We start from the raw sequence: 70,068 nt of genomic DNA, 5'->3' as shown, positions 1-70,068 counted from the left end.
TGGTCGGCACCTTGTAGTCCAAGAACCGTAGGGGCCACGTGCTCCAACTGACCGTGATCAAACATAAGGGTGACTTAAAAAAAAAATGAGTACCGTGAGCACCCCCAAACCCAGCTTCAGTCACCCACCGAGTGTGGAAGGATGCGTCCTGGCACGAGGGTGTGAAGTGGGTACAAACCAGGTCCCATTTCTGCCTGCCCCCCCCCCCCCCCGAGGGCCCTTTGCTGACGGGGAGGGAGGACCAGCGAGAATCGCAGAGAACAGCATGGGAGGTTTTCGCTAGCAGATCGCCCCCTCGAACAGGGCTGAGCCGGGCCTGAAGGTGCCGTCCTGTGCCGGGGGCGGGGCCAGGGCCGGGGCAGGGGGCTGGGGCGGGGGCAGGGAGCTGGGGCGGGGGCAGGGTCGGGGGGGGGCAGGGGGGGTAGAGATACAGAGAAGTGGCCGCCTGGCCCCAGCTTTAGAGCCCAGCCCTGCCCTGGCCTGCCTTTCCCTTGGACCCCGCCCCCAGCTCGGCGCTGCCCTGCCCCCCAGCCCCAGCCCCAGCCCCACCTGGGCTGCCTTCCGCGGGGACTTGCACTCTGTCTGTCTGTCTCTCTCCTGTGCAGACAGACTCCACACCTTGTCTGAAAAGAGTTGTCATCCGGAGGTTTTCTTTGCTGCTTTTCCTTCTGCCTTTTTTAAAAGAAGTTAATGTTTAGCTGCCAACCCGGGCGACAGACGGCATGCATTTTTCTGAGTCATGAGAAAGCGCCTTTCAAGGCAGCCATTATCTGCTCAGGCTGTTTAATCCTGTGGGGACAGGGGGCGGGGCCTGGCGTGGGGCCGCTTTCATCCCCGCAAACTGCAGGGCGAGGACTCGGGCTGTCACGGCAAATCTTCAGCCCCATCGGTGGGGCAACATTTCCAGCGAAAATACCTGCCCCTTCTAATCCCCAGATTTCCTGCTCCTTCAAAGCCCCGTGCTCACCGGGTCTGCCCCTCCGCCCAGGCCTGCCAGAGGGCAAAGGAGCTGCCCCCACCCCCGGGGGTGTCCCTGGTGAGGCCTGGTAGGGGGTATCAAACTGGACATCAAAATGAAAACAAGTATTTGAATAGATCATTTGAATCTGAGCATATTCAAAGGGCCCAAGATGTTGGGATTTTGTAATCCTCACCTAAGGATATTTTCCCATTGATTTTAGAGAGAGTGGAAGAGAAAGGGAAAGACAGAGAGAAACATCGATGTGAGAGAAACACATCGATGGGTTGCCTCCGGCACGAGCCCCGACCAGGGCCCTGGCTGGGGAGGAGCCTGCAACCGAGGTACGTGCCCTTGACTGGAATCGAACCCAGACCCTTCGGTCTGCAGGCCGACGCTCTATCCACTGAGCCACACCGGCCAGGGCCCAAGTTGTTTTATTACCAAAACATTGTAAAAGGGATAATTTGACCAACTGAATGGCCGTTTGTAGTGTGACACTGTTATTATGTAAACAGGAGGAGACTCACGGCAGTATTTAAGATCGTTCAGATATTCTGCCCACAAGTGAAACCCCATTTTCCCTGACGGCTGAGACCACAGCATCATTCCATTCCTACGTCCCTGACAAGCCCCCGACTCACTCGGGGTTCCGGTAACTGGGCGCCATCAGCGGTTGCCGGGCAGCCGTTGGAACAGAGGGACCAGCGAGTCCGGACGCCGCCGTGCGCCAGGGTGACCTTTCCTTCACTCCCCAGTGGGCTCACCGTGGGCCTCGGGGCAGATGCAGCCAGAGGAGGGGTGGGCGGCTCCCGTGTCTGTGTCCGGAGGAGTGCATCAGACGAAAACAAATGGACCCTGTGTGCCTCATGCTTTCCTCCTCCCCGGCTTCTCCCCGGACCCCATAAATCTTACTGGGAAGATGGAGTCAGGCTTCCTGTTAACTCCTGAATGTGTCACGGCTCCGTGGGAGCAAAACAAGTGGCACCCAGCTTGCTCCCGGATGGCCCGGGGAGTGCGCGGCAGGACAAGCCCTGAGGAATGAGGCGCGGCCTGGCCCGGGACGAGCTGGAGCGGAGGGCGGCCCGGAGCGCTGTCCGTGAAGGCGTTTTCCTGCCCACACGTCTGACTCGCTCAGGAAAGATTGACAGGGGTGTTTGTTTGGAAGTCAGACTCCTGCTTTCCCCATTAGCACAGAGATTCACGCACATCTTGCTTGTTTCTAGAAACTTCAGTTACCTCTCTGATGAGGAGTATGGCCCCTCTTCACCTTCACCCCAAATTTACAGAAGAGGTCACTTGCTAAAAATGTGTTAGAGCAATAAAAAAAACCACTAGAGGGTGGGAGGAGGGAGGAGGGAAAGCAGGGGGGCGGGGGGGGGGGGAGAGAGAGAGAGAGAGAGAGAGAGAGAGGCCGACACTAGCTCTCCCTGCTGGAATAATAGGCTTGAAATATGAGGAAGTTGACCAAGGGCCCAGGCCGTCCACAAACAGATTAATTCTCCACCCCCCCACCCCCCCACCCCTCCACCCCGCCCCGTGGCTCTCCTCCCAGAGCCAGTTTTGCTCCTTCACGCTCTCTATCGGCCTGGGCACAAGAGGGCACAGGCCACCTGCCGTCCTGAGCTCGGAGTCATTCTGTGTGTTGATTTGAGGACTCACACATTTTAAAACATTTCATTCGGGCTTCTGCTCTGGTTTGTTGCTGTCTTTGGGGTTTGCTGACATAAAGACTGTCGTCTGGCCTTGTCATTTCGTGAATAATTCTGAGAGAGAGAAACTACCGCAGGGCACCATCCTGAATATACAGGGTTGGTTCTCGGGGGGAGTGGGGAGTTGCCCCTCTCCCCTACCCCCGGGACATTGACAGTATCTGGAGATGCTGGTTGTCACAATTCTGGGAGTGGGGACACGGCTGGCGTCTGGTGGGCAAAGGCCAAGGATGCTGCCAGGCATCCTACAAGGCAGGCTCAGGACAGCCCTTCACGTCCCCACACAGAACGGTCTGGCCCGAGAGAGGGCCGCAGTGCCGCTCTTGAGAAACTCTGCCCCAGGGAACCCTTCCTGGCGCCCAGGCCTCCAGCAGCTCCCAGGGCAGCCTGCGGGTGAGAGGACGCAGAGGGGTGCCATGAAGGGCCGTCGGAGCCAGGCCCTGAAACCGGAAGGCATCGTTCTAGCAAGATGGGTTTTATAGACACAGCTTTGCCATTCCTGGTAAAATGTCAGCATGGGGACACGGAGTCGCTAAATCCAGGCCCTGCAGCCACGCGTGCTAACACCCCCGCGGGGCACATGGCAGTGAGCGCCCGGTGAGACCGGCTGAACGCTTTCTAAGAGCGTGGGGCGCGTCTGAGGTCCCGGTGGGAGGACGGGGGTGCTGTGTTCACTCCAGGCACTCCCATGGCATGCATGCATTGACTCACAGCAAGCTGCCAATTTTCAACTGTTTGAGGCCTAGCAAAATGGCAGTTTCCTATGATTCAACCTAAATACCATGTCTAATGTATTGTAATGTTATTATACATTAGTATTGTTATGATACCATATCATATTAATCATGATATAGTCTATTGATATGAATTTATTAATGCACCCATCATATTTCTAATTATAATGTAGTGTTACATTGTGTTATCAATTATAATTATATTAATGTCAGAGACTAAATTTATATTAATATTGGTGCATTAGTATATTGGTTATCTAGAAGACTGGCCAACTTTTTTCTGTAAAGAGCCGGAAACGAAATATTTTAGTATTTCAGGTCCCTGCGGTCTAAGTCATGACCCTCAACTCTGCAAGAGGTAGCTCAAAAGCAGGCAGAGACAACGCATGAAGGAATGAGGCTGATGCCAATAAGACTTTATGCATTGACCCTGAAATTTGAATCTCTCATAAATTTCATTACAGGAAGCAGTCTTCTTTTGATGTTTTTTTCCAACCACTTAAAAATATAATAATACTCATTCTTAGCTTGTGGGACATGAAAATGGCATGGCTGGATTTGACCCCTGGGCTGTAGTTTGCCAACCCCAGGATTATGCCAGTTATTATATCTGTGCTACACACATCCTATATTATGTCTATACTCTACATATTATACCTATATTATAGCTCTATTGTTATACTACTTGATAGCATATTATATTAGCGTATTATAGTACTTGACTAGAGGCCTGGTGCACGAAATTCGTGCACGGGGGGAGGAGGGTATCCCTTAGCCCAGCCTGCACCCTCTCCAATCTGGGACCCCTGGCTCCCACCTGCTCACCTGCCTGCCTTTGGGATTGCCCCTAACCACTTCTGCCTGCCAGCCTGATCACCCCCTATCCACTGCCCTGCCAGCCTGATTGATGTCTAACTGCTCCCCTGCCAGCCTGTTTGCCCCCAACTTCCCTCCTCTGCCAGCCTGGTCACCCCTAACTGCCCTCCCCTGCAGGCTTGATTGCCCCCAACTGCCCTCCCTTGCAGTCCTGGTGCCTCCCAACTGCCCTCCCCTGCTGGCCATCTTGTGGTGGCCATCTTGTGTCCACATGGGGGCAGGATCTTTGACCACATGGGGGCAGCTATCTTGATCTTGTGTGTTGGAGTGATGGTCAATCTGCATATTACTCTTTTATTAGATAGGATAGAGGCCTGATGCATGGGTGGGGGGGCAGCTGGTTTGACCTGAAGGGTGTCCCGGATCAGGGTGGGGGTTCCCTTGGGGCGTGGGGCAGCCTGGGTGAGGGGCCTGTGGTGGTTTGCAGGCCGGCCATGCCCCCCGGCGACCCAAGCGGAGGCCCTGGTATCTGGGATATATTTATCTTCTACAATTGAAACTTTGTAGCCTAGAGCGAAGCCAAACCTTCTGCTCGCTCTGTGGTGGCAGCCATTTCTGTTGGGGTTTATGTATCTTCTGTAATTGGACCTTGTAGCCTGGAGTGGAGGCCTGGGCCAGCCAGGGTGTGTGAAAACCTTGGCTTCCTCCATTGCTGGGGAAACCCAAGCCGGGATCCCTCCTACTCTCTGTGGTGGCAGCCATCTTGGTTGGGGTTAATTTGCATACTCGCTCTGACTGGCTGGTGGGCGTGGCTTGTTGGTGTAGCGGATTGATGGTTAATTTGCATATTACTCTTTTATTAGGTAGGATAGCATATATTCTCTTCTTTTACTATATATTATCATACTATCTCCCTGGGCAGCAGCATTCTGGGTACTCTCCTAGCTTCCTGGGCAGTAGCATTCTGGGAAGTTCCCATCTCCCAGAGCAGCAGCATTCTGGGTTATTTTCAGCTTCCTGGGCAGTAGCATTCTGGGTAGTCTCCCAGCTGCCTGAGCAGCAGCATTCTGGGAGGTCCTCAATTCCTTGGCAATAGTATTCTGCCTAGTGTCCCACCTGCCCCAGCAGCAGCATTCTGGATTATCCTCTGACTTCCCAGGCAGTAGCATTCTGGGTAGTCCCCCATCACCCTGGACATCCAGCGGCATTCTGGGAGGTACCCACCTCCCTGGATAGCGGCATTCTGGGTAGGCCCTCATCACCCTGGACAGCGGCATTTTGGGTAGTCCCCCATCCTGGGCAGTGGCATTCTGGGAGGTCCCCCATCCTGGGCAGCGGCATTCTGGGAGGTCCCCACCTCCCTGGACAGCAGCATTTTGGGTAGTCCCCCATCCTGGGCAGTGGCATTCTGGGTAGTCCCCCACCTCCCTGGGCAGCGGCATTCTGGGTAGTCCCCCACCTCCCTGGGCAGCGGCATTCTGGGTAATGGTCCTGCGGGTGGGCTGGCAGCGAGGGCGAGGGCCCCCTGAGCTCCCCTCTCACCATGCGATACTTTCCTGCCCCGCAGCGGCCCCCGAGCTGACGGCCTTCGGTGACCCGCGCCAGTTCCCGGCGCTGCCCTCCATCTCGGACCCGCGCATGCACTACCCGGGCGCCTTCACCTACTCCCCGACGCCCGTCACCTCGGGCATCGGCATCGGCATGTCGGCCATGGGCTCGGCCACGCGCTACCACACGTACCTGCCGCCGCCCTACCCCGGCTCCTCGCAGGCGCAGGGCGGCCCCTTCCAGGCGGGCTCGCCGTCCTACCACCTGTACTACGGCGCGTCCGCCGGCTCCTACCAGTTCTCCGTGGTGGGCGAGCGCTCGCCGCCGCGCATCCTGCCGCCCTGCACCAACGCGTCCACGGGCGCCGCGCTGCTCAACCCCAGCCTGCCCACGCCCAGCGACGCGGGCGAGGCCGAGGGCCGCCACAGCAACTCGCCCACCATGCCCGCCGCGCGCCTGGAGGAGGCCGTGTGGAGGCCCTACTGAGCCCGGGCCGGCCGGACCCCCGCGCCGCTGGCACCAGCTGAACCCACCATCGCCGCTGGCACCAGCTGGACCGGCCGGGACCCCTGCGCCGCTGGCACCATCTGGACCGGCTGGGGCCACCATCGCCGCTGGCACCAGCTGGACCGGCCGGGGCCACCATCGCCGCGGGCCTCCAGCGCCATCAGAGCCCGCCGTCTGCAGAGCGTGACCGTCCGGCCATGTGGGCCGCTGGGAGGCAAACAGGAAGATTCCAGAGGAAAACTGTGAATGCTTCTGAATTAGCAATGCTGTGAATAAAAGAAAGATTTTATACCCTGACTTCACTTTTTAACCAAGTTGTTTATTCCAAAGAGGATGAAATTTTGGTTCAGGGTTGGGGGATGCGACTCATCCTGTCTGGCATCGAGTTTGTATTTTTCATGTTCTTTTCCAGCACCTTATAAATTGCAAAATGCGTATTTGCATTTGGGGTGGTTTTATTTTTATAAATATATATAAATTTGAGCTTGCTTCTTTCTTACTATGACAATTGAAAAAAAATATGATTCCTTTTCTTGTAAGTTTTATTTAACTTTTCTTTTGGACTTTTGTGTAGTTGTGGTTTTTTTGTTTTTTTTTTAAAGAAACAGCTACAGCTTTGGGTCATTTTCAACTACTGTATTCCCACGAGGAATCCCTAGATATTTATATATCTTGATGTGTAGACAGTTACTTATGTGTTGATACTTTTTTATTATTTAAATGTACTTATATTAAGAAGAAAAATATCAAGTACTACATTCTCTTCTTTTTTTTCTTAAATAGTAGCCAAAGTTAAATGTATCACATTGAAGAAGGCTGGGAAAAAGGATGGGTAATGTGATCACGTGGTTACCTACATATTGTTTACATTAAACTTCCTTTCATGTTAATCAAACGAGTTGGTAGCTAATGCAGCCATGTTTTAATAGCCTTTTAGATCCCGAGGGTCGGTCCCAAGGCCCGAGGCGGGCGTTTTCTGCCGAGCCCCACAAAGGCTCTGCGATCGGACCCCCGCCCTGGAAGCAGAGAAGGGCAGGCCTGGCCGCAGAGGGCTCAGTAGACGCCGGCGACGGCCCCTCAGGCGAGGACGTACTGTCGGCCTAGGGATCTGCTCACTGCGTGCCTCTCGGTAATTTCAGAACAAATCCAAAGTCAGCCGTGTGGGGGAGCAGTATCCAGGTGGGAACCAAATCCGTGAATTCAGGGGCTCCTTCCGTGCTGGGTTCTGGGGGAGGAAGGAGACCTTCCGAATCCAGAATGCAGTGGCTTTTAGCTTTAAGAAAATACTCCTCTCTTGCAGTGCCTGCTCCTTTACCCAGAGTAAGACGTGTGGCTGTTCCCCGAGGCTGGGGGTGGGAGGGACTGGGCTGGTGCCTTTGCCCACTCAGGGTCTCGGCAGGACGCCCAGCAGCGGGCTGTGCGAGCCAGTCTCCCTCTGCCTCTGGGGTCCCCTGGGACAGCATGAGGCGCCCCCTGTGCAGGACCCCATCCCGTGCTGCTCACTAACCACCCACCTTCGTGTGGCTGTCCCCAGGCTGAGACCCTCCCCTGGGGGGAGGGAGGGTGCACTTTGACCTGCGCGTCATGTGACCGGAAAGATCCGTGTCACCACTGCTGCCCATGGCTACAAGTCAAGCGTAGCCAATGTCACTGTAAACTGATGGCACTGTTTTAACTGGAGGATTCGGTCAGGGCGCGTGAATACTACAACTCACAAATACTAACTGCTGACTTGCGCGCGTGTGCGCTCAGAATGACCGGAGGCCGTTTAATGTACCTCTTCAACCCGCTGGCACGACTTCAGGTCAGCTCGGAGGAGCGTTTGAGAGCAGGACTTGAGAACGGTGGTTTTTATTCTGTAAATGTGAGGATTCGCGTTAGAAAGATCTTGGGCTGCAGGCAGCAGAGACAGCTGAGTTTATTTAAAACAACTTGTTTTTTTAGTTTTCTTCTATATCCAGGGGTGGGGGACGTGGGTTTACAGTTGTGAATATGCAAAACACAGAGTTTATTCTTGTATTGTTATTTATTCATTATTGTATTATTTGCCACGCGAGCGCTGTGCCCCAACTGTTGCCCGCCCTGGATATGCTGTTTTACGCAAACGCAGTAGCACTTTGGTGAGAGGTAAGAGAAGGCGGTGTGTCTTGTGAGGTCAAGATTATCTAGAAAAGAGCTAAGGCAGAGCTCGGGGAAACCCAGGCCAGGGCCATTCTCATCTTAGACATAGTTCTCCCTCCGGCATTCCTTTTCCTGTTTTATTCTACATGGCTCTTTTTTTTTTCTTTTTCTTTTCTTTTTGGCAGGCAAATTACCTGTCAGTCGATTTAGAATGTTCATTTCTGAAAAGAACCTTTAGCGGCTAAGTTAGCCCGTTTACCCCACATTGAATTTAAATGTTCTTTCCAGCACCTGCCAGGGCCACATCGACCCTGACAAAATGCTGGGGGAAAGGAAGGGGAAAAATGGTGGTGGTTCAGTTCTGGTCCCTGAAGATATTCCCGCTGGAAATCAGCCGCGTGTCCTCACGGGAATCAGGTCGCCTGTTGCGTGAACCTTCCATCTGGGGTCACGCGTTTCTCTGCTTGGGAGATAGAGGCACACCCACTGACTCCCCCGAGGGCGGCCCTCGCTGCCTCAGGCATATTAGGGGGCCCCTCCCTCGGGGAGCCCAGCAGCCGATAATGGCAAAGCCCACGTCCCCGGAGCCTTGGTGCCGGAGGAGAAAAATGAGAGAAGCCATCTCTGCACTTACATTTCTCTCCCTCTTTGCCCCTTTAACTTCTCCCACTTTCTCTCTCCCCATCTCCCCCTTCTTTTGTTTGGGAAATAGCATCCACCCCACCCCAACACCGAGAGTCCAAACTGGAGGAGCCGCGAGTCGGCGTCTCCCTGCTGGGGTGCTGCCTGCGGCCCGGGCCGGAGCCTGCCAGGCCGGTTACAGGCAGAGCTGGGCTGCCGGGTCTGTGCCCGGGTCTGTGCCCACGGACGGAACGGCTCTCGCTAGACGGGAAGCGAATGGTTTCGCTCCACGTCCTGCCCTTTCCATGGCGGGTTTCCGTCCGTCCCCGTTTCCTCGGGACATCCCGCCCCCGTGCTTCTCGGTTTGGGTGGTTTTTCTTTTCGGGGTGACACGGTTGGGGTCTGTTACACACCGAACGTCGGTCTGGCCCTGGTCGCAGAAAACGGTTCTGACGTCTGAACAAAACGCCTCCGTGTTCAGGGCAGCGCACAGCTGTTGGGGGTTCTGTTTGTCTCGGGCGCTTTTCCTCGCCCTTCGCCAGGTCCGGGTCCACGAGGCTGGGTTTCTTTTTCCTTCCAGGAGAGTTGCATCAACCAAGTTCATTGTATTTATGTCTGTAAATAGATTTTAAGCTTCATTATGAAATATTGTTAATACGATAACTTTTTTCAATTTTGTGTGTGCTTCTAAGGACGTTTTCTTGTGTTTGCTCAATACTGTAGACAAAAATGCTTCTTTCTCCTTTGTTTATTTTAGACTTTAAAACAAACTACTTTTTATCCGCTTTTATAAAGAGCTAAAGCATGGTTCCAGTTTTTTTTTAAGTTCACTTTTGTTTGAAGGAAAATGAACCGCTGGTTCTGTGTGCTGTTCTGGATGTGTAACCATCAGTGGGAAATAAACTTTCAAATCGAAGCGACGGCGGGACGGCTCTTGAAACAGCGGCCACGCAGGGCGGTCCTCGGTGGTGGCGGCGGCGGCCACTCTGTGGGGCGGGCTCTGCGCAGGGGGCTCCTCCCGAGGCTCAGACACCCCTTCCTGAGGGACTTGAGGCCTGAGGGGCTGGAGGCTTCACCCAGGCCTCTCCGGGGTGTTTCCAGTGGCACAGGAGGGCGGCCCTCGGGCCCTGGCTCCCACATGATCAGAGTGGCCCCTTCCTCCTTCCGTCCACCGAGCAGCCCTGGTGCCCAGCCTCGTGCCCAGCCCTCGTGCCCAACCCTTGTGCCCAGCCCTGGTGCCCAGCCCTCGTGCCCAGCCTCGTGCCCAGCCCTCGTGCCCAGCCCTCGTGCCCAACCCTCGTGCCCAGCCCTCGTGCCCAACCCTTGTGCCCAGCCCTGGTGCCCAGCCCTCGTGCCCAGCCTCGTGCCCAGCCCTGGTGCCCAACACTCGTGCCCAGCCCTCGATCCCAGCCTCGTGCCCAGCTCTCATGCCCAGCCCTCGTGCCCAACCCTCGTGCCCAGCCCTGGTGCCCAACCCTCATGCCCAGCCCTCGTGCCCAACCCTCGTGCCGAGCCTCGTGCCCAGCCCTCGTGCCCAACCCTCGTGCCCAACCCTCATGCCCAGCCCTCGTGCCCAGCCCTCGTGCCCAGCCTCGTGCCCAACCCTCATGCCCAGCCCTCGTGCCCAGCCCTCGTGCCCAGCCCTGGTGCCCAACCCTCGTGCCCAGCCCTCGATCCCAGCCTCGTGCCCAGCCCTCGTGCCCAGCTCTCATGCCCAGCCCTCGTGCCCAACCCTCGTGCCCAGCCCTGGTGCCCAGCCTCATGCCCAGCCCTCGTGCCCAGCTCTCATGCCCAGCCCTCGTGCCCAACCCTCATGCCCAGCCCTCGTGCTGAGCCTCATGCCCAGCCCTCGTGCCCAGCCTTGTGCCCAACCCTCGTGCCCAGCCTCGTGCCCAACCCTCGTGCCCAGCCTCATGCCCAGTTCTTGTGCTTAGCCCTGGTGCCCAGCCCTCGTGTCCAGCCCTCGTGCCCAGCCCTGGTGCCCAACCTCGTGCCTAGCCTTCATGCCCAACCCTCATGCCCAGCCTCATGCCCAGTTCTTGTGCCCAGCCTCATGCCAAGCCCTCATGCCCAGCCCACGTGCCCAACCCTTGTGCCCAGCCTCATGCCCAGTTCTCATGCCCAGCCCTTGTGCCCAACCCTCATGCCCAGCCTCATGCCCAGCCCTCGTGCCCAACCCTCGTGCCCAGACTCATGCCCAGTTCTCGTGCCCAGCCTCATGCCCAACCCTCATGCCCAGCCTTATGCCCAGCCCTCATGCCCACACTATGCAGGGTGTCCCAGTGTCTGGACTGCCGCTGCCCAGGAACCTCGGAGCCTCGCTCTCTGTCCCACAGTGTCTGCTGTGAGCCCCATGTGATCACTAGTGAGAGGCAGGTGAGCAGTGTGGCAAGTGCCTATGCCCTGTCCCCGCGGCTCCGTCTTTCTCTGACGTGCAGGGCTGGGCCAAAGGAAGCCACGCCACACACAGCACCGGGCCTGGGGTCAGCCCCTCCCAGCAGCCACCTGGCTCTGAGGGCCCTGGCCGAGCGCAGGCCCGGTTCCCAGGGCTGCTGCCTGGGGGCTCAGGAGCCCCAGAGCAGGCTTTCCCGCTTGTCTTCACGAACAGAAGGAAGAGGGAGAGAGAACTACGTGGGCTCTGCAAACACGACGTGGACAGGGAATGTGTTCAACCTGAGGCCAGTCACGTGGCGGCTCCCTTTCTGTAAATCCCGGGAGGCAGCCTGACGGTGGTGGGAGTTTCAGGAAGTTCTTTCCTCCCCTCCCGCCCTGCAAATTATATTAGTGTTTCAGCCCCAAGACCTGGGCCCCCCACGTTACCTCTCAGCCCAGAACGTGGTCTGACGCTCCTTCCCAGTTCTTGTCCCCATCGTCTCGTGGTCTTAAATGTGGCCACAAAGGATGTCAGGAACGGAAGCGAGCGGGAGCAGGAGAAACTAACGACATGGAAGTGATGGCTACTGAGCGAGGCGGGAAGCGGGGGGAGGACCGGTCATCTGTGGTCAGGAAGGAGGCCGGGGGCAGCCGAGAGCGTGACCCCAGGGGTCAGGCTGCCCGGGGGTGGGGGGGTGCCCAGTCACACGAGGGAACAAGTGGAACTAGTGCCCTCGTTCTTCTCAACTGAGCAGTAAGAGCGTTTCCAGTGATGGCACTTAAATGAGTTCACGCGTGTCAAACACGTTAGAGCTCGGCACATAGCACATGCTCAGTGCATGCTAAATGCACAAGGTGGGGCTGCACATCGAAAATGGAAACCCTACCACATGCTCTCACATACATGTGGAATCTAATGAACAAAATAACTTCACAAAGTAGAAACCGACTCACAGAGACAGAGAACAGACGGGCGGCGGGCAGAGGGGAGGGAGTTTGGGGGCTGGATGGAAAAAGGTGGAGGGATTAAGCAAAAAGACCACATCTATATCCTATCTAATACAGAGGGAATATGCTACTTGACTGCCCCACCCTCAAAGATGGCGACACCCACAGCCAATAAGGAAAGAATATGCTAATTGACTGCCACGCCCTCAAAGATGGCAGCACCCACAGCCAATAAGGAAAGAATATGCTAATTGACTGCCACGCCCTCAAAGATGGCGGCGCCCACAGCCACAAGATGGTGGCACCCAGTCCCCTCAGCCCTGCTGGAGCTGCAGGCACGCAGCAAGGCCTCGCGCCTGCCTCTGGAGTCCCCAAGTCCCCTCAGCCCCCCAGCCACCCAGGGCCGGCCCGAGGCGCAGGCAAGCATTGGATGGTGGCTGCCCAGCCGCCCAGGGCCACCTGAGGCTCACGTAACCAGGGCTGGCCGAGGCTTGCGCTGCCGGCAGTGGCAGCAGCAGAGGTGTGATGGGGCGTCGCCTTCCCATGATCACCAGGTCGCCTCCTGCCCCTGAGGGCCCCTGGACTGTGAGAGGGGGCAGGCCGGGCTGAGGGACCCCCCTCCAGTGCATGAATTTCATGCACCGGGCCTCTAGTTATATATATAATAACACATAGACACAGACAACAGTGTGGTAACTGCCAAAGGGGAAGGGGTGGGGGGGGGAGGGGGGCACAGGAGGGGATATATGAGGATGGAAAGAGACTTTGCTGGGGGCAATGGGCACACGAGGCAGTGTGCAGATGAGGTTTCGTTGGGTTGTGCCCTTGAAACTTTTATGGTTTTATTAACCAGTGTCACCCCAATAAATGGAATAAAGTAAGAATGTAAACAACCCCCGACAAAAAGCTGAACCGTTCCACTTCTCCCCCCCACGCCTGGCGGGGCTGTCAGCTGTTCTGTGCCCGCCTTGCAGGCTTTCCGTACCCACAGTGCACAGCAATGTTTTCCCCGCATCCACGCAAAAGGCGGCGTTTCCGCTTCCCCCTCGGCACTTCGGCCTCCTTCAGCCGGCACACGGCTGTGCCACCCCGTCTACCGCCCTTCCTGGTGGGCACCACGCCACCCTGGCGTCTTGCACGGGAACAGCTCTCTGAGGCCCTCTGCGTGCACGCGTGCCCTGCGCTGGGATGTTTGTACACTTAAGGGAACTGCGGGTTCAGAAGGACTCAATGTGCTGCCGATCACTCTTTCGGGAGGTTTTATTGACGTAGGTTTCTGGGGTCGGGACCTCGTGCTGTCGGAAGAGGAAGCCCGAGACTCGCCAGGGAGGAGCGAGGTCGCCGCTGTCTCTGGCGGCGTGTGAGCCAGGCCTTGGTGCGGAGAGGTTCCAGCACCTTCCGAAGCGCTCACGTGCTGCAGAGGAGGAGAGCCGGCCTGCAGAGAAACCACAGGCATGGTAAGTGCGACTGCAGGCCAGGCTCCGGGGACACAGAAAGCCACGGTTCAGGGAGAAGGGCTTCGCCCAGCCGCCGGGCCCCTGGGGGAGGAGCAGTGACCTGGCCCGGACGCCTGCCTCCCACACCCTTTGTCCTGGAGCTCAGAGCAGCACCCCAGTCACGGCCACCGAGGAGCTGTCCAAACCCCTGCCGGGCCGCCCCGAAGAGCCCCTTCTAGAAAAGCAGGAGAAACGGCCGTGCGAGCGTTTGGGGGACATAGGGGGGCAGGTGGGGACCAAAGGGCTTCAGGCACAAGGTCGCTCACTCTGGGCTCCATAGACTTCGCTCCGGTCCGAGGTCCCCGTGGCGTCTGTGAACAGACCTGTCCCGGGACAATCGATCCCTGTGGCCGCCATGGGAGCGGGAGGAAGAGTCCCTGGCAGCCGCTGAACCGCTGCAGACCCCGCATTCCTGGCCCGTGAGCCTCACGCACCATGAAGTCCGCTTCTTCCCAAGACCTGGCCCCTCAGGGTCAGAGAAGGGACCGACGCCCACGTGCTGCTGGGAGGGACGGAGCCCATGGGGGCGGACGGCACAAAGTTACCCACTTCCATTGGCCGTCTCTGACCACAGCCCTGACCACGCCCCTGCGCTGTCTGTGAGCTTCTGGCCGCTCCCCGAGGCCGAGAGACAAGCAGGCTGCCCAGCGATGACTCCGGAGGGTTACCGGTCAAGATGAGGAAGGGGGACAAGCCCGACCGCGTGGCGCAGCGGGTGAGCATCGACCTATGAACCAGGAGGCCCAGGTTCGATTCCCGGTCAGGGCACAGGCCCGGGTTGCAGGCTCGATCCCCAGGGTGGGGCGTGCAGGAGGCAGCCGATCAATGATTCTCTCATCATTGATGTTTCTATCTCTCTCTCTCCCTCTCCCTTTCTCTCTGACCTCAATAAAACATATATATTTTTTAAAAGAAGGGGTACAGGTCTGTGGTGGCAGGGACGGGGAGGAGACAGGTGTCCCCCTTCACCAGAGTACCATAAGGTGGCAGCAACCACAGAATTCACTCGGAAGCAAAACACTCTTCCTCTGGGTGTCCACCATCTCTTTCTTCTTTCGTAAATCCGTGTCTGTAAGGATGGGTTCAGGCCCCACGGGAAAAGCAAGGCTTGAGCCAGACTCCCGTTCGTTGGTTATGAGGGAGGAAAGAAAGCTGGCTTCGCGCCGTAAACAGTTTGTAAAAAGTTTGATGGAAGTAGCCTCCTCCCCGGCCTCCCTGGGGTGAAGGGCCAACGCGTGGGCAGTCCTGAGCCGCCGCTGGGTCCCTCCCGACATTTGCATCCGGGACTATAGCTCTGCAGGTGCCCTGCCCTGTTTATGAGCCCCGCAAAGATCAAAGGCAGTCTCAGCTCCCGGCCTTGTCACGTTAAGACATACAGTACTTTACCATTCATTTCTTTTATCCTTTTTTATTGAATTTATTGAAGTGGCACTAGTTAATAAAATTATATAGGTTTCAGGTGCACAATTCTCTAATCCACCGTTGTACATTGTGAGGTAGGTTCGTCACCCCAAGTCACGTCTCCTCCCCTCACAGTTATCCCCTCTGTACCCTCTTCTCCCCCCCACCCCACCCCTGTCCCCTCTGGGAACCACCATGCTGGTGTCTGTGTCTACGAGTTTGGGGAGGATTCTTGCTCATTCCTTTCACCTTTCCACCCAGCTCCCCGAGCCCCTCCCCTCCAACAGCTGGCAGCCTGCTCTCTCTGAGTCTGTTTCTGTTTGTTGTGTTGTCGGTTTATTTTGTTCATTAGAGTCTACATATATGTGACATCATATGGCACTGGTCTTTCTCGACTGGCTTATTTCACTTAGCATGATGTTCGCCAGATCCATCGATGCTGTTGCAAAAGGTAAGATTGCCTTGTTTTTATGGCCCAGTAGTATGCCAGTGTGTAAATGCACCACCGCTTTTTTATCCACTCATCTACTGATGGGCACCTGGGCTGCTCTTCCAAATCTTGGCTATCCTATCTAATAAAGAGGGAATGTGCAAATTGACCGTCACTCCGCCACAAAGATGGCGGCACCCACAGCGGAGGCGGGGGTGGGGGGTTTCCATAACACAAGATGGCTGCGCCCACAGCGGAGGGGGTGGGGGGCGTTTCCATAACACAAGATGGCTGCACCCACAGTGGAGGCTGAGTTCCCGTAACGAGCCTTAATAAACCATCAGCAGGGATCTGAGGCTGTGTCCACCCCTCCCCCCCCCCGCCCCTGTGGGGCTTGACAGGGGACCTCAGGCCACGCCCCCCGCCCTGGCACCAGGCCGGGCGACCTCAGGTTGCGCCCCCTGCCTGGCAGGGCTGGATGGGGTGCTGGGAGCCAATTCCAGCATGTCATAATTTTAAGAGTTTTATCAAAAGGTTGATGAAACTTGGGGGCTCAACAAGGGCTGAGTCACATATGTAATTACCTGTTGAAGTGGCTAAAGGGCACTCCCCCCAAAGCTGAATAGGATGATTGTCTGCTGCCAGACAGCTCAGGGCATCTTAATCTACATGTTATTGCCTCCTGTTGGCCAAACCCCAATCTGACAATGCTTCTGTACCCTACCCTTTGAAGTGTATCTCCACCTTGCCTTAGGACAACTTGTGTTAATAAAAAGCAAGGGGTCCTGAGACAAGGGGAGTCTTTAGCTCCTTTAGCTGAAGCTCCTCTGACCCCCAATGCCTTTCAAAACTAACTTTCATCTTTGGACTCCTTATTGAATCTACACACAGCCTTTCTCCAGATTGCTGAACCCTTTGTAATGCTGGGACAAGAACCCCAGCAATGGGGGACCTCAGGCCATGCCCCCTGCCCTGGCACCGGACCAGGGGACCTGAGGCCATGCCCCCTGCCTGGCAGGGCTTGATGGGGGACCTCAAGGTGTGCCCCCCCACACCCCAGCACCAGGCCAGAGGACCTGAGGCTGTGACCCTGCCCGGCGGGGCTTGACAAGGGTGGGACCGGCCGGGTCTGGATCTAGCCCAATGGGGGGGGGGCGGGCTGGGTCTGGGTCTTGCGCGATTTTGAGGTGCATGTGGGTGGGTGGGGACTTGACTCTGGGTCCTGTGGCGTGCCCCAGACTCTGACAGGAAGAAGACTTTCATATACATTTTACTAATTTTCTTTCATCTCTGACATTTCCATTATAGAGAAAGGGCAAATAGCAATATTAAAATATTTCCTCTAATTAATCCCCTTTTAATGTGCACGAATTTCGTGCACCAGGCCACTAGTTGTAAATAATGCTGCAACGAACATAGGGGACTGGGGGTATATATTCTTTCAAATTAGTGTTTCTTGTTTCTTCGGATATATTCCCAGAAGTGGAATCTCTGGGTCATAAGACAGTTCCAGTTTTAATTTTTTGAGGAAACTCCATGCTGTTTTCCACAGTGGCCGCACCAGTCTGCATTCCCACCAGCAGTGCACAAGGGTTCCCTTATCTCCACATTCTCAAACACTGGCTGTTTGTTGATTTATTGATGATCGTCATTCTGACAGGTGTGAGGAGATATTTCATGATGGTTTTTATTTGCATTTCTCTGATGATTAGTGACATTGAGCATCTTTTCATATGTCTATTGGCCATCTGTATGTCCTCTTTGGAGAAGTGTCTATTCAGGTCCTTTGCCCACTTTTTAATTGGACTGTTTGTTTTTTCAGTGTTGAGTGTTATAAGTTCTTTATAAATTTCCGACATCAGCCCTTATCAGATGCATCATTGCGAGTGGAAATGGCAGTTCTTTTAGCATGACCCCTTAGGCAGCTCCCGTCCTGTCTTAGCAACGAGTCCTACCGTGTGTGCAAAAATGCCTTGAATAGAGGACTCGGCGCCATTCCCAGCATGTTACAAGGCTGAGCACCTCCCTCTAATGAGGCTACATTTTAAAGGGTGCAGGTCTGTGCCTCTGCATGTGTCATTCTGGAGATGCCATAACTCTGATTCACAATTAGTTGGTCATGTTGACAAAAGAAACCATCGGAAAGTCAGGGGGGGAGTCCGAGCCCACAGACAGCACTTCCCCGGGGGCTGCCAGAGCTCTGAGTACAAAGCGTGCCTCCAAAGTCACGGACAGCCTGGGGACCAGGCCGCCTTGCTCAACGGCAGCGTTTCCACAGGCTCCCCTGTGATTTCCGGGAAACACCTTCCAAGTCAACATCGAGTTCAGATCTGGACTTTGGGACAGCGTCCGCACTTCTCACCCAGACTCGGGTGCCTGGGAACAAAGACGAGGAAGTGTGAGGCTGGAGGGAAAGAAATAAAGTGCCAGAAGCTCCGAGGCCAAGCGATGTGTTTTCTGAAAGCAGAAACACAATGCAGTCCTCTCCGGAGCTGGTTCTCGGGAGTATGCCCGGCCGCCCCGCCTGGCGTTAGAAGGAGCGATGCATTTGGAATGTGGAAAGCAGAAGATTTCTGCCTGCAGTGGAGCGTGTAATACAGTCAACACCCACCCCCACAGGGAACAACTAAGGAATCGTCAAAGCGTGCATGCGTGTGCGTGCGTGTGTGTGTGTGTGTGTGTGTGTTTGAAGACATGTCAAACCAAGGCAGCAGATACCTAAGAAGCCAATGTCCTAGAATGAAAGGGAAAAGGAAAAGACACGAAAAGAGAGGTGAGTCTGACACTGGCACTGATGTTGCTTTTCCCCTCCAGGTATTTTTTGTTTCTCGAGAATTCTGAGAAGCTACAATACTTCTGTTGGTCTTACAAAGCACAGGGACAAGAGTCAGGGTGAAGGGCCCTTTAAGGAGGAGAGGTGCAACAGGCGCTGACAAGGGGCCCAGAATTTCAGCTGAGGTGTGCAGAGAGCTGCACTTGGGGTTACAGCCTCACAAATACTGAGGCCCAGACTCTAATCACCTCCATATCTGCCTGGATTAAGGTAAACTTCTCTGAAGTCTACTGGCTCCCAAAGCATCCAGAGCCTCAAGTGATAGCAACAACTTTTACACACAATCCTCAGTGTTCAATTCAAACTCCCTGATGCACCAAAATGCATGAACAAATAACTGACAACCAACAGAAAGCGCAGATAAAGGGACAGCCCCACAGAAGTTATCAGAGATGGACTTGAACTATATCTGCACTAATAAAAGAGAAATATGCAAATTGACCATACCTCTGCACCACCCACCAACCAATCAGGAGCGAGTATGCAAATTAACCCAACAAAGATGGTGAGTTAATTTTCATACACAGGCATGGAGCAGCCAGGGGTGGGATGGGAACATCTGCCGCATCTCCATGGCAGCGCAGCGGATGTTCCCGCCCTGCAGCCACTTACGCACATGCCGGCACCAAGTGGCTTGCATCCTGGGGACAGGCGTCCTCTGGAGCCAGGCTGCTCCGAGCCTGTAGGCCTGTGCATAGGCCCAGAGCAGCGGAGGTCCCAGAACGACCCCCCTAGCCACTCCGGGCCTACGCACGCAGGCACAGAGCAGCCAGGGTCGGAGTGGGAACATCCCTGGGACCCAGGTGCTCTGAGCCGGTGGGTGTGCAAGCAACCGGGGCCGGGGCGAGAACGTCCCCCGCAGCGAGAGAGCAGACAGCAGGCCCCTGCTTGCCCCTGGCCCCGGCGGCTAAGGGCAAGCAGGCCCCCACAGACAGCAGACACCAGGGCCTGCGGTGGCGTCAAGCAGGCAGGTCCGCAGAGAGCAGAGAACCACGGGGAGGAGGCCTAAGCCGTCAGTAGGACATCCCCTGAGGGCTCCCAGATTGGAGAGGGTGCAGGTTGGGCTGAGGGACCCACCACCCCCCCGCCCCCTGTGCATGAATTTCACGCACCGGGCCCCTAATCTAATTAATAAATGCAAGAAATGTATATGGCTATATGTAGATCCTCAGCTGACAACTTGAAAGCATAAAAAGAAAAGAGAAAAGGCCACGATTTAAAAATACTTGAACTGGAATTAAGAACTGAACTGATAAATGTAACCGTAAATGAGAGGTAGCTGAAGAGAGGATTCGGGAATTAAGAGATGGGTCAAAAGAAATAGCCAGGCTGAAATGCAGGTTCTTCAAATTAAAAGTACAAATGGAGGACGAAAGCAGCCAGAATAATCTTGATCCCCAAACCTGAAAAGAACATGGTAGAAAAGAAAAACAAAGCAGTCACAGGCACAAGCACAGAGATAAAAGAATAAAATATGATCAAACTGAATCCACCAATATAAAAAAAAAAAAAAGAGAACACACCAGGTCAAGCTGGGTTTGTTCCAAGAATTCATTGAATGGGTTAATCATTCAATAATCAATAGTCAACCAATCAATTAGAACAGTATAAATTGTGGTCTAGTTATACAACAGGATACTGTGCAGTAATGAAAATCCATAAAGGACTGCTTCAGCAACAGATCTTTCCCACAAACATAAGGTTAAGGAGCTAAACAAACAAAGAACACATACAGCATGATTCCATGTACAAAGTTCCAAACAGGAAAAAAGGGATCGGAGGTTTGAAAGGCCGGGCTAGTGATCACCTCGAGGACGGACGGAGGGCGCAGTGCGGGGAGGAGGCATGAGGGGCTTCTTGGGTGCTGATAATGCTCTGCCTCTGGGTTCTTGCCCATCAAGCTGAACCACAAGTTGTGATTGGTGCGTTTTTATGTGCCCATATATACTTTAGGATAAAAACTAAATAGATTTGAGTGTTGGAACTAAGAGCTGACATTTAGACACCCAAGACCCAATCAACCAAGGTACAACAGATCCCAATTGCATAACATTTTACAGTTCAAAAAGAAGCCCAGTACCTCACTGGCTCTTCGCTTCTGTCCCCAGAAGTAGGGGTGGGTGTGTAGGTGGATATGGTGATTGTCCGCAGCACACAGATGAAGACACTGAAATATTGATAAGTTTAGTGACTCATCCAAGATGGTATCGTTCCTAGCCCCTGCCAAACCATCTAAAAACAACAGAGCAAGCCAGGGTTACTTAACCGCTGGCCGCACTTTCCCGTTGGAGTCGAATTCAGCCAAGCTCACTCAACCCCCCTCTGTGGCTCTCTGTGCCTCTTAGCCCAGCCTGCTCTCAGAAAAGCCCCCAGCCTGGTGGTGGACATGCCAGTGTGAGAAGGAATACCTACGTGGTTTGTTTTTCAGCTGGGATATGCATTCCAGTTTTCCCTGGGTTACCAGACGTCGGTCTCTTGTTAAGACGCCTCTCCTTCAGTCCCCCATGGGAGACGGTGGCCGCCAGGTAGCCCTGGCTTGAAGGGAGAGGGTGAGCCCTCTCGCCCTCCCCTCTAGATCCAGGCATGGAGGGCAGCTATCGACTCTCACCTCAAATGCCCCGGAGACCATGGTGGGGGACTTCGGCTGCTTTGGTACCTCAGCGGGGGCCCCCAGCCTCATCCCCAATAGCAGGATGCCGACAGATGGTCCCAGGGGTACACTAGAAACATCCTCATCAGCTGAAGGGAGAGGACGTGGACATGCACAAAAGGACCAAAGAGGTCATCACCGAGCCCGGCCCTGGGCAGGAGCCAGCCAGCTACTCGAGCCAGGCTCTGTGGCAGAGGCAGGGGGGCCGTGCCACCCGAACCACAGGACACGCCGCGTGGCGCAGCCACGGAGCAGCAGTGGCTGCATCCCACCGTCCAGGCATGCTCCCTGTGACGTCCGCGACCGCTGAGCCACGTGGGCGCATTCCCCCGCGGAACGCAGGTGGGTGGCTGCCAACCAGCACATCCTGCCACCTGTGGGGACAGAGCGATCTGATCAGCGTCTCCGAGGAGCAGGTGGCTGGGTGGGAACTGGGTGGAGGGGTGAGATCTGAGGAGGCGACCGGGGAAGGAGGTCAAGGGTGTGGAGATGAACTGGGCAGCCCTGGGTCATTTCCTCCTCCGTCGAAGGGTCAGCGTCATGGCTACGGAGAGGTCTCCCGTCTCCGACCCACGGAGAGCGGGACGCGGGCCTGGCCGTGCCCGACCTGCCTGCGCGGCATGGGTCGCGTCTGCCGATGGGCATATGACTTCAGGGCGGTCGCCGCCCTCTCGTGGTTCCAGTGCTTCATAAAGAAAGGACTCCGTTGGGCTCAGCAAATACTTGTTGGGAGGGGACTCTCTTCTGGAGACTCAACACTGTGAGAGACCCACGCCTGCCCTCAGGGCCTCCTGGAGTGGTGGGGAGCGGCCAGGACCAGGGCAGGGCGACAGTGTGGCGGGGACCGTGCCGGAGGTGTCTCCAGGAAGCTCAGGCCCAGCGGAGGGCTGACCCCGGGGTGCTCTGCGGGAGAGGGGCCAGGCGGAAGGCGCACAGTGGGTCTCCACGGAGGCCAGCTCCGAGGAAAAGGGCCTTTGCACTCCCGGGGCCTCGGCTAGGCAGGCTGACCTTCCTCCTGGGTGCCCTGGGCCGCCTGCAGCTGTTCTGCCCTTGGGGAAATGTGCCCATCTTCGACCTGTTCCTCTCTCCCCACCCGCCGGGCCAGCCCCGCCGGCCATGGCCTTGCAGGGATCCGACCCGGGCCCGTGTCCGCACATCACCCTCCTCTCATTTGCTTCCCACAGGATGGTTGCCCTGTACCCATCTCACAGACGAGACGCTGCAGCGCAGACGGCTTCGCTGGCCCAAGGCCTCAGGGAAGCGTCCAGGCTCAGCCAGGACCGGAGTCCAGGTGCCTCCTTCTCCAGCCAGGGCGCTGAGCCCGGCGGGGAAGGTCTGCCCACTTGTTTGCTTGACCAACAGATTGGCCGTTCCAAACGTTGCCCCAGCCATCTGGAGCGAGCTCTTCCCACGCCCCAGCAGCCCCACTCATCCCCGGCCCCAGGCCCCAGGCCCGCGCCCCCTCCCAGGTCGTCTGAATCAGATTAGCAGAGCCGCAGCCCCTCAGGGTTGCCCCACTTGGCTCCGGGCTAATTAGCGCCGTCTGCAAGCCGCAGCAAGACACGCACACGGAGCTCAGTCCAAAGCATTGGCTGTGCTTTGCCCCTCGCTGGGAACCAGTCCTTACCTGCTCCCTGGGCCCGATTGCACGTCTGAGCCATGTTCTCGGTGCCAACCGGGAGCCGGCCTGCTGGTCACCGGGGAGGGGAGAGGGGAGGGGCGGCCTTGTTTACCGGCGCTGCCTGTCCTGGGGGCCTGCGGGCTCCCCGGGCCTGGGCCACCGCGAGGTCCATGGGCAGCGGCTCTGCGGCCAGGAGCGTGGCCTCTTGACCCAGGAATGTGGGCCCGTTGGCCCCTTAGAAAGAGACCTAGGGACCAGCTGGCACGTGTCCCAGCCACCCCCGCCTCCTGGTCGCTGTCCCGCCAGCATTAAAGCTCTCCCTCCCTCCGCAGCGCACCAGAGCCCAGGCATTTTCTCCACCGCCCGGCGGACCCTCACACCTGGGCCTGGTCGGCCGCCGTGTCCTTAACCAGACAGACCGTGGGCGTGGGCGTGGGTGTGGGTGTGGGTGCGGAGGGGCGGGAGGGAGGACGCGCTGCAGGCACTCCCACGGCAGGAGGGGAAACCCCGCCACACCTTTCGTGGAGGGGATCTAAAACATGACGTTGTTTATAACTGAGAGCTGTTAACATACAGGTCAGCGAGCGAGAAAGATGGGGTCCTTGGGGGTGCAGGTCAGTGTTCTCCGCCATCCGAGCGCTGAGAGCCCGCCAGCCTCGTCCCCACGTACAGGCCAGGGATGGTCCCCTGGGCTGCGGCCAGCCACCACTCTCCACCCGAATGCCCGCCTCCCTGGGACCTTCCTGCTCCCGCGGAGGACCCTGCTGGGCACGGGCACACCCCGGGGAGACGGTACCTGGTGGTTCTGCTTGGAGCCGGCCGCTGCCTCCCCTGCCTGCTGCCTGAAGCTGACGCCTGGCTCGGACGCAGAGCCCTCGGGAGCTGACAGCATCCCCATGAGGGCTGTCCGCTGCCTGCAGGGGGCTCAGAGCCTGCGCAGAGGGCGGGCCGGGGGGCAGCAGGGAGGTGCGCACCAGGGCCCCCGGCCACCTGCACACGGGTCCCACCTGCACACGGGCCCACCTGCACACGGGCCCACCTGCACACGGGTCCCACCTGCACACAGGTCCCCCCCAGCCATCTGCTCATGGGTCCCCCAGGCCGCCTGCACATGGGTCCCACCTGCACAAGGGTCCCACCTGCACACGGACCCACCTGTACACAAGTCCCGCCTGCACACAAGTCCCACCTGCACACAGGTCCCCCCAGCCACCCACTCATGGGTCCTCGCAGCCACCCGCTCATGGGTCCCCCCGGCCGCCTGCACACGGGTCCCACCTGCTTTGGGTTCCACCTGTACACATGTCCCGCCTGCACACAGGTCCCCCCAGCCACCCGCTCATGGGTTCCCCCGGCCGCCTGCACACGGGTCCCGGCCCTCTGGCCAGCACCTGCCCCTCACACTCCAGGAGCGAGTGGCAGGGAGAGGAAGAGGAACCGTGTGGTGCCCGGAAGACATCGCGCTACTAGAGCTCAGCTGAGAGCCAGCTGGCAGCTCCTCACGCGTGATGCCCCGTGCCCACCCCGCGCAGGTCAGGAAGGCGGGCAGGGCTTCAGCCTCACCTCCAAACAGCAGGGAACTCGCCAAGTCACCAGCCCTCGGGGCGCCGTCTCTCCACGAGTAGAAAGTGGGGGGTCTCCCCCAAACTGCCATGGTCACGTGGAGCTTTACAAGGCAGGTCCTGGCCCGCCAGCACGTGCTGACACAGGAGGTAAAAGGTCATATACACGCGTGTGTGTGTCTGCAGTGATTCTGACACTTAAATACATTTAAGCCCGGCGGCGTGGCTCAGTGGTTAAGCATCGACCTATGAACCAGGAGGTCACAGTTCGATTCCCGGTCAGGGCACAGGCCCGGGTTGCAGGCTCGATCCCCAGTGTGGGGCGTGCAGGAGGCAGATGATCCATGATTCTCTCTCATCATTGATGTTTCTCTCTCTGTCCCTCTCTCTTCCTCTCTGAAATCAATAAAAATATCTTTCAAAAAAATAAAAAATGAAGACACACTGCCCTGGTCTGTGTGCGCGTCTGTGGTGAAGACCCGTGACCCTGCTTCCTGAACTCCCAGCGTTCCCATCTGGGAGGACGGAGGGCGGGAGGGGCCGCAGGGGGAGGTGGCGGCTTTGAGGGGAGAGCAGGCTCCCCCGGTCCTCGCTCACAGCCCCCACTTCTCCTCCTTCCCCGCCCGCCCTCCCCCGTCCCAGCTGCCTCCTGGGCCTCCCAGAGGCACAACCGAGGTGACATCGGATGTGGAAGCTCTGTGAACCGCAGCATCACGTCCGCAGTCGCGTGTCTCCATGTGTCCTGTGTGGGCCACCGCCTCGTCTCCCCTGCGACCCCACACCCCGCAGAGGATGAGAACTGCAGGCCCGGGCACCATGGGCACTGGGCATCGCTGGCACTGGGCATGGCGGGCACCGGGCACCGTAGGCACCTGGCATCACTGGCACCGGGCACTGCAGGCACCAGGCATCGCTGGCACCGGGCACTGCAGGCACCGGGCACCGTAGGCACCTGGCATCACTGGCACCGGGCACGGCAGGCACCGGGCACCGTGGGCACCTGGCATCACTGGCACCAGGCATGGCAGGCACCGAGCACGGCAGGCACCGGGCATTGCAGGCACCAGGCATCGCTGGCATCAGGCACGGCGGGCACCGGGCACCGTGGGCACCTGGCATCGCTGGCACCGGGCACGGCAGGCACCAGGCATCGCTGGCACCGGGCACGGCAGGCACCGGGCATTGCAGGCACCAGGCACCACGGGCACCAGGCATCGCTGGCACCGAGCACCATGGGCACCAGGCATGGCTGACACCAGACACGGCGGGCACCGGGCACCATGGGCACCAGGCATGGCTGACACCGGACACGGCGGGCACCGGGCACCATGGGCACCAGGCATGGCTGACACCGGACACGGCGGGCACCAGGCACAGCAGGCACCAGGCATTGCTGGCACGGTGCTCAGAGCTGCCTCTCAGTTATGTGGCCTGGACGGGGCCACAAAGCCACCAAGGCTCCCGGTCCCTTTGTCTCGGTCAAGTCACGTCTCCAAGGAGCCAGCACCCGCTAGGGCCTCGGCCACCACGCCCCCACGCCCCCCAGTGACTCAGAGCCCTGAAAGAGGGACTCCAGGGGGACCCCCTCTGCTGGGCTCCGTGGGCAGCCCGTGGCCCGAGGGGAAGGCAGCGTTTGCCAGTGGTTTCACCCGGGACCCACAGGGCTGGGTGGGCTGTCTGTGTTGCCCGAGGTCGCCCAAGGGGACTGTGACTGGAATGACACTCAGAGCCCTGACCCAGCCCCTCAGACTAGAAACAGCGGGACGGCCGTGCACAGGGCTCCCTCGCTTCCAAGCCCAGACCCCATCGAGGAATTATAGGTCTGGTCCGGCTCACGGCTCCCCATGACGGGACCAGTGGGGCTCGGCTTCCCGCCAGGACAAGTGCTTTTGTGTGGAGCCCAGAAGGCGACCTCATCCCATAACCTGTCCCCTCCCAGGCAGGTTCCCAAGCGGCTGCAGCCCAGGGCGGCCTCAGGCCAGGCACTGGGGTTGGCTGCCCCCTGGCGGCTGCTCCGAGCACAGCAAGCCAACGGGACACAAGCAATGCGCCCAGTAACCCCAGTAACGGGAGGAAAGCAGGCGCTGGGTGAGAGGGGTGCCTGCACGCCCACCACGTCTAAAGAGAGGCAAACATGAACCCCGAGCTTCACAAGTCCCCCTCTTCTTAGTCACGAACTGGACGGACGGTGTTGATATTGAGTTCACAAGACCCGTGGCCGATACCTCCCGGATGAAGCGAGAGGGTGCTTCCACGGACAGGTGACCCATCGCTCCTGCGCACATCCACGGGACGAAGGGAAGGTAATTGCCCTCCATGTTTATTTTTTATTTGGAAGATCCGCAGCGAGAAGGCTTTGAAGAAGCCGAGATCTGACTGTGACTCCCGGCGCCGGGCCAACGGGATGAATTGCCTGGAGACTCTGTGCAGGGTTGTTGACACCTCTGCCTCCCACGCCCGCGGCCAGCGCGCCTCCAGACATGCAGGGAAGGGGATGTTGCTCCGACAGCGCAATCCCGCCCTGCGGCTGCCCGGGCCGCCTCCCCAGTGAACCAGCGAGGCCTTCGCCCCCGGGGCGCCGTGGGTCTCCGTGGGTGTTGAGCTGTCTGTGCTCATGATTTAGTGCTCGGGGCTGGCACAGTGAGAGACTTCTTGCTCTAGACCCAAGTGTTTAAACAAATAAGCATACAAATTATATTTTATATTTTTTAATTGATTTCAGAGAGGAAGGGAGAGGGAGATAGAAACATCAATGATGAGAGAGAACCATTGATCAGCTGCCTCCTGCACTCCCCCTACTGGGATCGAGTCTGCAACCCGGGCATGTGCCCTGACCGGGAACTGAACCCTGACCTTCTGGTTCATAAGTCCATGCTCAACCATGGAGCCACACCAGCTGGGCACAAATACCTTTTTAAAGGCGCACAACACACACACACAGTGTGTGCCCCACGCTAAGCTTCCTTCATTCCAGTTTTAGACTCATAGCATGTTCAACCTGGGCCGGCCTGGCGTCATGGGGAGGGGCGGGGCACAGACCTGCAGTGGCTCCCACGGGCAGGGGGAGGCGGTCGCAGTCAGCACTCTTTGGGAAAGTTGGGGTGCAGCCAGCAAAGGGGGCACCCCGTCTCGGCCTCCTCCGAGCTCAGGGGTGAGGCTGAGGCTGGAGAAGGGGCTCAGGGCCAGGGTGGGCGGGGGTGACCGCCGAGCGGAAACGGACACAGAGCCCAGCAGCCGCAGGGCCGCGGCGGGCAGTGCTCCGGGCGGCATGGGCCGAGGGCCGGGCGGAAGGAAGGAGGTCCGGGCGCGGCTGTGGCCTGGCCCGGGAGCGTCCCTGCGCAGTGGCCGGAGTCACCCCTCTCTCCCAGCAAGTCCGCTCTCAGGACAACACAGCTGCCGCGGGGAGCCCTGCCCAGAGCGCGGAGGAGCTCCCGCCACCGAGTCCCGGCGGCCCGCCCGGCGGCGGGTCCCAGCTCTGGCCCAGGTCCCCTCAGCCCCAAGTCGGTCCAAACTTCATTTTCAACTGAAAATGGAAACACGTCGGGCCGAGCCCGGGCCTGGTTCAGCGGCAGCCTCGCGTGGCAATGACGTGGTCGCGAGGGGCCACAGGTCCCCATCACCCGAGGAACCGCTGGGTGATGCTTCCAGACCCCGCGCAGCTGCCCTCGAGGGAAGGCGGCCCACAGAGCGCCGGGGCGGCCGCCCAGGCTCAGACCCAGCCCACGAAGTGCACGAGCCCGGCGCTGGCCACCACGGTCCCGGGTCGCAGGGCCGGCTCCTGCCCACACTCCACGCAGAACCTCCTCCGATTCCTGCAGCTCCCGGGCCGGACCGGCTCCCGCCGCTTGGCAGCGCGTCACTGCCGGCCCTGTCTCTGTGTCGCCTGACCTCCCGGCGTCCCTCTGTCCTCCCACGGCCACCTCCCCGCGTCTCGGCGTCTCCTCTCCTCCCCTTCGGAGGACCGTCATGGGGCCGGAGGGGTGCGCCTTCCCCTGCTCGACCTCATCTCAACGAATGACCTCACACCGACCCTGCCCCCAAAGGTCACCTTCTGAGGCCCAGGGGACACCGGTCACCGTGACCCGGGCTCGCCGAGCGCGGCCCTGGTCCTCGCCCACGGAGAGGCCCACCGCCCGCCCCAGGCCTCTGCCCGGGAGGCCCAAGGCCCTCGCACCGAGAACCGTCACCCCCTGGGGAGCGACACAGGCCGTGCGTGTGTCTGTCCCTCTCGCAGCCGCCCCGGCCCCGCGGACACGCCCCCTGCTACCAGGGAGGCCCAGCGAGACGCGGAGCTCACGGCCACTCCGCGCCAAGCCGCTGTGACGGCGGCAGCGGGTCCCTTCCAGAAAGACACGGTGCCCGGGGCCTCAGCGGCGCCCTGGCCCGGAAGCCCGCGTGTCTGCGGGTATGATTGGGCGAGAGGAAGCCGGCTGGAGCAGGGGGTCCCTGGTCCCTCATAACCGGTGTCCTGTGAGGGGGCACCCCGTGGGGTCGCAGACACAGCGAGAAACGCGTGGAGACAAGGCAGAGCTGGAGGGACGCGGCCACAGCCCAGATCACCGACAGCGGCTGCCCGCCCAGAAGCCGGGGGACGGCGGCCGGGGCAGTCTCCCCCGCACCCCGCAGCCTTGGGAGGAACCACGGACACCCCACCCCAGACTCTGGCCCCGGAGCTGGGACAGGACAGGTTTCTGTTGGTTGATGACACCCCGTTGTGGCACCTTCTCACTGCACCCCACAGACGAAGGCAGCTGGGCCGACTGTTCCAGATGCCCGAGCCACAGGGACACCCCGGGCCCGCAGGTCAGAGGGGCGGCTTCCAGAGAGATCCCGAGGGTGGGTGTGCATGTCGCCCTCGTGCAGGGGGTCACGGGCGGGTGACCTCAGTGAGTCCCTTCCCTAAGCCTCGCGGATGTAGCCGGTGGCAGGGGACTAGGGGTGAACCCAGGCCTGGGTGCTGTCTCTGGAACCCCAGCCAGCAGGGCAGGCTCTATAGGGTTCCCCCTCCCTCCCTCCCTCTCCCCCTCCCCCCGGCCCATCTCCTGCATCCAGTGGTCACGTGAGCAGGGCCAGAACCGGGCGGACCACGCAGCATGGGCTCAGGCCCTGCCTGTACCACTTACTCGCTACAACCCCGGGACGCATCCTCCAGTAACTTCCTCTGCGGGACACGGACTCACGGTGTGAGGAGGACAAGGCGAGGGGGCGTGTGGCTCGCTCTAAGGATGCTGGGCATGGAGGAGCGTCCATCACACGACACGCCCACTGCATGTCAGTCCCGGGCTTGTCCGGGCTGACCCGGGACTGTGGACCCGCAGGGAAGCCCTGGCCGCCTCCCCCCCACACCCCTACCGTGAAACCTGCGACCACTCACTTTCGCTCCCTCCCCCTGAGAATTGCCCTCATCATAGCCTGAGTCATCGTCGTAAGAATAATGACTTGGCTCGGTCAGTTTGGCTCAGTGGACAGAGCGTTGGCCTGTGGACTGAAGGGTCCCAGGTTCGATTCTGGTCAGGGCAGATGCCCGGGTTATGGGCTTGATCCCCAGCGTGGGGCAGCCAATCAATGATTCTCTCTCATCATTGATGTTTCTATCTCTCTCCAGCTCCCTTCCTCTCTGAAATCAATAAAATATATATTTTTAAAATAATGAGTGTGTGTAACATTGTTAATGAGTCGCTTTCACAAAAATGGCTTATGACCTTCGCTTTGCAAGTCAGACCCCTGCACCTCGTGGAGGTGAGGGACTTGCCGAGGTGTCTCGGCAGATGGTTGACCGTCAGCAGTAACCGCCACGCTGTGGAGGCTGAGGAGATGGGGCCTCGGGGGGGGGGGGGTGGCAGGGTGGCTCCTGTCCGGGGGCTGGGAGCTCTGGGGGCTGCAGCCTGCTGCTGGGAGGCTCCCAGTCCGAATCCCTGGTGAGCACCAGTCCCCACGTCCCCTGAGGCTGTGGTGAAGAGGGGTGTGCTCACCGCAGGAGAGAGGTCCCTGACAGGACATGGGCGAGCCCGTGGCCTTGCTCAGCACACACCATGCAGGCACACCAGAGGGCACGCCTCTCCTCTCCTCGGGGCTGGGGATGGGCGTGGAGGGGCAGGGGTGGCAAGGTCACCGGAGCATCTGTGTCCAGGCTGCCGCGCTTCACAGCCGCAGAGGAAGCCCGAGCGCAGGCGCTGTAGGAGCCGAGCCGCCATAGGAGCCGTCCTCGAAGTCGGCGGTGAGCGCTAGTTGGTGATTGGCAGCTCGGCTCCCGCCTGAAAGAGGAGGGCGTGGAGCCGCAGCTCAGGGAGGCACCGCCTGAGGTCCTGCCCCAGGTCAAGGGCAAAGCTGGGGTGGGCCAGGCCTCCCAGCTCCCCCCTGGCTCCAGGGCATCCCCCTAACTCTGCCCCCACCAATGGCCAAGAGTGAGTGATGACGCCAAGGGAAGCCCACCGGCCGTGGCCGAGTGCCCACGAGGCCCGACCTCTTCATCGCATCTGCAGCCCCGGTGTCAGCCCTCTGCTCCCTCCCTGGGTCTCAGGGCCCAGGTGTAACCCCTCTGCTCCCTCCCTGGGTCTCAGGGCCCAGGTGTAACCCCTCTGCTCCCTCCCTGGGTCTCAGGGCCCAGGTGTCAGCCCTCTGCTCCCTCCCTGGGTCTCAGGGCCCAGGTGTCAGCCCTCTGCTCCCTCCCTGGGTCTCAGGGCCCAGGTGTAACCCCTCTGCTCCCTCCCTGGGTCTCAGGGCCCAGGTGTAACCCCTCTGCTCCCTCCCTGGGTCTCAGGGCCCAGGTGTCAGCCCTCTGCTCCCTCCCTGGGTCTCAGGGCCCAGGTGTAACCCCTCTTCTCCCTCCCTGGTCTCAGGGCCCAGGTGTAACCCCTCTGCTCCCTCCCTGGGTCTCAGGGCCCAGGTGTCAGCCCCCTGCTCCCTCCCTGGGTCTCAGGGCCCAGGTGTCAGCCCTCTGCTCCCTCCCTGGGTCTCAGGGCCCAGGTGTCAGCCCCCTGCTCCCTCCCTGGGTCTCAGGGCCCAGGTGTAACCCCTCTGCTCCCTCCCTGGTCTCAGGGCCCAGGTGTAACCCCTCTGCTCTCTCCCTGGGTCTCAGGGCCCACGTGTAACCCCTCTGCTCCCTCCCTGGGTCTCAGGGCCCAGGTGTCAGCCCTCTGCTCCCTCCCTGGGTCTCAGGGCCCAGGTGTCAGCCCCCTGCTCCCTCCCTGGGTCTCAGGGCCCAGGTGTAACCCCTCTGCTCCCTCCCTGGTCTCAGGGCCCAGGTGTAACCCCTCTGCTCTCTCCCTGGGTCTCAGGGCCCAGGTGTAACCCCTCTGCTCCCTCCCTGGGTCTCAGGGCCCAGGTGTCAGCCCTCTGCTCCCTCCCTGGGTCTCAGGGCCCAGGTGTAACCCCTCTGCTCCCTCCCTGGGTCTCAGGCGGACCTAGATGTTTCCCAGCTGCAGCTGCGGTGCTACCTGCTGCGCGAGGGAAAAGGAGGAGATACAGGTGGTGAACCCACGTCCCACAGCCAACCGCGTGGGGCCTCCTTCCCCGCGGGACCCGGACACAGCCAGCAAGGCCAGGCGCACCTGCACCCTCCTCCCTGCTGCAACAAAGAACGCTTTCTGAGGTGCACAGTTATGGCCACTAGATGTACCTACGGGTCACGTGGATTACCACCTCAGGTCCTACAGCTCAGGGAACACTCCAGCTAGAGCCCTCATAATGCCAATCCAGAGGCCTTTGGGATCCAGTGGCACCACGCTCTGAACTTGACCTGAATGTTCCCGCAGAGATGCAGCTGTCCAGGTACACAGACCCAGGTACACAGAGACCCAGGTACACAGAGACCCACGTACACACAGAGAGACCCACGTACACACAGAGAGACCCAAGTACACAGAGACCCACGTATACAGAGACCCATGTACACAGAGACCCAGGTACACAGAGAGACCCATGTACACACAGAGAGACTCATGTACACAGAGACCCAGGTACACAGAGACCCAGGTACACAGAGAGACCCATGTACACACAGAGAGACTCATGTACACAGAGACCCAGGTACACAGAGACCCAGGTACACAGAGAGACCCAGGTACACAGAGACCCATCTACACAGAGACCCAGGTACACAGAGACCCACGTACACAGAGAGACCCAGGTACACACAGACCCAGGTACACAGAGAGACCCACGTACACAGAGACCCAGGTACACACAGACCCGGGTACACAGAGACCCACGTACACAGAGACCCAGGGACACAGTAGCCAATGGGACACAGAGACCCAGATATACAGAGAGACCCAGGGACACAGAGACCCACGTACACACAGACCCAGGTACACAGAGACCCGGGGACACAGAGACCCGGGGACACAGTAGCCAACGGGACAGGGACGTCACAGGCGTCTTTTCAGGCCTGAGGCCCCGTGGAACGTCTCGTGGTTCACACTCAGCCGTTGTCTCAACCAAACACACGCATCTCTGGCCCGGTGCCGCTCTCGCATTTTAAAGAACGCCGTGTCCTGTCACGCCTTCTCCTCACACCTCAGCGGAGAATGCAAAGCGAAAACAAACAAATAAATAACGACATCGGTCCCCGGTGAACAGCTTTGTAACTGGTTTAATCTTAAAGCGCGTGTCACTGACGCAGATCATGGTTAACATGGAAAAGTCCGAGGGGAGCACTAGTTACAGAGGGCAGCCGACCTCTGTACCCAGTTCAAAGGTGACGTCGCAAACTCCTCTTACAGACCTGGCTCCTAAGCAGAGGTGAAGCGTGTGCTGGTGACCCGTGGCAGACACGGCGACTCTCCCGTGGACACGGCTCGCTGGGCCCCAGACCCGTGAGATCCCATCTGACCCGCCTCCACACGAACCGCCCAGCGCGCTGGCGGAGTCTCTTTCCTTAATGAGCATCTGAGCCGGAACCACAGGCCCCCATCCGCTCGCCCAGAGGGTTGGTGCGATGCGTGTAAACGGCAGAGGAACGGCGGGGGGGCGGGGGGCAGGTGATACTTAAGCCCTGGGCGGTCTGGTCCTCCCCCCGGAGGCCTGAGCGGAGCCCCCCCCAGCCCACACAGGCTGAGGGCTGCGGGGACACGGGAGGGGAGCCCCCGCTCCCAGAAAGCTCTGAGCCAGTGGTTTCCACTTCCTCCCAGCTCCACGGATTACCAGAACCGCCGCAGTCGCCCTGAACTTCATCTCTCTGGGTTCTCCCGTCCTGACTTCGAGAGGACATGACCAAGGGCAGAGCGGCGGCGAGAACCAGGCTGGCCCACGCGGCACTGACCAGGCGCAGTGTCGGGGCTGAGAGAGGGCCCTCGTCCGTCCGGGAGCTGGGGCTCGACTCCCTGTAACCGGGGCAGGGAATTCTCCCCGCTGCGGCTGATGCTGGGGGCAGGGCTCCGAGGGAGGGGCGGGGGAGAGATGGCAGGGGGCAGGGCTGGGAGGCAGGCACTCCTGGCCGGCCGGGTCCCCTGGGACCTGAGGCGAGGGCATCACCGCGGCAGAGCGGGGCCAGCGCAGCTCCTGGTCCCCGCCGGTCCCCGTGGGTCCCTGGGCTCCACCACTCTCCACCCTGGACACGCGGTGGCAGCCACCTCCCTACCCTGCACGGCCGGGTCTGTTTGTGCTGGGTCCTCCAGTTATCGTCGAGGCAACACAAGAGGCCCCTCGCCAGCCAGTCCTTCAAAACTACGTACTGCAGCATCACCAGGAATGAAATGGGGGGTGGGGGGGAGAGACGTGGAAGGTCTGGAGACCCCTTCGATTATCGGTGACATTGTGCTAAAAGGTTAAAACCGGCACATATTATTGTGTAATTACAGAAACAGTGGTTTCATTCCGAAAAAAGTTAAAATACTCTTTGAGAGAAAAGCAGGCGAACCATGATTTTGAGAACTATCAGAGGCAGATTTTTTTTTTTTAATTAAAGGAGGCACTGAACCCAAACCTGATTGGCTTTGAAACTTAAACTGCAAAACACGTGCCCTAAACGTCCCAACGCCAGCGGCCGTCAAAGGCGGCGACGAAGAGACAGGCGGAGGGGACAGCGGGCGGTGCTGGTGCTGCTCGGACGCACGCGGGAGGGGACGGTGCCGAGGCCCGGGCCGCCGGGTGGTCGGGGGGTCAGCCTGGGCGCGGCGTTACTAAAACGGGGTGCTCTCTGGCAGAGGGTGGCCATTGCGGGGGACGCAGAGTGCGCTGTCCGGAGCCTCGCCCCGCGGCCCGGGCCGGCCCCGCTTCACTTCATCCTCTTGGCCACGTCGGAGTAGGCGTGCTCGATCTCCCGGTCGGCCGGGCACGTGTTGGTGAACTCGTCCCTGGCGTAGGCGTTCCTCAGGTACCTCGAGATGCCGGTCATGTCAGCGGGAAATTCAAAGTCTCGGTACCTCTTGGCCACGATCTGAAAATGGAGAGGAAACGGTCAGAGGGGCTCCCGGCAGCTCAGGGAGCTGGCGCCCTCCCTGAGGGGGTGGCCCTCTGTCACCCTGAGGCCCCGGCGGCCCTGGTTACGCTGCCTTCTCAGGGGACACACTGGGGACGGGGCAGGTTAGAGAGGTACCGGCCCCCACACGGTGCCCCAGGCCAGGCGGCCCCCCAGTCCTCACAGCCGGGCCTGGCAGCCCACGACCGGCCCTGCTCTGTGTCCCTGAACTCCCCGCGGCCCCGCAGGTTCCTCCGGGGGCTGTGCCGCCCGGGGGCTGGGGGCAGAGGGTTCAGGGCGGATCTTCGGTTCCGACTGTGCTCAGTCCTCTGTGAAGTCCGCGTCGGGCCTCCTGATCCCCACCTGTCTGTGAGGCCTGCAGACGCCCCGCCTTCTGCCCCTGAGGGTCCTTGCATTGTGGTCCGCGGGGTGCAGAGGACGGACGGACTCGGGTCCTTACCCTGGGGACCCAGTAAGGGCAAGGAACGGACAGGAAGTGCGGCGTTCCCCTGACTGCAGGGTGCTGTTGGGGAAGTAGTGGAAAGGAGGGGTCCCCCGTGGGGACTATTGTCGGTGCCCTAGGGCTGCCTGGACAGCGCACCCCGAGCTGGGCACTAACAACACACCTTTCTGCTCTGAGTCCTGGTGGGCAGCAGTCCAAGACGGGGGTGTCGGGGGCCGCGCCCTCTGAAGGCCGTGGGGGACCGTGTCTGGTCCCCCTCCCGGCTTCTGCCGGTTCCTGGTCCTGGGACAGCGTAACCCCACTCTGCACGGTTCTCACCGGGTGTCCCTGCGCCCACTGTCCCCCTTTTATAATCATGCTGGGTTGGGGCCCCCTGACTCCAATATCACCTCAACGTGACCCGACTCATCGACAGGAACCGCAAAGACCCTGTTCCCAAGTCAGGTCACGTCCGAGGTCCCGGCGTTGGGGCTTCAACATGTGAACTTGAGGGACACGACTCATCCCCTAGCGGGGACCTGGGGCCACATACAGCGGCTCCGATCTGCGATGTCTGAAGGAAGGGGCCTGGCGTAACCACAGACTAGAAGGCCTTTGGGGCTTGTTTCTCGGATGGGGGGGCCAGCAGCACGGATGCAGTGCGGCCGCCAACAGGACGCACGGCCTGGAGCCGGCCTCCGCTTCGCTGCCCGTCGGCCCCTCGCGTTCCTTCTTGCTGATGTTCGTGGCCACGATCCTGGTGTGTGCACTTGCCTGCTTTCCCTTTGCCATCGTGGCTTTTGTTTTGTTTTGTTTTTAAATATATTTTTATTGATTTCAGAGAGAGAGAGAAAGAGAAAGATCAATGATGAGAGAGAAGCATCGATCGGCTGCCTCCTACACATCCCCACTAGGGATCGATCCTGCGACCCAGGCCTGTGCCCTGACCAGGAATCGAACCGTGACCTCCTGGTTCATAGGTCATCACTCAACCACTGAGCCACACCGGCCAGACAATGGCATATTGTTTAAACGGAAGGTCTGGGGCATCCTTTAGTTCAAAGGTCTTTCCCTGTGAGCCCCCCCCCCCCCTCCCTTTTTTTGTTTCCCCTTCCTGTCCTCTGGTGCCTGGTTGTGTACATCCGGGAGCCGCCCTCCGGGTCCTCCTCGGCCTGGTTGGGGGTGGTGTTCCCAGGCGCACCCTCCAAGTCCCTGGCTCAGGCCTGCAACGTCCATTCTACTTCTTGTTACTTCTCATCTAGCCTCTACGTCTGAAGTGATGTTATTTGTCTTCTTCCTGAGCTCTGCCAGCCTGATGTTCCTCTTCTCATGAGATTAGATTTATTTTTTGACGTCTGTGTGCTGTCTTTGAGTTTTTTTCTCCAAAGACCCATGCACTCCTCCGTTTCTCGGAGGCTGTAGAACGTTCTGCAGTTTATGGGAGCAATGCTTCATCAGGTGCGTGTTTCCGCAGCCTTTCCGCCGGTTCCCGTCTCCTCGTCCTCCCCTCCCCTTTCTGATCATCGGCACCCACAGAGGGCCCACAGGGTTCTCTCTGGTGATGAAGACCTATTGCACCAACCACGTGCAACAGCGTGAAGGGCCCAGGGCGTGAGGCGGGGCCACTGGTTGACCAATTTGGATCTTGACCCTCAAACAGTTTCACCGAAGACTGTTCTACACTCGGTCACAGGGGACACATTAGGGGTTACCATTAGGGTCAGGTTCAGGGTCAGGGGTCAGGTTAGGCATCCTCCACTCTGAGGCTCACAGGAGGTCACCATGGCTGAAAATGAAGCTCAGGCCCCGGTGGGTGTGGCATAGTTGTTTGGAGCATCATCCTGGGCACCAGAAGGTCACAGGTTTGATTCCCTGTCGGGGCACATACCTAGGTTGCAGGTTTAAGCCCCAGTTGGGGTGCAGTCTGGGCGTGTATAGGGGGCAACAGATAGATGTATCTCTCGCACAGGGTCCCTGTGTCTTCTCTCCCATCCCCCGTCCTCCGAGACCAAGGACCCAGCTCTGGACCCGTGGGGCGTGAATAACAGAGATGCCCCAGAACGCGACTTCTTCCTGGGGCATCTGAGGTCCCTGAGGTCAAGGGCACAGCAGTGGTGATAATGACCCAATAGCTGACACGTGCAGGTGACAGAGGGGCTGGGGCACCCCTGAGGAACAGCCATGGCCAAGCATTGCAGAGTGGGACCAGCAGCCCCGAATCTCAGGGTCACTCCCAGAATTCTGAGTTAGAAGGTCAGGGGCCAGGTCGAGGGGTTCACGTTTCTACAATTCTCATGCTGAAGAACCACCGTTCCAGGGCGTCTCTCAGCCTAATGATACATGACCCGTGACTTTCATTTTACGTGCAACATCTGGGCGGACAGGACGCCAGATCCGGCCGCGGCCGAGCCAGAGAGCTGTCCCTGCTCCCAGCTGTGGGGTTGATGTTAAGAACTGAGGCTGTTGCCCGGCCGGTGTGGCTCCGTGGTTGAACATCGACCTGTGAACCAGGAGGTCACAGTTCCATTCCCGGTCAGGGCACAGGCCCGGGTTGCAGGCTGGATCCCTAGTAGGGGGCGTGCAGGAGGCAGCCGATCAGTGATTCTCTCTCATCATCGATGTTTCTATCTCTCCCTCTCCCTTCCTCTCTGAAATCGATAAAAATATATTTAAAAGAAAGAAAAAAGGCAAGAGGGAAAGAGAGAGAGATAGAGGGAGAGAGAGGAGAGAGGAGAGAGGAGAGAGGAGAGAGGAGAGAGGAGAGAGGAGAGAGGAGAGAGGAGAGAGGAGAGAGGAGAGAGGAGAGAGGAGAGAGGAGAGAAGAGGAGAGAGAGAGAGAGAGAGAGAGAGGAGAGAGGAGAGAGAGAGAATGAACGAACGAACTGAGGTTGTTGACCAGAGAGAGAGAGAGAGAGAGAGAGAGAGAGAGAGAGAAGAGAGAGAGAGAATGAACGAACGAACTGAGGTTGTTGACCCCGAGAGGACCGGCCCCCCCTGGCCCCCTCACGGAGCTTCCTGCCTGGCCATCGCCACCCCGGCGGCCTCCCCATTTCCTCCTCAGATGCCGCTCAGCAGGCCCAGCCTGGAGCATTAACACGGTGTGATCACGCGTTCCTCCCGTGGCGTTCGCGTGGCCTTGGTGAGGTGTGGGGAAGGCCCGGAGAGAGTGGGCGGACGCCCTGAGGACGGAGGACACCTGAACAGCGGGTCTGACCCGGGGGCGGCGCTCGCATTTCGGGTCGTGCCCTGCCCGCCGGAGCCCAGGTCCAGCACACGCCCGGGCCCGTCCGCGCCGGAGCCGCCCACCTTGATGATGTGCAGCTTGGGAAGCAGGTTGCAGTCGGCCAGCGTGAGCTCGTCCCCGTCGAGGAACTTCCTGCCGGACACGGCCACGTCCTCCGCGCCATCGGCCTCCCCCTCGTCGGGGCAGCGGGCTGTTCAGGTAGTCATCCAGCCGCCGCAGCGCCCGCAGCAGGCTCCGCTCGTGGCCTAGGGCAGAGGGCACGACAGAGACAGGGGGGTCGCCCCTCTCTCCAGAGGGCGGGAGGAGGCTGGCGTGGCCTCACTCTCCCCCCGAACACAACTCTGCGTCCACTCCCCACCCCCACTGCCGCCTACACCCACTGCCATCTAACCCCCACTGCCGCCTACCCCGCACTGCCGCCTACACCCACTGCCATCTAACCCCCACTGCCGCCTACCCCGCACTGCCGCCTACACCCACTGCCATCTACACCCCATGGCCACCCACCCCCCCACTGCCACCCACTCCCCACTGCCATCTATACCCCACGGCCGCCTACCCCCCACTGCTGTGTCTGGAGCTCACTCACTTCTTTCCACGTCTCTATGGAAACCCTACTGTGGAGCAGGCCCTGGTGGCAGCGTCACTTAAACTGACTCGGGGTGCAGCTGGGCCCGGCACCCCGGGTGAGTGCTTCGCCCTAAAACACGTGTTTCTGGCGCCCAGCCCTAGAGGCCGTGTCTGTGAAACCCACGTGCGGATCCAGAGTTGGGGGGCACGTTTCCTATCTCCCCGCTGCCGTGAGGCACAATCCCAGGACCCCAGAAGCCACACGGAGCCGAGGGGGGCCACGCCAGACACAGACCGGAAGGTGCCGACACTCACTCTCGTGCGCACCCTTCCTGGTGTTCTTGACAAACGCGGAGAACTTGGCAAACACGTCGTCGCCGGCGGAGTTGGACTCGGGGGTGCCGGGTCCCCAGCTTAGGGTACCTTGGAAAATTCCAGTTGGAATGTCACAGAGAAGCCATGTCTGATGGGGATGACGGGGGGGGGGGGGGGGGGGGGTCTGAGTGGATAAAAAACTGAGTGTTTCCTAAGCTTTTCCTCTCCAAGGTTCGGGCCGGGGGGCGGGGAGGAAGGTCAGGACTGATTGCTCCCGACCCGAGCACCTGGCCCGCCCTGGTCTTCGCTCCCTCCCTACTCAAAGGAAGGTGCTGGACTAGAAGGTTCCATTCCGGGTCCAGGCTCACCTAGGAGGTGGGCAGCCCCCAGGCACCGACCGCCCCACCCACTTCCTGCCTTCGAAGCCGACCTGCCGAGCTGCAGGCTCGGAGCGAAGCCCTTCTCTCGGGCTTCAAGTCCCCCCCCCCCCGCCCCCCCATTGGCTGTGGCACACCCCGGGGGGCGGGGGGCGGCGAGGAGCGACTCCCACGGCCAAGGCTTTCGAGCTGCCTGGGAAGCGGGGACCGTGGGGGCCGGCGTGAGGCTGGCCCCTGAGGCCCACCTGGGCGGAGCCAGGCGCTCCTCCAAGAACTCCTCGATCTTGTTCACGTCCGTCTTGACCTCGCCATCGAAGGTCATGAAAGGCGGGTTGGTCCCAGGAGCCAGGTTCTGCAGGTCCGCGGGTTTCCTGGGGGAGGGAGGGCGGGGGGGGGGGGCAGACGGCAGCTTTGTCGGCAGCCCCAGGGGTCGCTCCATTCCCCAGGCTTAGCACGTCCTCCCCACGAAAGAGGAACCCGCGAGCACCTGAGAGGAGACGGGGCCTCTGCAGTGTCTCAGGGGCCGTGGCCGCGTGGCCCCTCTCTGGCCACGGAGGTGCGAGTGAGCTCTCCCCAGGCCCCGGCCAGGATGGTGCTCCCGGGCCTGTGGGGAGCTATGGCTGACCAGGAACTGGGGAGCAGGCTCCTTCTGGCGCCCCAACTCCTACTCGGTCCTGATTCCCTGTGACCCGGGCCTGTAACTACTGCTCACCCACAGTCAGGCCAAAGCAGGGTCCTGGCTGAGGATGGACATGCCCGTGCTTACGCCATGTGCCTTGGTGTGTGTGTGTGTGTAACTGCTGCTCACTCACAATCAAGCCAATGCAGGGTCCTGACCGAGGAAAGACATGCTGGCAAGAATGCCATGAGTTTTACTGCCCGTGTGTGTGTGTGTGTGTGTGTGTGTGTGTGTGCGCGCGTTCGCACGTGTGTGTGTGTGTGTGTGTGTGTGTGAGAGAGAGAGAGAGAGAGAGAGAGAGAGAGAGAGAGAGAGAGGAATTAAGCCGTTATTTCGATAACGCAGGAACCTTGTCTTACCTTTTCAGGTCCACTGTTGTCACATTAAATATGACGCCCTTTAGCCAGAGAATCATAAAGAGGCGCTGAGAAAAGGGGCAGTTCCCGATGCTCTCCCCGTCACAGCCGGCCTGCAAAGAGAGAGGCCATGGTCTGCAAGGAGAGAGGCCGTGGTCTGCAAAGAGAGAGGCCGTGGCCTGCAAGGAGAGAGGACGTGGTCTGTAAGGAGAGAGGCCGTGGTCTGCAAGGAGAGAGGCCGTGGCCTGCAAGGACAGAGACCGTGGTCTGCAAAGAGAGAGACCATGGCCTGCAAGCAGAGAGGCCGTGGCCTGCAAGGACAGAGGCCGTGGTCTGCAAGGAGAGAGGCCGTGGCCTGCAAGGAGAGAGGTCGTGGCCTGCAAGGAGAGAGGCCGTGGCCTGCAAGGACAGAGACCGTGGTCTGCAAGGAGAGAGGCCGTGGCCTGCAAGGACAGAGACCGTGGCCTGCAAGGAGAGAGGCCGTGGCCTGCAAGGAGAGAGGTCGTGGCCTGCAAGGAGAGAGGCCGTGGCCTGCAAGGACAGAGACCGTGGTCTGCAAGGAGAGAGGCCGTGGCCTGCAAGGAGAGAGGCCGTGGCCTGCAAAGAGAGAGGCCGTGGCCTGCAAGGAGAGAGGCCATGGCCTGCAAGGAGAGAGGCCGTGGCCTGCAAAGAGAGAGGCCGTGTTCTGCAAGGAGAGAGGCCGTGGCCTGCAAGGAGAGAGGCCGTGGTCTGCAAGGAGAGAGGCCGTGGTGGGAGCCAGCCTCGATGCCGGAGGCCGCAGTGCGCACCCAAATCGCTGTAAGTGTGTGAGTGGTCACGGTGCTGGGAACACACGTCTCTAGGCCTCTGGGCCAAGGCGGGGAGGAGGACGGCGAGGATACCCGCACCCTCCCCCCATGACTGCCTGCCTCGCCGGGCCTCCAGGAGCTGTGCAGAGTGTAGGCGGGGAGGGAGCTCCCTCTGTTACAAAGGCAAAGGAGAAAGGCGCTCCGTCCCTGCTCGGCTCTCCATCCTCTCCAGGAGCCACCCCTCGCCCCTGGGGTGGCTCTCCATCCCCTCCACCACACCCCTCGCCCCTGGGGTGGCTCTCCATCCCCTCCACCACACCCCTCGCCTCTGGGGTGGCTCTCCATCCCCTCCACCACACCCCTCGCCCCTGGGGTGGCTCTCCATCCCCTCCACCACACCCCTTGCCCCGCCGGGGTGACCGAGCTTAGAACAGCCCAGCAGCCTGTCCCACCGAGACACCAGCCAGCCCTCTGGGCTGCGCTCCGCTGCGAAGAGGAACTGGCACCCTGAGCGCCCTGGAGCCCCGGAGCCCTGGAGCCGGCACAGCGTTCACACCCGCCTCTGGTTCCCGGGAGGCAGGGATGGGAGCCGTGGTGCTTACGAGGGAGATTGTTACACAGTGGGCGCTGAGGGCGGGAGGTGAGGAAACCATTCCGCTGATGCCCCGAAGCAGGTCACATCCACACACAGCCCCAAAGGCAGGCACGGTGCGTACTGAGGACGCGCCCCCGCGGAGGAGAGAGGCTGGTGGAGGGAAGGAGATGTGAGAAAGGAGGTGGCGGAACCCAGACCACCAAAGGCCATTCTGAAACTCGCCTTTCCCGTCCACCTTTCTCACGCCACAGGCCTCAGGCGAGGTTGTGGTGCTGATGACAGAGGAGCCGAGCCTGTCAAGCTAGGAACCAGGAGGTCACAGATCCATTCCCGGTCAGGGCACAGGCCCGGGTTGCGGGCTGATCCCCGGTGTGGGGCGTGCAGGAAGCAGCCGATCAATGATTCTCTCTCATCACTGATGTTCCTATTTCTCTCTCCCTCTCCCTTAAAAACAAAAAAACGAGTAGACATTGGATCCAGGTCTGCCACGGGGCCCAGGAATCGGAGCTGTTAACAGGCTCCCCCAACGTGATGGGATGCCAGGGGCTCATGAACATAATGGGTGGACTGTACACACATAAGGAGGCACCCAGACACCCAGATAACTGAACTCAGAGCCCCCTAAACGCTGGGTGCTTGCTCACACCCTTCCAACCCCTCTGGCTCGCCCTTCCTCCCCCAGCATTTATTGGCCAGTCCACCTGTGGAGGGGAGGGGCTGAGAATTCCCATTGGCCAGTCCACCTGTGGAGGGGAAAGACTGAGAATTCCCATTGGCCATTCCACCTGGTGGGGGAGGGGGTGAGAATTCCCATTGGCCAGTCCACCTGTGGAGGGGGGGCTGAGAATTCCCATTGGCCAGTCCACCTGGTGGGGGAGGGGCTGAGAATTCCCATTGGCCAGTCCACCTGCGGAGGGGAGGGGCTGAGAATTCCCATTGGCCAGTCTACCTGCAGAGGGGAGGGGCTGAGAATTCCCATTGGCCAGTCCACCTGTGGAGGGGAGGGGCTGAGAATTCCCATTGGCCAGTCCACCTGTGGAGGGGACGGACTGAGAATTCCCATTGGCCATTCCACCTGGCAGAGAGAGGGGGTGAGAATTCCCATTGGCCAGTCCACCTGGTGGGGGAGGGAGGAGAATTCCCATTGGCCAGTCCACCTGGTGGGGGAGGGGCTGAGAATTCCCATTGGCCAGTCCACCTGTGGAGAGGGGCTGAGAATTCCCATTGGCCAGTCCACCTGGTGGAGGGGGGGCTGAGAATTCCCATTGGCCAGTCCACCTGGTGGGGGAGGGGCTGAGAATTCCCATTGGCCAGTCCACCTGTGGAGGGGAGGGGCTGAGAATTCCCATTGGCCAGTCCACCTGGTGGGGGCGGGGCTGAGAATTCCCATTGGCCAGTCCACCTGTGGAGGGGAGGAGCTGAGAATTCCCATTGGCCAGTCCACCTGTGGAGGGGAGGGGCTGAGAATTCCCATTGGCCAGTCCACCTGGTGGGGGCGGGGCTGAGAATTCCCATTGGCCAGTCCACCTGAGGAGGGAGGGGCTGAGAATTCCCAGCGGGAGTCTGTGGAGTCCCTGGAAGCCTGAGGGCTGGGGCGGTGGGCTGTCAGGACCCCAGCCTCGGAGCAGCCCTTACAACTCGCCTGCAGATGGGCCCTGAGGTAGCTCCTCCGTCACCCAGGCCAGGCCCCACCTCACGGCCACTGTGAAGGCTGCTGTCTCCTGCCCTCTGCTCTGCAGCTGAGCCTGTCAAGTCCCAGCGGCTGGGCTTGGGGTCCCTCCCAGATCAGGCCATGTCCTCACCGGCTTCAGGTTGAGGCAGAGCCATGCCAAGCAGGGGGAGGGGGCGATGGAGGCCCAGGGACAGAGCCACATACCTGGACCGGCCCTGACTTGCTCCACCGCTTCCAAACCTCTTATTTCCCCGCAGCTCCAGGAGCGCAGGGAAGTCTGGGATAGGCCTGCAGAGTGGGGCTCGTTTCCTCTCTCTCCCCGTTGTCTCCTGATCCTCGGGGATCCCCCCCATCTTAACTGTGGGGGCCCATACACGCCCCCAGCCCTGCCTGCGGGTCTGGATGCGGCCCCAAGTCCCGGGCGGGACGGGCTCCCGGCAGCGAGGGCGTCCGCAGGGTGCGCCACAGGCATCTCCGCCTTCGGCCTCTCATCCCCTCAAGCCCAAGCAGGGTTTTCCCTGGAAATGGTTCTCACCGTCTCCCAAGTCCCGGCGGCTACATCTTCAGACAAATAAAGACGGTAGGGGCAATACAGTCTGTAAAAAATAAAAACGGCCCTGGCCGGTGTGCTCAGTGGTGAGACTGCCGGGTCCGGGGTTCGATTCCCGGTCAAGGGCATGACCCGGGTTGCAGGTTTGTTCCCCGACCCCAACCAGGCGTGCGTGGGAAGCAACCAATCAGTGTGTCTCTCTCCACATCCATGGCTCTCTCTCCCCCCTTCCCTTCCACTCGCTCTGAAAATCAACTGAAAAAATATCCTCGGGTCAGGATTTTAAAAAATATAACAATAAAGTAAAATAAATAGAAACTGCCTTTGTCACCCGACTCTCTAAAAACTTCGAATTCTTTGTAGGCTCCTTCCCAGAACCCAGCGGGGGCCAGCCACGTGGCCACAGCGCCCCAGCTCAGGGACAACGGGAGGGCGCTGTGAGCATGCTCCCTCCGCACACGTCCCTGGGCATCGGCTAGACCTGACAACGGGGAACACCCTCGAAACATCCTTGGTGGCTCCTCGGCGCCCCACCCTCTCCTTCCCCCCAGAGTGGCCTTAAAACGGGGCTGTTGCAACCCAGCACAGCCAGTGGACTGAGGCTGTCACACATTCTAGAAGATTCTAGAAGAATCAGCCAGCTACCAATAACACCACATTCACATAACCTGGGTTGCCTCATCTTGAATTATTCTAAGCTTGTTTTCTGTCTGGCCTGTTGTAATGAGGGGGTCACGGAACACGAGGAAGTTACAGGACACAGGGGGGGGGGTCACGGGACACGGGGGGGGGGGGGGGTTACGGGACACGGGGGGATTACGGGACCCGGTGGGGCGACCAGGGCGGCTCGCTGCTGAGTTTAGTTGCGTTAAGGGCTTCAGTGCTGGGATGTGCCCCCAGAAAGAAGCCGGACCCCACGACTGACCACCCCGGAGAGTGGCCATCGGGTCGTGTTCATTAACCGACAAGATGAGGGGACAGAGCGTGGGTCCTGGGAGGGGGGAGCTGAGTGTGTGCGTGAAGCCAAGGCCAGCCGTCAGAGCCATCTGACAGTCCTGTCTCCCGGGGACCCAGGTGGGTGACCCAGAACTGCACCCTCTGAGCGCCCGCGATGGTCACGCCCGACAGACAAGCAGGAACGCCCGGGACGGGGCACCGGAGACCACTGCGGCCTCCCGGACAGGCCGCGGGCATCGGTCTAGACCGGACAACGGGGGAACACCCCTCAGAACCTCCTTGGTGGCTCCTCGGCGCCCCACCCTCTCCTTCCCCCCAGAGCAGCCACGCCCGCACTCTCCACCTTGCTTCTCCACTTGCTTGGCTCGACCTTCTTTCTAGAAAATTCTTTGGGCCTGCGTGGTAAGCACTTTAGCCGAGTGTGGTGGAAACCAGTTTGGTGGAGAGGAGATAGAGGCAGGTCCCCGGTAATGTCCTAAGCAGCCCTTTCCTGGTGCCGGGCTCTCTGCCGCGGGGAAAGAAGCGTGTCTTGTGTGTGGGGGGCGCTCTGGGCCCCGCAGGGCTCCGGGGGCAGCTGTCTGCTGGGCTCCGTCCCAGGGCGGGGAGGAGAGTGGTGAGCACAGGTGGCCCGTGCCCGGCCGCTGCTCGGAGGGACTGGAGCTGAGTAAGCCCAGCAGCTGGCAGAGCTGTGGGAGGCGTGGGCAACCCCCAGACCACGCTCCTGTGAGAGAACAATGTGCCACAGGACGGGCCAGGCCTCCGCTCTGCTGGCCCCGGCCCAGCGGAAGGCCGGACACAGTGCTGCCAGCGGAAGGGTCCGAGCCAGCCCCGTGGGAGGCGGCTCCCTCACTCTGACCCACCCACGAAGTCCCTGCATCGGCGTGTCCTCCGCTGAAGGGGCCGCGCCTCCTACGCCTGGGGCACTGGCCATGGGACACACACCTCCAGCCACACCGTGACCTCGGCCATCACCCGAGCAGCCACCCTCCCAGGTCCCTCGGGTCTTCCCTGGCCCTGTCCACGGAGCCAGGTCCCTTCCCTCGCAGACGAGTCTGTGGCACGAACAACAGACTCTAGAGTTTGAGGAACACCCTTCCTGGTACGAGAGGACCTGAGGGTCATCAGCCATCAGCATGTGGCGGTGGAACGGCTGTGCTTAGAAAACGTGCGCCCCACGTCCCACGCCCCAGTGTGGACCCGGGCCACCACACACCGGGGCCTCCGCGCCCGGCCCGCACCGGGGTATCTGTGCCCGGCCCGCACCGGGGTATCTGTGCCCGGCCCGCATCGGGTATCTGTGCCCGGCCCGCACCGGGTGTCTGTGCCCGGCCCGCACCGGGTATCTGTGCCCGGCCCGCACCGGGTGTCTGTGCCCGGCCCGCACCGGGTATCTGTGCCCGGCCCGCACCGGGTATCTGTGTCTGGCCCACACCGGGTATCTGTGCCCAGCCCGCATCGGGGCCTCCGCACCCGGCCCGCACCGGGGTGTCTGTGCCCAGCCCGCACCGGGTATCTGTGCCCAGCCCGCACCGGGTATCTGTGCCCAGCCCGCACCGGGTATCTGTGCCCGGCCCGCATCGGGTATCTGTGCCCGGCCCGCATCGGGTATCTGTGCCCGGCCCGCACCGGGTATCTGTGCCCAGCCCGCACCGGGTATCTGTGCCCGGCCCGCATCGGGTATCTGTGCCCAGCCCGCACCGGGTATCTGTGCCCGGCCCGCATCGGGTATCTGTGCCCGGCCCGCACCGGGGTGTCTGTGCCCAGCCCGCACCGGGTATCTGTGCCCAGCCCGCACCGGGTATCTGTGCCCGGCCCGCATCGGGTACCTGTGCCCGGCCCGCACCGGGTATCTGTGCCCAGCCCGCACCGGGTATCTGTGCCCGGCCCGCATCGGGTATCTGTGCCCAGCCCGCACCGGGTATCTGTGCCCGGCCCACACCAGGTACCTGTGCCCGGCCCACACCGGGTATCTGTGTCCAGCCCGCACCGGGGTGTCTGTGCCCAGCCCGCACCGGGTATCTGTGCCCAGCCCGCACCGGGTATCTGTGCCCGGCCCGCATCGGGTATCTGTGCCCAGCCCGCACCGGGTATCTGTGCCCAGCCCACACCGGGTATCTGTGCCCGGCCCGCATCGGGTATCTGTGCCCAGCCCGCACCGGGTATCTGTGCCCGGCCCGCATCGGGTATCTGTGCCCAGCCCGCATCGGGGCCTCCGCACCCGGCCCGCACCGGGGTGTCTGTGCCCGGCAAGCATCGGGGTATCTGTGTCCAGCCCGCACCGGGGTGTCTGTGCCCGGCAAGCATCGGGGTATCTGTGTCCAGCCCGCACCGGGGTATCTGTGCCCAGCCCGCACCGGGTATCTGTGCCCGGCCCGCACCGGGTATCTGTGCCCGGCCCGCACGGGTATCTGTGCCCAGCCCGCACCGGGTATCTGTGCCCGGCAAGCACCGGGTATCTGTGTCCAGCCCGCACCGGGTATCTGTGTCCAGCCCGCACCGGGTATCTGTGCCCAGCCCGCACCGGGTATCTGTGCCCGGCCCACACCGGGGTGTCTGTGCCCGGCCCGCACCGGGTATCTGTGCCCGGCCCGCACCGGGTATCTGTGCCCGGCCCGCACCGGGTATCTGTGTCCAGCCCGCACCGGGTATCTGTGCCCAGCCCGCACCGGGTATCTGTGTCCAGCCCGCACCGGGTATCTGTGCCCGGCCCGCACCGGGTATCTGTGCCCGGCCCACACCGGGGTGTCTGTGCCCAGCCCGCACCGGGTATCTGTGCCCAGCCCGCACCGGGGTGTCTGTGCCCGGCCCGCATCGGGTATCTGTGTCCGGCCCGCACCGGGTATCTGTGTCCGGCCCGCACCGGGTATCTGTGTCCAGCCCGCACCGGGTATCTGTGCCCAGCCCACACCGGGGTGTCTGTGCCCGGCCCGCACCGGGTATCTGTGCCCAGCCCACACCGGGGTGTCTGTGCCCGGCCCACACCGGGTATCTGTGCCCAGCCCGCACCGGGTATCTGTGCCCGGCCCGCACCGGGGTATCTGTGCCCGGCCCGCACCGGGTATCTGTGCCCATCCCGCACCGGGTATCTGTGTCCAGCCCGCACCGGGTATCTGTGCCCATCCCGCACCGGGTACCTGTGCCCGGCCCGCACCGGGGTATCTGTGCCCGGCCCGCACCGGGTATCTGTGCCCATCCCGCACCGGGTACCTGTGTCCGGCCCACACCGGGTATCTGTGCCCGGCCCGCACCGGGGTATCTGTGCCCGGCCCGCACCGGGTATCTGTGCCCATCCCGCACCGGGTACCTGTGTCCGGCCCGCATCGGGTATCTGTGCCCAGCCCGCACCGGGGTATCTGTGCCCGGCCCGCACCGGGGTATCTGTGCCCGGCCCACACCGGGTATCTGTGCCCGGCCCGCACCGGGTATCTGTGCCCGGCCCACACCGGGTATCTGTGCCCGGCCCACACCGGGTATCTGTGCCCGGCCCGCACCGGGTATCTGTGCCCATCCCGCACCGGGTATCTGTGCCCGGCCCGCACCGGGGTATCTGTGCCCGGCCCGCACCGGGTATCTGTGCCCATCCCGCACCGGGTACCTGTGTCCGGCCCGCATCGGGTATCTGTGCCCGGCCCGCACCGGGGTATCTGTGCCCGGCCCGCACCGGGTATCTGTGCCCATCCCGCACCGGGTACCTGTGTCCGGCCCGCATCGGGTATCTGTGTCCAGCCCGCACCGGGGTGTCTGTGCCCAGCCCGCACCGGGTATCTGTGCCCAGCCCGCACCGGGTATCTGTGCCCGGCCCGCATCGGGTATCTGTGCCCAGCCCGCACCGGGTATCTGTGCCCAGCCCACACCGGGTATCTGTGCCCGGCCCGCATCGGGTATCTGTGCCCAGCCCGCACCGGGTATCTGTGCCCGGCCCGCATCGGGTATCTGTGCCCAGCCCGCATCGGGGCCTCCGCACCCGGCCCGCACCGGGGTGTCTGTGCCCGGCAAGCATCGGGGTATCTGTGTCCAGCCCGCACCGGGGTGTCTGTGCCCGGCAAGCATCGGGGTATCTGTGTCCAGCCCGCACCGGGGTATCTGTGCCCAGCCCGCACCGGGTATCTGTGCCCAGCCCGCACCGGGTATCTGTGCCCGGCCCGCACGGGTATCTGTGCCCAGCCCGCACCGGGTATCTGTGCCCGGCAAGCACCGGGTATCTGTGTCCAGCCCGCACCGGGTATCTGTGTCCAGCCCGCACCGGGTATCTGTGCCCAGCCCGCACCGGGTATCTGTGCCCGGCCCACACCGGGGTGTCTGTGCCCGGCCCGCACCGGGTATCTGTGCCCGGCCCGCACCGGGTATCTGTGCCCGGCCCGCACCGGGTATCTGTGTCCAGCCCGCACCGGGTATCTGTGCCCAGCCCGCACCGGGTATCTGTGTCCAGCCCGCACCGGGTATCTGTGCCCGGCCCGCACCGGGTATCTGTGCCCGGCCCACACCGGGGTGTCTGTGCCCAGCCCGCACCGGGTATCTGTGCCCAGCCCGCACCGGGGTGTCTGTGCCCGGCCCGCATCGGGTATCTGTGTCCGGCCCGCACCGGGTATCTGTGTCCGGCCCGCACCGGGTATCTGTGTCCAGCCCGCACCGGGTATCTGTGCCCAGCCCACACCGGGGTGTCTGTGCCCGGCCCGCACCGGGTATCTGTGCCCAGCCCACACCGGGGTGTCTGTGCCCGGCCCACACCGGGTATCTGTGCCCAGCCCGCACCGGGTATCTGTGCCCGGCCCGCACCGGGGTATCTGTGCCCGGCCCGCACCGGGTATCTGTGCCCATCCCGCACCGGGTATCTGTGTCCAGCCCGCACCGGGTATCTGTGCCCATCCCGCACCGGGTACCTGTGCCCGGCCCGCACCGGGGTATCTGTGCCCGGCCCGCACCGGGTATCTGTGCCCATCCCGCACCGGGTATCTGTGTCCAGCCCGCACCGGGTATCTGTGCCCGGCAAGCACCGGGTATCTGTGTCCAGCCCGCACCGGGTATCTGTGTCCAGCCCGCACCGGGTATCTGTGCCCAGCCCGCACCGGGTATCTGTGCCCGGCCCACACCGGGGTGTCTGTGCCCGGCCCGCACCGGGTATCTGTGTCCAGCCCGCACCGGGTATCTGTGCCCGGCCCACACCGGGGTGTCTGTGCCCAGCCCGCACCGGGTATCTGTGTCCAGCCCGCACCGGGGTATCTGTGCCCAGCCCGCACCGGGTATCTGTGCCCGGCCCGCACGGGTATCTGTGCCCAGCCCGCACCGGGTATCTGTGCCCGGCAAGCACCGGGTATCTGTGTCCAGCCCGCACCGGGTATCTGTGTCCAGCCCGCACCGGGTATCTGTGCCCAGCCCGCACCGGGTATCTGTGCCCGGCCCACACCGGGGTGTCTGTGCCCGGCCCACATCGGGGTATCTGTGCCCGGCCCGCACGGGTATCTGTGCCCAGCCCGCACCGGGTATCTGTGCCCGGCAAGCACCGGGTATCTGTGTCCAGCCCGCACCGGGTATCTGTGTCCAGCCCGCACCGGGTATCTGTGCCCGGCCCGCACCGGGTATCTGTGTCCAGCCCGCACCGGGTATCTGTGCCCAGCCCGCACCGGGTATCTGTGTCCAGCCCACACCGGGTATCTGTGCCCGGCCCGCACCGGGTATCTGTGCCCGGCCCACACCGGGGTGTCTGTGCCCAGCCCGCACCGGGTATCTGTGCCCAGCCCGCACCGGGGTGTCTGTTCCCGGCCCGCACCGGGTATCTGTGCCCAGCCCACATCGGGGTATCTGTGCCCAGCCCGCATCGGGGCCTCCGCACCCGGCCCGCACCGGGTATCTGTGCCCAGCCCGCACCGGGTATCTGTGCCCGGCCCGCACCGGGTATCTGTGCCCGGCAAGCACCGGGTATCTGTGTCCGGCCCACACCGGGTATCTGTGCCCATCCCGCACCGGGTACCTGTGTCCGGCCCACACCGGGTATCTGTGCCCATCCCGCACCGGGTATCTGTGTCCAGCCCGCACCGGGTATCTGTGCCCATCCCGCACCGGGTACCTGTGCCCGGCCCGCACCGGGGTATCTGTGCCCGGCCCGCACCGGGTATCTGTGCCCATCCCGCACCGGGTACCTGTGTCCGGCCCACACCGGGTATCTGTGCCCGGCCCGCACCGGGGTATCTGTGCCCGGCCCGCACCGGGTATCTGTGCCCATCCCGCACCGGGTACCTGTGTCCGGCCCGCATCGGGTATCTGTGCCCAGCCCGCACCGGGGTATCTGTGCCCGGCCCGCACCGGGGTATCTGTGCCCGGCCCACACCGGGTATCTGTGCCCGGCCCGCACCGGGTATCTGTGCCCGGCCCACACCGGGTATCTGTGCCCGGCCCACACCGGGTATCTGTGCCCGGCCCGCACCGGGTATCTGTGCCCATCCCGCACCGGGTATCTGTGCCCGGCCCGCACCGGGGTATCTGTGCCCGGCCCGCACCGGGTATCTGTGCCCATCCCGCACCGGGTACCTGTGTCCGGCCCGCATCGGGTATCTGTGCCCGGCCCGCACCGGGGTATCTGTGCCCGGCCCGCACCGGGTATCTGTGCCCATCCCGCACCGGGTACCTGTGTCCGGCCCGCATCGGGTATCTGTGCCCAGCCCGCACCGGGGTATCTGTGTCCAGCCCGCATCGGGTATCTGTGCCCAGCCCGCATCAGGGTATCTGTGCCCGGCCCGCATCAGGGTATCTGTGCCCGGCCCGCATCGGGGCCTCCGCGCCCGGCCCGCACCGGGTATCTGTGCCCGGCTCGTACCAGGTATCTGTGCCCGGCCCGCACCAGGTATCTGTGCCCAGCCTGGACGAGGCCTGCCATGTGGAGCAGGTCGGGCTGGGAATGTGCCCCCAGCGAGCAGTCGGGTGGGGTGGGTGAGGACACTCACTGGCCTCTCCTTGCTCCCACATGGAAGCACGCACAGGGAGAGCTGGGACCTCTGACCCTGAAACTCACCGGGCGGCTCCCACAGGCCCAGGCCGAGGCCTGGCCCCGCCAACACTGGACAGGGACAGGGCTCAGCCAGTGGCTCCTAAGCATCTAGAGCTGGTCATTCCAGAGAGGGCCCCTTCTCCTCCTTCTCTGGGCACAGCCTTCCCCTTTCAGAGGCTCCCGGCTCTCAGCAGGAAGCCATCACCCGATCACCCGGTGAGTGACATCCAATGTGAGGGAAGAGACTAGATGGTAGGGGAGGGGGAAGGGAGAGGGTGCAGGGGAGAGGAGGGGGAGGGGAGGGGCGGGGAGGGAGAGAGGGACTGGTATGGAGAGAGTGCAAGGCCCTGAGTCCAGGGCAGCACCATCCTCCCCGAGCCCGAGCCTCTGGTCTCGTGGTTTGACTTAAAACGCAGTCTTTAAACAGATGGGAGGCTTCCCGCCTCTGAAAAATCCTTTACGTTCAAAGAAGTGTGTAACCCTTTCCATTTGCCTGATAAGCTGACATTTGCATTTGGACACAGCATCTGTTGTCTCTGAGGCAACATGGTCAAGGTCATGGTCAAGGTCATGGTCACAGGGAAGGTGCTGCTGCGGCCAGACAATACCAGGAGGGGTGGGGGGGGAGGGGCGGGGGGCAGGGACCCACCTTCCTACGAATGTGTGGCCTTGAGCAATTCATTTGCTCTCCCTGAGCCTTGGCTTCTGCATTTAAAGCAGGATAACCCACCGCCGTGCAGGACTCTGTGTGAGATGCCGAGTCTCTGGGCTCCCATAAATTCTTGTCATTACCATCATCATCGTCATCATCACTCTTCCAAACCCGTGGGCACCAGAACAGGACATGGTGGGATGTAGGGTCCTTTTAACAAGGCTCAATTCGTCTGATTTTCAGGCCAACCTGTAGAACCCTTAAAGATCCGCTGATAGAGGAACCAAGATGGTGGCATAGGTAAACACCTGAACTTGCTGTCTCGCACAACCACATCAAAACTACGACTAAAAGAAAAGACGGACATCACCCAGAACCACGGGAAGGCTGGCTGAGTGGAAGCTCTACAACAAGAAGGAAAGAGAAAAGCGCATCTAGACTGGTAGGAGGTGCAGAGGCGCGGAGAGCGAAGGTACGGAGGCGCGCGCGGAAACGGGCTGGCGACTGGGTACGCTGTGGTCTTTCTCAATCGGGAGGGAGATACAAGCTCCCGACTGCTCTGAACTCCAGTTCTGGGCGAGACTCTGGGGACCCAGACTCACACGCGGAGAAACTGGACTGTTTGGCATCGGGACAGGAACGCGAGGGCGGCTTTCTCTCAGACGTGGTCACAGCGATCATTGTTCCAGGGACCTATCCGGGGCCAAAGGGCAACCATTGCTGTTTGCACCACCCTGTGATTCCCTGAGACCATGCCCAACCCAATTTACAACCCCACCCAAGCTGTGCACAGAGGCATTTGCATGCGAATGGCCTGGCCTTTTGCAACATAACCTAACAAACTGCAGCTGGGTCAAAGAACCCCAGAGCTTCCAAAAGATGGCCTAAGGCTCATCATCAGCCTGCATTGCTTCACAGCTGTGCCTCATCTGGGCACATCCAAACCCCAAACTAAGAGGAGGAATCTACAGATCTCTCTGTAGCTCCTGCTGGGTGGCCTCAGGCAGGGGTTAACTTTGCACCTCCTTGGAGGTCCAAGAGCCAGTGCACCCAGTGGTCAAAGTGAGACCACACCAGATTACAACTCTTCACATCCATAAGAGACACACTCAGGGGGCAGACTCAGTGAGCACCAAAGCCCCACTGAAGCAAGTCCTGCCCCATAAGGGTGTTTCCAACACAGCAGTTCTCCCATTGTAGACACAACTGGTCCTCACAGCCAATTGGTCTGGAGGTCAATTCCTCCCAGTGATACCAACAGCAATCAAGGCTCAACTACAACAAGACTGTGCACACAGCCCACAATGGGGTGCACCAAGAGTGTCTACCTCAGGTGACTGGGGAGGCTGAGCCACTGGGCCCTATAGGACACACAGCACACAAAGCCACCCTATCAACACAGGGAAGCAGCCAAAATGCAGAGACAAAGAAACATGTCACAAATGAAAGAAATGGAGGAAAGCAAACTACTGGATATAGAGTTCAAAACCACGGTTATAAGGTTACTCAAGAATCTTCTAGAAACCTCCAAGAAATGTAGTGAGACCCTCGAGGATATGAAAAAGGACCAATTAGAAATTAAACATACACTGACTGAAATAAAGAATAATATACAGAGATCCAACAGCAGACAAGAGAATCCCAAGAATCAAGTCAAAGATTTGAAATACAAGGAAGCACAAAACACCCAACTGGAAGAGCAAAAAGAAAAACGAATCCAAAAATATGAAGATAGTGTAAGGAGCCTCTGGGACAACTTCAAGCGTACCAACATCCGAATTATGGGGGTGCCAGAAGAAGAGAGAGCTCAAGATATTAAAAACCTATTAGAAGAAATAATTACAGAAAACTTCCCCTACCTGGTGAAAGAAATAGACTTACAAGTCCAGGAAGCGCAGAGAACCCCAAACAAGAGGAATCCAAAGAGGACCACACCAAGACACATCATAATTAAAATGCCAAGAGCAAACGACAAAGAGAGAATATTAAAAGCAGCAAGAGAAAAACAGTTAGTTACCTACAAGGGAGTACCCATACGACTGTCAGCTAATTTCTCAACAGAAACTATGCAGGCCAGAAGGGAGTGGCAAGGAATATACAAGGTGATGAATAGCAAGAACCTACAACCAAGATTACTCTACCCAGCAAAGCTATCATTTAGAATTGAAGGTCAGATAAAGAGCTTCACAGATAAGAAAAAGCTAAAGGAGTTCATCACCGTCAAACCAGTATTATATGAAATGCTGAAGGGTATTCTTTAAGAAGAGGAAGAAGAAAAAGGTGAAGATAAAAACTATGAACAACAAATACATGTCTATCAACAAGTGAATCTAAAAAATCGAGTGAATAAAAAATATGATGAACAGAATAAACTGGTGAATATAATAGAATCAGGGACATAGAAAGGGAGTGGACTGACAATTCTCGGGGGCAGGGGGTGTGGGGGTGCGGGAAGAAACTGGACAAAAATCGAACACCTATGGATGAGGACAATGGGGGGGCGGGTAAGGGCATGGAGGGCACTCCCGACAGCGCCCACGCCCCGGCCATGCCAGGCCCACAGAAGTCACTCCGTAAAAACTCTCATCAGGGAGCAAATGGCATTTGTTTCCCAGAGAAACCAGGCCCCTCCCCAAGGGGAATGTGAGGCACAGAGGCCCCCAACCCACACGGCCCCCACAGTTGTCCCTGGAACTGTCAAATGTCATCTCCTCTCAGCTCCTGCCTCGCCGAGTCCATGGGCAGGCACTTGTCTGGCCCCTGCCCAGCTTCGTTCCTCTCCCTGCCACTGTCTGTCCTCTGCACGTGCCATCTGCGTCACGCGTGTTCCCTCTGTGGGAAACTCCCGCTAGAACTTAAGGCGACCGTGAGTGTGACATCACAGTGCTCACCCCACACAGGCGTGCAGACGGTCTTCCTGCCCGATGCACAGCACGCAGTACCCCCACCCCCACGCAGGCCTGGCATCCGCCCGCAGAAACCAGGGCGTCCTGCACAGCCGCACGCCGTAGCAGGCGCCCCACCTCGTCCTCCACCAGAGCGGCTGGGCCGGGTGCTCGGAGGAGGAGCCCGTGGGACCCGCTCTGCGCAGGCCAGCACAGCCTCGGAGCACGTGCCCCGTCACGTGGCCAAGGGCTTGGGGCTGGAGTGTTTCTGAAGGCAGGGGAACGCAGATGCCTGACCTTGGCCATGAAGGACGCTCAGTAAAAGCACCCAGGGAGCCCTGCGCACGCAGCAAGGACACGTCCTGCTGTCGAAGAAGGACGCTCAGGCCTGCCCTCTCATTCCAGACTCCGAGAGGTCACGGCGAAGAGCCGGCGGGACACGCCCAGGAGCCACTGGGGAAATGCCACCAGCTGACGCTCCAAGGAGGTCCGTCCCTGACCGCAGCTCGTTCTGGTCCTGGCCTGGGCGACGGTGACACCGTGAGAGAACCAGCTCTGAGACCATCTTCTGGGGCAGCAGGCACAAGAACGGCCCCCAACGGTGGCCACATCCTAACACGCAGAACCCGTGACTATGTCACCTCACGTGGCACACGGGACTTTGCCAGTGTGTCATGGCTGTAGATCTGAGGTGGCAGGTTATCCTGGATTTGCAGGTGGGCCGGTCTGATCCCCCCCATCCTTAAAAGTGGGAGCTTCCCCGCTGCGGTCAGGACTTGGCGAGGGAACAGCCGTCAAAGAGAGGAGCTCTGAGTGTGGAGGGGCAGCAGGCGGCCTCCAGGAGCAGGAAAGACAAAGGCACAGATCCCCCCACAGCCCCCAAGAAGAGATGGGGGCCCGCGGACGCCTTCATTAGCCCAGAGAGACCCACATCTTCGGACCAACAGAACTGTAAGGTGATCAGTGTGAGCTGTTTTAAGCCACCACGTGGGTGGTGATTCTAACCCTTTTGCTGTTGGCGCCCCCTAGTGGTCTGAAGATGCACGTTCAGACTTACCACCACTTTTACCACGTCCATCCCCAATTAGGTTCTGTTGGAAATGTCACCAGTTCGATGTTAGCCCCTATCAGAGGCTAAACCTTCCCAATTTGCCCAGGACTTAGGTTTCCTGAACCCTAGGATTTTCCTTTTTAAAACCAGGAAAGTCCTGGAAAGACGAGGGTGTGCTGGTCTCCATCCCCCCGACTCCCAGCTTAGACCCCATGGGGAGACCAGAAGAGCAATACGGAGGCCCAGCCACACGGGGACCTGGACAGAAACCTGTAGAATCGCATCTTGATTTGGGATCAGCAGCGGAAGTGCATCCTTTGCTCCTGGTGGGAGTTGACAACTGAAGATTTGTGAATTATTTCTCGACTCTCAGAGCAATGGAGAGAGGAGGGAGGAAGCAGGGTGGGGCGGGTGGGACAGAGAAACCACAGACAAGAAATTCTCGTTTTCTCTAAAAGTGTTCACATTCAACTTCATTTGTTTGGAATTCTCTAGCTCTTTTGCAAAATTCTTTAGAAAAACATGTAGCTTCCTGCCCTGGCCGGTGTGGGTCAGTGGATAGAGCATCGGCCTGTGGACTGAAGGGTCGGAGTTCAATTCCCATCAAGGGCACGTACCTCGGTGCAGGCTTGATTGCCAGCCCTGGTCAGGCCCGTGTGGGAGGCAACCAATCCATGTCTCTCACATTGATGTTTCTCTCCATCGCTCCCTCTCCCTTCCACGCTCTCTAAAAATCAATGGAAAAGTATCCTCGGAGGAGGATTAAGAAAAGAAATACGTAGCTTCCTGAAAAAAAGAAAAAAGTACCTTTTTCTCTCCATTTTTCTTTGAAATATTTGTAAGTTTTAAGGAGGCCGGAGGTCTGGAACTGTCTATTTGACAAAGAAAAAAAACTACTACCTTGAAGACCATGAGGTTGGTTTCACTGACTGACTTAAGAAAGTTCTATGGGTTGGGGATTGGGGGGGACTGGTCTTTCTATAATCCTTTTTGTTCCAACTGAAACTAGCCAGTTAATCAGAAACATCCTAAGGTTATTGAGGGAATTCTTATGAGATAGGGTGTAGGACCCGTGCGGATGTTAGAGCGCTTTCCTTTTCATAGGGAAGGATGGTGAAGTCAGAAGGCAGGGATCGCTGGGATGGTCTGAGGTGTAAGATCTGGAAGAACCCACCTGTCAGGAAATGCCTTCGCCCGCCTTCCGGGCAAGCCTGGCTCTCAGAGGGCCGTCTGGGAAGAGCCACAGCCGGCACCTAAGTGGTGGCAGTTACTCTTTCCTCCCCAGGGCCATCCTGGGGGGAGAGCCCCCATCCCGGCGGCCTCGTCCCTTCCCGGTGTCAGCCCCACACACAGCCGGAAAGAGTCCGTGTTGGTGACTCCCTCTGCAGCTTCCGACAGGCGCTGGAGAAAGTAGCAAAGCCAGGACACGCATGCCTTACATTAGGAACGTGCATTTTGTAAATGTATGCTCCCCAGGTCTCTTTCCAATAAGTTCCAGCATGCTTGAGAAGCTGTATTAATTACTACGGCTGGTTGCTATAGCTAGGAAAGATTTAAAAACCTAAAATAAATTCCAGAAGACCCAAAATAGCCAACGCAATCTTAAGAAGAACGAAGCTGATTTGCTCCTTGATTTGAAACTATGTTACAAAGCTCCAGTACTCAAAACAGTACAGCCCCGGCATAAAAACGGAAGCATAGCTCAACTGGACAGAATAGAGCGCCCAGAAATAAGCACACAAATACAGGGGCAATTAATTCACAGCAAACGAACAAAGACTAGGCAATGAGGAGAGGACAGGGTCTTTAATACATGCTGTTGGGAAAACTGGACAGCCACATGCAGAAGAATGAACCTGGGCCACTATCTACACTACATACAGAAATTAACTCAAAAATGATGACAGACTTGAATGTAAAACCTCAAGTCATAAAAACGCTAGAAGAAAAAATAGGCAGTAAGTTCCTTGGCATCAGCCATGGCGGTGACCTTTTTGGATTTGGCATCAAAAGCGAAGGCAACCGAAGCAAAAACAAACAAGCGGGACTACATCAAGCTGAAAAGCTTCTGCACGGCACAGGAGGCCATCGACAAAATGAAAAGGCAACCGACTGGATGGAAGGTGTTTGCAAATCAAATACCTGATAAAGGGGTAATATCCAAAATACAGACAGAACTCATACAATGTCGTAGCAAAAAAACAATCCAATTAAAAAATGGACAAAGGATCTGAATACGTTCCCAAGATGTGCAGGTGGCTAACACGTACAGGAAAAGATGCCCAATATCATGAATCATCGGGGAAATGCACATCGAAACCACAGTGAGATATCACCTCCTGCCTGTTAGAATGTTTATCATCAAAAACAGAAGAACTAACGAGTGCTGGCGAGGATGCGGGGAAAGGGAGACCCTCATGCACTGCTGATGGGAGTGTCAACTGGTGCGGCCACCGTGGAAAACAGTGTGAAGTTTCCTTTAAAAAATTAAAAACAATAGAACTACCATATGGTCCAGCAACTCCGCCTCCGAAAAGCAAAAACACTGACTCACCAACGTGTGCGCACTCCGTGTTGCTGCAGCAGCGTTCACAACGGCCCACACAGAAGCCGCCCCGTGTCCCCAACTTGTGCAGATCCTGCCGCGGCCACAGCGGTCCCAGAGGCAGAGAGAACTCCCCCACTTACGACTCTAACTCCAAGCCAGAACCCCCGTCGTGCAGTTAAGGGGGAAAGCAAGGCTTGGACACTGGGGTTCAAAGCTGAGGGAACAAAGCTCCGCTCTCCGTACAGAAAGATGTGACCGCAGTCACCGGGGAGGTGCCTGGGGGGGTGGGGGGGGAGTCCACCTTGGAGAAGCGTGGGCCATGGGTGCAGGGAGTGCTCATGACCTGCGCTGATGGGAAGGAAGATGAGGGGCTCGCGGGCGTAAAGGGGGCATTTTGACCCTAAGGGGCTACACGCCTGAGCCTGTCCAGCCCACCGCGGGCACCACCCATCACACCTGAGGGGCCGGCGGAGATGACGTCGGAGCAGCCAGCACCATGGGACAGAGGCCATTGCCATGTCTCTCTGAGGGACAGGGGTGCAGGCACGCCACCGCTCCTGGGAGAGGCTGAGGTCGCTGCCCGGAATCTGGTACGCCTGCCGCGTCCTGGAATTCTGACCTGCGAGTCCCCTCGGAGGGGGTGGGGGACCTGTGGCCTGGCATCTCTGTCCTGAGAGGCCACCTCTGTCTGACCATCCTCCTCCGCCCCTGCCTGCTGGCTCCTCTCCGCTCAGCGCGCCCCCCTCCTGCTTCCTCAGGCCCGCCCGCACCCCTGGCGAGGAGATGTGGGCCACCCTGCCCCTGGGAGGGAGGCGGCCCCCGGGAGAGAGCCGAAGGCAGAGGGCGCCCTCGGGACTCTGGTTATCACCGGGGTTCTAGTGCAGGGGTGACCCCCAAGGTCAAGAGGGAAGGCGGTAGGGGGCTGCTTGCAGGTCAGAGGCCAGCGACCCCAGCTGGGCCCTCCGCTGAGAGTGCAGCTCACGGATCACCTGGAGGCTCCTCCGCAGTCCCTAACTTTTCTGCAACCCAGAGGGCTGCTCCCTGGACAGGAATCCGCCCAGCGCCCAGCGGCCACTGTCCTGGCTCTTCCCTCCCCCCGTCTGCCCCCTAGTGGAGCCAGGCAGGACGGCAGCAACCACAGAGCCAGGCCCAGGAGCCGGCTCCTGGCAGAGGGTGAGTCAGGCCCATCAAGCTTCCCCCTTTCCACACCGCCGTCTCCACGCCCTTGTGGGTGCTGTGTATGGACACTGCCAGCGCACCCCGTGGCACACGCATTACGCATCACCCCCCCCCCCCCCCGTCAGCCCACGGAGGACAACGCGTCGGAAGTGCAGCGAGGCCCCGGGCAGAAAGGAACAACGAACGGGGCGTTTCTTCTTAAACCAACAGCAGCTCGCACCCTGGGAACACCTTCTAGCTCCGCTTTGCTCGCAGAGCCAGCCAGCGTCAGGCGTCCGTCCCAGTGCTGTGGGCCCGCTCCCCTCCCCACCCCGGCGCCCTGTCCACCTGCCGCCTCTGACCCGGCCCGGTGGTCCCTCCCTCCCTCCGGACCGCAAAGGGGGTCACGCGGAGTCCCCACGGAGACACGCTGCCCAGGGCTCCAGCACCACTCCACCACCATTGCGGCGCGGTCTTGGCAGCGCGTTGGAGAGCGGTGACTGGGTGGCAGCCTAGCTCTGGCCTTTCCAAAAAGCCTCGTAACCCTAAGTACGACCCCCACGACAGACAGCGCCTCCTCTTTCCGACCGTCGTAACAATCCGAGGACGAGGTGGCGGGTCACCCTTGACCCACGTAGCTGAACCCCTGAACCAAACTGCTCTTCGCTCTGAACTCTGGCCCCAGGTTCGCGAGGTTCGAGTCCCTGTCTCCGTGGGCGGAGCTGAGCCACGAGAAGTACACGCACGGCCACGTGGGACTTGCTGTTTATCCTCACGGACGAATTCGGCTTTAAAAACGCCAGGGCTCTTTTTAATCCTCGTTTAATCACATGGCCCGGTACCAACAGAAGCTTTTACACGGAGATGAAAAGCCGTTTCCCTGTAAAATTCTCACACGGCATTATTACAACAAAGGGCCGGCTTGTTCTGGAAAGCCTGCTTAATGACGCAGCCGGGTTTACGGACCCGGAGGTTTAGGCTCCTGAGTGGCCGAGCAGTGAGTCCCAGGGGAAAACGCAGGAGGAAGCGGAGGCCTGGCCACAGGGAGTCCTCCTTTCCCCCCCTCTCCCCCACTGCAGCACCCCCTCCCCCGCAGCACCCCCTCCTCTGAACTCTGCAAGCAGCCCTGAGCCTCTCATCTTGACTGTCTTTTCACTCACCCGGATTTCACCAGCTTGAACAGACGTGAGCCTCGTGTCCCACTTACCTGTGGCCCCCAAACAAAGCACCCCAACAGTGGGAGACACAGTGTCTGCTTTAGGACAGCTCCTACCCCCCTGGTCCAGGTCAGGACTTTGGACCAGGCTGGACTAGCGGGTCCTTCTGCTCCGTGTGGCCTCTCTGAGCGTGGGCTCGGCCCCCCGCTGCGCCCCTCTATCTGGAAGAGTGCGCGTGGACGGATACGTGAGTGAGGACAGCGTACAAGCACGAGAGCAGGTGCCAAGCATCGGGGGGTCCGTGTTGACCATCCACATTTTGCAGAACGTAGGTTTTGTAATCCCATACGCACTCCCCGTCTCAGCCAGATTGTTTTACAGACTCTGGCTTCTACTTTAGGGCAGGAGACGGGGCCTCTCATGCACACCAAGGAAGATGTGAGTTCAGTGACAATGGGCATCCTTTTCACCTTAGATTCAGGAAGTTGGGGGAGCAAACAGGGCACCCTACAGTGCCCGGGGAGCACAGTTTAGTGTAACCTCTTTGAAGAGGAAGTTTAATAAAGGTCATCAAATCCTTAACTGTGCATAGCCTGGCAATCCCAGTTCCAAGAATTTAGGAGAAAGTTCCCGTGGAGAGGAACTGAGCCTCCTGCCAACAGACATGAGTCAGCGAACTTGGAAGTGGGTCCTCCGGCCCCAGTCAACCCTTCAGATGAGGCCACAGCCCTGCCACCATCCCCACTGCAACCTCATGAGTCAGAAGGACCCAACGAAGCTGCTCCCAGATTCCTGGAAATTCCTGATGCAGGAAAACTGTGAACCAACAATGTCTGTTGTTTCAAAACGCTAATCAGAATAATTTGTCACAGGGCACAGGTAGTAACAGTGAGGACATGGACACATCTGCTTGGACACACACAGAACCCTCTGGGCAGGTGTTTAACGGTTCTCTCTCAGGACAAACACTGACAGGCTGGGCTGGAAGCAGGCTTGCTGTTCAATGTATTGTATGTTTTTATATCAATAAGTGTTTTATTACCCTAATGTATCATCTTTTTTTAAAAAAGGTCAGTAAGTGCATTTTTAAAAATATATTTTGATTTTTTACAGACAGGAAGCGAGAAGGATAGAGAATTAGAAACATCGATGAAAGAGAAACATCAATCAGCTGCCTCCCGCACACCCCCCACTAGGGATGTGCCCACAACCAAGGTACATGCCCTTGACTGGAATCGAACCTGGGACCTTTCAGTCCGCAGGCCGACGCTCTATCCACTGAGCCAAACCAGTCAGGGCAGTAAGTACATTTTACAAAAGAATGCCATGGACCACATGAATGACCAAACTGTGTATGAATATGTTTAATCTCTATTTGTAATTCAACTTTACTTACGTCAAGATTATGGGCTTGGCAGGCAAAAAAAAAAAAAAAATCTAAATATATATATGATGTTTAGAGTCTCAGATCTCTCTTCCTGTGACCGGCACTGCTGATTCTTACTCAGCAGCCCCTCTAGCCCACATTCCTCCGTTACTTTGCGGAATAAGCTCCGTCTCTGTGCTCCAGGCAACGCCCCCCGCCCCAGACAAGGCGTCGGAGCAGGCTCAGCGAGGGCCACCAGCGTTTCCTAAGGGCCTGACAGGGAATGGTGGCCTCTGCTGGCGCCTTCTGGAGGCAGAATTGGACACTCTCCTCGCTCCTTCTGTGTGAGGAAAACAGCCCCTCCCCCCCAGCCACGCCAGACACAGAGCCCACTTCAGGAACCGCCGCCCGCCGAAAAGAAGCAGAGAACGTTACCAGGAGCTGAGGTTGAAGACATTTAATGTTTGCTTTTATTTGTTTTACTAGAGGCCCAGTGCATGATTGAATCATGCACGTGTGTAAGAGCCGAGCAAACATGATGTCCTACCTCAGTTCCCGCCCCAACTAACCCTCCACAAATGTCATACATGTGATTTGTAAGCAAGTTATACAAGACATTCAAAAAAACAAATGGCAAAAAGTATCACGAGAGTCACAGAAGTGCATTTTTGCTCATTTCCCTTCAGAATCCATAGTCCACACATAGTTATGAAAATAACACCCCCATTTCAAGCTCCCGGAGACCAAGCCCCACAGAGCAGGCCTCAACATGCTCTCTCCTGGTGACATGTGCTGAGAGCCATGGCCTACTGGTCTACCGGGTCAGTCAGAGGCTGCACAGAGAGCCACAGCCTACTGGTCTACCGGGTCAGTCAGAGGCTGCACAGAGAGCCACGGCCTCCTGGTCTACCAGGTCAGTCAGATACTGCACAGAGAGCCACGGCCTCCTGGTCTACCGGGTCAGTCAGATACTGCACAGAGAGCCACGGCCTACGGGTCTACCAGGTCAGTCAGATACTGCACAGAGAGCCACAGCCTACGGGTCTACCGGGTCAGTCAGAGGCTGCACAGAGAGCCACAGCCTACGGGTCTACCGGGTCAGTCAGAGGCTGCACAGAGAGCCACGGCCTCCTGGTCTACCAGAGATCAATCAGATGCTGCTCCCAACAGATTCCCGACCCACTCCCATCCTGCCAAAGGTTGGGTGGTGAGACAAAGCTTGGATGGATGGATGGATGGATGGATGGATGGATGGATGGATGGATTGAGGGAGGCATTTCAGGGTGACAAATATTCAAAGACTATGTCTTCCTTGAGTCTCCCTTATGCCACCCTCAGCTTCACCTCCCTGGAGAACCAAGTGTGATGGCAAACCTCCAAGCTCAGCAGTCGCTCCACATTAATAGTCAAAAGTATGGTGTCCAAAACATAACCTCAGAAATTATTAGACTCTGGCCCAGGGTTGTTCACTGGCCACACTAAGACTTTGTAAGTCATGAGAAATCTGCCAGGAAATCCGTATCTCAGACGAACCCACCCCTGGACCCTGCCTCAAAGTATACACACTGGATTCGGAGAGCCAGGCCTGTAGGCGAGACTTCCTTAGTGACCAAATCCCCACAGCCATGCCCGTCCTCCCACATGCTCTGTGGTTAGCATTCTGTTGGCAGTTGCTATTATGCCAGCGTGTTATTATACAGTCGCTCTTTGTTGTTTTGAGTAAAGAAGGAAAGAACCTTTCTTACTAAATATCGCAAGGCTACCCTATAATTCGATGACAAATTAACACTTCGAGAAAACAAAACTGAAAATCAGCACCATCAGCAATGAATTGACCATCCAGACTTCCAGGGAGCTGTCCTCGCCGGTTCTACACGTTTCTGGTTCTTTTACATCCGAGAATACATCCGCACACATTTACAGGATGAGACAACAAATCAATAAGGTGACAATGCTCCCTCCGATAGACAATATCAACCACCAGGTGGCTAAAATTAGAAGCAGATTTTATTATTACGTATTACTGGGTCCATGTGCCATTACTTGCTGGTATATTTGGAACCAATACATTTATTTTTAGGAGATCAACCGAAGGACTTGTATGCATGCATATAAGCATAACCCATGGACGCAAGACGCTGGGAGGGGGGTGAGGGCATGTGCCCGGGAGGTAGGGGAGGCTGGGAGAAGGTCCATTGGGGAAAAAAAGGAGACATAGGTACTACTATTTGTAATACTTTAAACAATAAAACAAATAAAAAATAGGAAAACATGTAAACGTTAAAAGTTCACAAATGGGACGTGGGCAAAGTCATCTTAAACTGTGTTTGCCAGGCACCACGTGAAGGCAGGAGACGTCCGGAAGACGCTGTGACGCTCGCCCTGCAGAGCCGCTCTGTGAATTCACACGCCAGCGATGGCACAGAGCCACACACACACACACACACACACACACACACACACACACACCCCTGCCTGCACCTGCCTACGAAACCCAGGAGGGCAGAGGTCAGCTCTGGACTCGAGGGTCCAAATAAAAGGGAGCCCAAAGGAGGAACCTAGAAAAGGCCGAATCGGGCAAAGAAGCCCTGTTCGGAACTGCTGTGAGGGTTTCAATCAAGTATCACACACTCAAAGGTGCACCCGCCTCCGGGCTTCTGCTTGTTTTTCGCTCTGGGGCCTTTGTGTTGCTCTGAGAGAGGATGATTGGTCGGATAAGAAGAAAGTGAGAAGCCTCGGCCGCTCTGTGAGACCATCTTAAGTGGCCCTCAGAAGTTGGATCAGGCAGCAGTGGCTTGAAAATCAATCTCACTGTTTGGAATCTGTTTGTTTCCTTAAAAGGGGGGGGGGGGGGGTGGGGTGAAGAATGACTGATGAACTGATCACGGGCCAATCATCAAAGTAAAAACTTCTGGATAAGCTGTCATGATACGGCCCTGCCTCTGCCAGCACTAACCACTGCTGAGCAGGAGCTGGGAAACAACTTCTTTTTACTTTTCCTCACATTCTGATCTCCAGGGGAGCGAGGTGATTAGGTACCCAGGGGTTTGCCCTAAAAAAAAAAGGACAACAGCAGGGATGAAGTAGGAAGGGGCTGTTTGTTTTTAATGTTTTTTTTAATATATTGATTTCAGAGAGTAAAGGAGAGGGAGAGAGAGATAGACGCATCAATGATGAGAGAGAATCATTGATCCGCTGCCTCCTGCACGCCCCACACTGGGGATGGAGCCCACAACCCAGGCATGTGCCCTGACCGGGAATCCAACCGTGACCTCCTGGCTCATAGGTCAACACTCAACCCCTGCGCCGTGCCCGCCGGGCGGAAGGGGGCTGTTTCTGAGCAAACGCAATGAACGTGTGTGAGGGCCAGCGATGGAGCAGCCACAACCCCCGCTGGTACTAAGCTTATGTCAAGCCAGGAACCGTTCTGAGCGTTTCACTGAATCCTTGAATCCCCACAACCACCTCCCTAGGCAGGTACTATCAGCGTCCCCACCTCACCCATCAGCAACAAAGGCACAGAGAGGTTAAGTCTCCTGCCCACGGTCACACAGCGAGAAAGGAGCAGAGCCAGGATGTGATCCCGGACACCCACCAGCTCTAAGGCCCATGCTCTTTGGTTAGCAGTCTACTCCCTCAGGCAGGCGGCCACCCGTTCAAACCTCATCGCTTCCCGGACTGTGCTCCACGCCGAGGTGCAAGGCGAGCCTCACACCGTCCACGGAAGAGACAGGACACTCAGAGGGCCGTGTCCTGTGTGCGTGGGGCTTCCACAGAGCCATGCCCAGCCCGGAGTGGGGCTGAGAGCGACTTCCCAGGGAGGCGATTCCTGCTCTGGATCTTGGGACACAGATAAGCACGGAGAGGGGGGAGGTCAAATGTAAAGGCAGAAAAATGTGTTCTCGCAAAGGAAGTTGGCACAGCGGGACCACGGGTGACAAAGGGCGGGGACCCCCAGGCGCTGCCTAAGGGGCTGGAATAGCATCATGAAGGGCCTGTAGCCCGGCTAGGGAGTGTGGATTTGTGTGAAATCCTACAGTGACGCACTTGACACTGGAAACAAAACGACCCGGTCTTTTGTCCCTGGGTCACTGCCTCTCACCAAGAGTCTGGATGGGGGGCCAGGAATGGAGGAGGGAGACTAGCTGGAAAGCGGTTACTGTTTCAAAATGTAGCAGAGGTTGGAACCTGTAGCCAGGTGTAGCTGCCCAGAGCAGCCTCGGTTTCTTAACGCAACGAGCAGGTGTGGGGCAGCACCTGACCCAGCTCCCCGTCCCCGACCCCGACCCCCTGCAGACTCCAGCTCCCAGGCCTTCCCAGGGGCTGCGCGCTCAGGTTCCGTCCCAACACAGAATCTCCCAATTCACAAGCTCCGAGCGGCACCTGCTCACTGGGAAGAGAGGAAGGCCTTTCTCCCCTGACCGCGCTGCTGTGGAAATTCTCACCTTCATCAGGGAGCCTTTCTCCTTCTGCTCATTAGGATTCGCTTACTTTTCGGCAGGGAGGTTTAGGCCATGCTGCCTCTCTAAGCCGGGAGCATTTGGGAAGGATTAGGATTCTACGTGCAATGCGCATTCCTGACCCCAAGGGCTTTCGCAAAGGGCTTTTCAAACAAAGACCCTCCTGTGAGCCACCGGCCCGGCTTCTGATGCCTGGTAACCGCCTATTGAACTCAACGCCCTCAGCCAGGTCCTTGCTCTCTCCCCGTTTGAAGTGAGGGTGACAGCGGACAGCGAGGCAGACGCTCGGGGAGTCACCGCATCCCCTGTTCTTCCCAGACAAGTGTTCAAATGTTCAGTAAGGATGATCATTTAAATAGAAGCCCAGGTTCCTCCCAGGCACACCTTATGTCTTGACACAGCCCGCCAGAGGCGATGGCCGCTCCTGCTCCCGCCCCCAGGTGGCATTTCCCCGGAAGTTTCAGCAACCTTTGCAGAACCCGCTCTGAATACCAACAGGGCTTGGCGCATTTAAAAAAAAAAAAAAACGAAGTTAATTCTCCCATAACCTCCTGGCTGGGAGGCCCAGTAAAGGTTCCAGGACAAAGGGGGGGGGGGGAATTGGCCCGCACCCTGACTCCCACCACCTCCACCCCCTCTGCTCGCAAACCAGTCCTTCCAAACCCGCTCCTTCAGCTCCTCCGGGCGACCCGGTGGCCGCCTCCCGCCCGCCCGCCCGCCCGCGGATAAAAGCGCGCGGTGGCCATCGGGGCGCCCAGGCGGGGTCCTTGCGCACCCCTCCGCGCCCCGAGACCAGGACTGAGATGGGGGAGGGGGTCCTAAGACCCGGGGCGCGGGCTTACCTTCACGAAGAGCGTGATGTCGTGCTCGCGGCCCGGGGTCCCCTCCTCGGACGCCTCGCCGTCCTCCCCGCGGCCATTCACGGGCGCCGCCTCCTCCTCCGCCAGGTGGTTGCTGAGCTCAGTGGCCCCGGGCTGCGCGGTCGCCTCCCCGTCCTCGCTGCCGTCGGCGGCCCCCTCCCCGGCCGTGGCCCCCTCGCCCGTCCCATCCGAGCCGCGCACCAGACTCTCCTCCTCCTCCTCCTCCTCCTCCTCCTCCTCCGCTTCCTCCCCCTCCTCCTGGGGCCCCTCCTGGTCCCCCTCCTCCTGGGCCCCCTCCAGGTCCCCGTCCCCCTGGGGCCCCTCCTGGTCCCCCTCCTCCTGGGGCCCCTCCTGGTCCCCGTCCTCGCCAGCCTCTGCCCCGGCGTTCCCGGGGGCCGCTTCCTCCTCGGTCCCCCGGGCCCCACCCTCCTCCGCAGCTCCCGCCTCTGCACCCCGAAGCTCCCCTACCGGCCCCCCGCTGCAGCCCCCACTCCCCGCCGCTGCGGCCTCAACCCGCTCCACCTGCGGCTGGGGACTGCGGTCCCCTCCGGCCCCGGGCTCGCCCTCGGCCCCAGGTGCCCCTCCCGCCAGCCCCTCGGCCTCCACGCCGGCCCCGGGCGCGGGTCCGATGCCTCCCGGCCCCTCGGGGCCGCGCTCCGCCGCCTCCTCCGCCCCGGGGGCCGCGGGATCTCGGGGCGCCCCCTGAGCCTCCTCCCACGCCGCGCCCTGCGCACAGCGCCCCGGGCTCGCCTCCTCCCCGCGCCCGGGGGCCTCCACGCCGTCCCGGGCGCCCTCCGGGGCCTCCGCCTCGCCCCGCGCCCCGCTCGCTCCCGGCGTCTCAGCCCCCGCGTCGCCCGCACGCCCTCCGTCGGGCCCCGCGCCTTCGCCCGCCCTCAGCCCGGCCGTCGCGGCTGCGCCCTCCCCCGCGCCCCGCGGAGCCTCCCCGGGGCCCTCGCGCGCCTCCTCCCCCTTTGCCTCCGGGCCCGCAGCGCCGGGCTCGCCCGCTCTCTCGGCCGGCGGTGCCAGGGCACCCGGCGCGCCCCCCGCTGGCTCTGCGGCCTCGGCCATGGCCGCGGGTCCTGTCCTCGGCCCAAGACCCTGCCTGGAGGCTGCTGGGGGGCCGAGGGCCACTGCGCCGCCTCCGAGGGGACAATCCGCTCCGGGGTGGCGGCCCCCGCTGGGCCAGGACCCTGCGCCCTCCTGCGGGGCGGCTCCTCTGGGCCCGGGCTTCCCGCTCCGCGTCCGCCTCCCGCCTGCGCCCCAGGTCCCGCCGCGGCCCCGCAGCTGAGCCGCCGCACCTGTGCGCGCCCCGCCGCCGCCGGTCTGACCTGCAGTCCTGGGGCAGCTCCGTCCAGGGGCGGGGGCGGGGCCTGCTCCCCACGCCCCCCTGCCCGCCTCTCCCCCCTCTCCCCTCCCCCGGCCCCCCCCCCCCCCCCCGGCCGGCCACCGGAGCCTGGCCAATGACGGCCTTTCTCCGGGCCCTGCGGATCTCAGTGCAAAGAGCCTGGTTCTCCCGGCCCCTCGGTGTTTCCTGGAACCGCTTTCCGTCCCAGGCACGTTGACATCACCCCCAGCGCACCCCACCCACAGCCCTCAGCCCCTTGTCCCCCAGAGCCCAGCGCTAAGCCCACTGGAAGCCCAGGTCCGGCCTCCGTCCAGGGCGGGGAGGTGGGT

The 70,068-nt window shown here is 59.8% G+C and overlaps 2 protein-coding genes across 3 annotated transcripts in view; one reads left to right on the top strand and one right to left on the bottom strand.

The window, feature by feature from the left end:
* Positions 1 to 6,763, top strand: part of RUNX1 (RUNX family transcription factor 1) — a 181,398-nt gene extending 174,635 nt beyond the window's left edge. For both annotated transcript variants that reach the window (XM_079767160.1, XM_079767159.1), the window contains one exon: positions 5,788 to 6,763. In XM_079767160.1, the coding sequence (XP_079623286.1) occupies positions 5,788 to 6,254 (467 nt within the window). In that variant the 3' untranslated portion in view covers positions 6,255 to 6,763. The remainder of the gene's footprint in view (positions 1 to 5,787) is intronic.
* A 27,674-nt stretch (positions 6,764 to 34,437) lies between these two features.
* On the bottom strand, positions 34,438 to 69,462 carry CLIC6 (chloride intracellular channel 6; the record flags this gene model as incomplete). Its single annotated transcript, XM_079767251.1, is given in 9 exon segments — positions 34,438 to 34,709; positions 38,479 to 38,598; positions 38,600 to 38,661; positions 39,302 to 39,383; positions 39,385 to 39,409; positions 39,924 to 40,049; positions 40,717 to 40,826; positions 68,377 to 68,568; positions 68,686 to 69,462. Coding segments are annotated over 9 exon segments (1,656 nt in total). The 3' UTR covers positions 34,438 to 34,547.
* Positions 69,463 to 70,068: the final 606 nt, after the last annotated feature.

The sequence above is a fragment of the Cnephaeus nilssonii genome, assembly GCF_951640355.1.
Source record: "Cnephaeus nilssonii genome assembly, chromosome: 3".
Classification (NCBI taxonomy): domain Eukaryota; kingdom Metazoa; phylum Chordata; class Mammalia; order Chiroptera; family Vespertilionidae; genus Cnephaeus; species Cnephaeus nilssonii.
The sequence above is the reverse complement of the archived record's forward strand: the minus strand, read 5'-3'. Positions and strand labels throughout refer to the sequence as shown.